Below are 72,089 nucleotides of genomic sequence, written 5' to 3'. Positions count from 1 at the left end.
GTGCTGTGCATTGTAGGAAGTATAACCAAATTGAGTTATTTCTCCCTGAAAAGACTGTGGAGTGTTTATGCTGAAAAGGTATTTATAACTAGTGATAGAGAATTAGTGACAGGGCCAGTGATCATAAGAAGAGAACAGCTTATGTCACCAGTTCCAGGGATTTCTATCATTTGTAATCATGCTGTGCTTGAGTAGATATTGACCTTTTTAATGAGTAACATAAAGACAAATGAATGCCACATTTTGAAGTTGCACTCATCAATAAAAACTGGGTCTTTCCTAAGATAAATACACTACTAATATATATTTATCTTAAAGCCACAATTATCTTTTCCTGGATCTCACATCTCTTCCATGCTTGAAGCTACCATTTGACACTTCAAGGTCATTTGTCTGGGGAGTAGCTGATACAGGATACAGATGAATAAAGCAGGAGGTTTGGACCTACAAGAAGTAAAAACTGGATTTCTAGTTCATGCCTGGCATTTTCACTAATGCTAGGAATAATGACCAATAATGCAACACAATACCTTATTATTTTATCTATGCTTGTACTCTTTTAGCATTGAGAAAAGGCAACCATTTTAGTTGTTGCAATTACAGAGGACATTTCTTGCTTCACAGCCCAGTGTTGAGCTAAGCTTCCTGCTCCATTAGGTGTTGATGGGGTAAAGTATTTATTGTTTCTTCTCTGGGTAATGGTTCAAAGTAAGTAATCATATTGGGCTCATATAGGCCACAAGTGATTCTTTTAGGGTCTGTGATTTGAGTCCCAAAGAGTGGTCTATCACCTGTCCGTTTTCCTTGCATGAAAGGACTTCTGCAATTTTTGTAAGTATTTTTACTTTAGTATACATTACATTTTCTACCTTTTACTCTCTGTAACTGAAACCTTTTCCATTTTGGTTTGCCATTAAAAATTGAACTCTTGAAAAATGGATTCAGAAGTTATAATAATGTAATTCTCCTTTAATATAGGAACTGATGTGATAATTTTAACAATAACAATATTGCAAGAAACTCTCAGGCAAAGAAAAACATCAGCTTTATAAACTCATAAAAATGACCTAGTTCATATCAAATAAATGTTTTTCTGAATTATAGGTGCTTTTTACTAAAAAAGAGTCAATTATTCTTCCTTTGATACCTGAAATGTTCTTTCAGTAGGATAAGATAACTTTATTTCCAATAAGAGAAAAGGAAGTTTTAGGCACAGATTTGGGAAAACATCTGCAAACTCTGAACCTAAATTAGTGATTGCTTAAAGTAGGTTTATCACATGTAGTGAAAATTTTCACTTGTTAAGGCCAATAAAATATATTTCTAAAATCTCGTCTCAATGCAAGAACCAACTCAGTCTTTTTTTTTCATTTTTTTATTATTATTTTTTTATTGGAGTTCAATTTGCCAACATATAGCATAACACCCAGTGCTCATCCTGCCAAGTGCCCCCCTCAGTGCCCATCACCCAGTCACCCCAGCCCCCCGCCCACCTCCCTTTCCACTACCCCTTGTTCGTTTCCCAGAGTTAGGCGTCTTTCATGTTTTGTCACCCTCACTGATATTCACTCATTTTCTCTCCTTTCCCCTTTATTCTCTTTCACTATTTTTTATATTCCCCAAATGAATGAGACCATATAATGTTTGTCCTTCTCCGATTGACTTATTTCACTCAGCATGATACCCTCCAGTTCCATCCACATTGAAGCAAACATTGGGTGTTTGTCGTTTCTAATGGCTGAGTAATATTCCATTGTATACATAAACCACATCTTCTTTATCCATTCATCTTTCGATGGACACCGAGGCTTCTTCCACAGTTTGGCTATTGTGGCCATTGCTGCTAGAAACATCGGGGTGCAGGTGTCCCGGTGTTTCACTGCATCTGTATCTTTGGGGAAAATCCCCAACAGTGCAATTGCTGGGTCATAGGGCAGCTCTATTTTTAACTCTTTGAGGACCCTCCACACAGTTTTCCAGAGTGGCTGCACCAGTTCACATTCCCACCATCAGTGCAAGAGGGTTTACCTTTCTCCACATCCTCTCCAACATTTGTTGTTTCCTGTCTTAATTTTCCCCATTCTCACTGGTGTGAGGTGGTATCTCATTGTGTGTTTTTTTTATTTAATTTTATTTTTAAAAGATTTTATTTATTCATTCATGAGAGGCAAACACACACACACAGAGAGAGAGAGAGAGAGAGAGAGAGAGAGAAGCAGAGACACAGGCAGAGGGAGAAGCAGGCTCCATGCAGGGAGCCTGATGTGGGACTCATCCCAGGTCTGCAGAATCACGCCCTGGGCTGAAGGCAGCACTAAACCGCTAAGCCACCTCGGCTGCCCTCATAGTGGTTTTAATTTGTATTTCCCTGATGGCAAGTGATGCGGAGCATTTTCTCCTGTGCTTGTTGGCCACATCTGTGTCTTCCTCTGTGAAATTTCTGTTCATGTCTTTTGCCCATTTCATGATTGGATTGTTTATCTCTCTGCTGTTGAGTTTAATAAATTCTTTATAGATCTTGGATATTAGCCCTTTATCTGATATGTCATTTGCAAATATCTTCTCCCACTCTGTAGGTTGTCTTTTAGAGTTGTTGACTGTTTCTTTTGCTGTGTAGAAGCTTTTTATCTTGAATAAGTCCCAATAGTTTATTTTTGCTTTTGTTTCCCTTGTCTTCATGGATGTATCTTGCAAGAAGTTGCTGTGGCCAAGTTCAAAAAGGGTGTTGCCTGTGTTATCCTCTAGGATTCTGATGGAATCTTGTCTCACATTTAGATCTTTCATCCATTTTGAGTTTATCTTTGTGTATGGTGTAAGAGAATGGTCTAGTTTCATACAGCAATTTGGCAGTGTGGCAGGATACAAAATCGATGCCCAGAAATCAGTGGCATTTCTATACACTAACAATGAGACTGAAGAACGAGAAATTAAGGAGTCAATCCCATTTACAATTGCACCCAAAAGCATAAGATACCTAGGAATAAACCTAACCAAAGAGGTAAAGGATCTATACCCTAAAAACTATAGAACACTTCTGAAAGAAATTGAGAAAGACACAAAGAGATGAAAAAATATTCCATGCTCATGGGTTGGAAGAATTAATATTGTGAAAATGTCAATGTTACCCAGGGCAATTTACACATTTAATGCAATCCCTATCAAAATACCAAGGACTTTCTTCAGAGAGTTGGAACAAATCATCTTAAGATTTGTGTGGAATCAGAAAAGACCCCGAATAGCCAGGGGAATATTAAAAAAGAAAACCAAACCCGGGGGCATCACAATGCCGGATTTCAGGTTGTACTACAAAGCTGTGATCATCAAGACAGTGTGGTACTGGCAAGGTAACAGACACATAGATCAATGGAACAGAATAGAGAACCCAGAAGTGGACCTTCAACTCTATGGTCAACTAATATTCGACAAAGCAGGAAAGACTATCCACTGGAAAAAAAGACAGTCTCTTGAATAAATGGTGCTGGAAAAATTGGACAGCCACATGCAGAACCAACTCAGTCTTAATTTTATTTTATTTTATTTATTTATTTTTTGAGTTATCTTGACATTTTTATTTTTTTCTCTTGACATTTTTATTTTTTTTATTTTTTTTAATTAATTTTTATTGGTGTTCATTTACCAACATACAGAAAAACACCCAGTGCTCATCCCGTCAAGTGTCCACCTCAGTGCCCGTCACCCATTCCCCTCCAACACCCGTCCTCCTCCCCTTCCACCACCCCTAGTTCGTTTCCCCGAGTTAGGAGTCTTTATGTTTTGTCTCCCTTCCTGATATTTCCCAACATTTCTTTTCCCTTCCTTTATATTCCCTTTCACTATTATTCATATTCCCCAAATGAATGAGAACATACACTGTTTGTCCTTCTCCGATTGACTTATTTAATTTTAATTAATACCAGGCTTTCAGTTCCTCTAGAGGATGAGACTATCAAATGATCTTTGTGTGCAGTTTGCCAAGGTCAAACTTTCTAATTTTGACTAAATTGTGTTGTAGAAACCAGGTAAAGCAAATACTTTTCAATAACCACAACTAGGTAAGACCAGACGGAAAACACACTCACTTTTGAAAACTAGTCAAGAGACATAGAAAGACAAGCATATGGATGGTCAATAAAAATGAATAAATAAAAACACACACACAAAAAAATCTGTCAGTTTTCCCCCTCCAAGATGATCAGATAAAATACAATTGAATTGAAAGAGGAAATCTTCCTAAGAGATTTTGAACTACTTATCTTAGAACATAGAAGATAACCTTAGAAGATAACACTGAATCCCTGCACATGTGGGGGCCTCTACAGTTAGTTACAGTTTGCTGGGCCTGGAACAGCAAGTTAATAGGCTGTGAAAAGAAAGAACAAACATGAGAGGAGGCAGCTGATCCATCAGCAACTGTCGGGATTGGAAACAGGAGTGACTAGTACCTTCTCACTTCCTAGAAAATTCAGCTCAGAATAAAAATTAGTTTAGGAAACTGAGAATAAAACTTTGACAGTATATATATAATATATATATATATTATATATAGCATATATATACATATATGTATATATAATGTATATATACATAATATATATTATATACATATATATTTTTTTAAACAAACTTTTTAAAAGATTTTATTTATTCATGAGAGACACAAAGAGAGGGGCAGAGGTGCAGGCAGAGGGAGAAGCAGGCTCCCTGCAGAGAGCCTGTTGTGGGACTTGATCCCAGGTTCCCAGGATCATGACCTGAGCCAAAGACAGATGCTCAACCACTGAGCCACCCAGGGGCCCTGATGATAAATATTTTTTATTAAAAATTAGGGGTGCCTTGGTGGCTCAGTCAATTGGGCATCTGTCTCTTGATTTCTACTCAGATCATGATCTCAGGGTCTTGGAATTGAGCCCCACATAAGGCTCCATGCTCAGGGAGTTTGCTTGAGCTTCTCTCTCTCCCTCTCCTTCTGCCCCTCCACCAGCATGCAAGTTTTCTATCTCTCTCTCTTTCTCTCTAAGGTAAATAAATAAATCTTTAAAAAATTAAATAAAAATGATGATTATGAATGTTTCCAAGATATATGGGTATCAGGAAATAAGGGGAGAAGTATCCCCAAATGTTCCTGTTACTTAGCTAATAATCTATAGATTCTGGTTTTTGTAATAGGATGAACTGAAACAAATGTGTTTATTCTAGGCTTTTTTCCAACTGTATTTGTTAAAACAGCTTAGGTCCTGACCTTAAGTTCTCAAAGTTTGAAGTATTTATGAGTAGTTCAGTGATTAAAAATGGTAGGGAGGTCTTTTTCAACAGTGATTCTGAATGCTGGGGAATGATAGATCTGTATTTATAAATTCCTCAAGGTAAAACATGTATCCCATGACATTTACTCCCAAGGGGAATACAGTTTCCATGCACATTCCTTGACAGAAAAAGTTTTAGAGAACAAACTTGACAGTATATTTCAGAATTTGTTAAGAGGCTGATCTAATGTTAAGTGTTCTTACTATTAAGAAAAAGAATCCACAGAAATTTTGGGAGGCTCTGGGTTATGATTGTGATCAGGGTATCATGAGTATTTGCATATTCATATAAATTTACAAAATTGTATACATTTAATATGTGCAATTCTTCATATATCAATTATACCACAGTAAAACTATAAAAAAAAAAAAACCTTCAGTGAGGCAAGAAACAAAACCATGGTAATAGAAAAGAATGTAAGTATCTCAAACCTTAATAGTGTTGGGAGGGGTAGCTGAGAGAGGATGAAGAATGGATTGAGCACAAAAACTTAGTCCCAATTTTCCAACCTTCCCTCAATGCCTGCCATTGCTATACACCTTTTCAGTGCTCTCACATTGTAATTGGGACTTTCTGTCCTAACTCTGGACTCTGGACTCACCTAAGTTATGTGCTTTGGCCAAAAGGATTAATAAATATAATTTATTGTGTGATAGATGGGTAGCTCTTATGTTTGTGATTGGGTTAATTAGAGTTCATACAGGCAGCATATAGAACGGAATGCATGCAGTTATCCTTCCTTGTTAATTTGATATATATACTCAGATGTCCAAGGACTAAAGCAGTTCTTTTCAAATTATCTATTTTTAAAAATTCTAATATTGAACTGAAATATTTGTGGATCAAATGACCAAAGTTAAAATTTAGACTGGTATCTCTAAAATGATTTTCCTATAGTTATAAATAAACAACTTTTTTCTCAACAGTGGAGTCAAGAAAGATCTTCTCCTTCTAATACCCTTGACAGAGAAAATACAAAGTCATATGGGGAAAAATTAAAGTATAGGTAAAATATTAGCAAGTCACACATATATATAGTGTTCTAGCTTTATTGAATAAAATTATAACTGTGAGAAATATACATAAGCAGAATTTATTTCAAAGATTTTGTAAACAGAAATAGCAATAATAGAGTTGAAACCAAATCATAGTTTTCAGTTCTTAAAATTGATACTTGTCTTCAAGCTTAAGAATTATTATGGAAAACAATTCCCACTCTAAACCCTTTCTCTCCATGTCTGCAGAAGCCACACTCAGACCCTCAGGGAAATTGTTACCAGCAAAGAAATTTTAAAGTTATTTATTATTGATAAGAAAAAGGGAAAGATTATCAGTGATAGAGTATGTTCAACACTTCTCTTCAGACTAAGCATAAACGTAATTTACTTAATCAGCAACATTTTGCATTATTGACTATATCACTATGTCCTACTTGAGAAGATTTAAGCATAAATCAGAAAAGTAGCCATATAATAATGTATAATTACTCCAGGGATTGCAGGGATTGAAAAATAGTGTAATGGTATGATAGCTATATTTGGCCCAAGCCCCTATAGTGAAAGACCCAATAATATAATGACTTGATTATGATGAATATTTAACTTCTCTCCCATGGAGATATATCCCTTCCACTCACATTCCTTGTCTGGAACTTGATCTAATGTCTATAGCGAGCTTAAAACAATGACAACGAAAACTAGAAAATACTGTTTCTAATGAAGTTGCTATGAGCCCAGTTATAATTCTGGAAATCCATTTTATAAGGTAGTGAGAAGACGGAAATTGCAGAGCAATGACCATCTTGTCCCAGAGGATGTGGAGGGCATCAAATATGGTCTATATATGATCCCATATGTTCTTGTCAAGGTCACTTTGCCACATCAACATCCAAAAATAGAGGCAAAAGTTTTTCTGACTTCTGGACAGCCCCGGTGGCCCAGAGGTTTAGCTCTGCCTTCAGCCCGGGGTGTGATCCTGGGGGCCTGGGATGGAGTCCCACGTCGGGCTCCCTGCATGGAGCCTGTTTCTCCCTCTGCCTGTGTCTCTGCCTCTCTCTCTCTCTCTCTGTGTCTCTCATGAATAAATAAATAAAATCTTAAAAAAAAAAGATTTTCTGACTTCTGAGATATTTGACAAAAAAGGTAGCAGAAGTGACTTTCTGTGTCATCTGAGGCTGTCATAAGAACATTTACAGCTTCTTCCTGGGTCTACAGGAACCTGGGTCTACTGGGTCTTTTTGAAACCATCCTTGTGGAACTAAGTCATCTTGCTGCAAGAAACAGGATTTCTCTCCTATGAGGAATTTAAGAAACAAAGCAAAAGAACATAGGGGAAGGGGAGAAAAAGTAAAATAAGATGAAAATAGGGAGGCAAACCATAAGAGATGCTGAACTCTAGGAAACAAACTGAGGATTCCTGGAGGGGGTGTGGCTGGAGGGAAGGGATAACTGGGTGATGGGCATTAAGGAGGGCATATGATATAATGAGTGTTATATGCAAATAATGAATCACTAAATTCTACCCCTAAAACTTATAAAATAGTATATGTTAACTGAATTTAATTTAAATAAAGTATTAAAAAAAAAAAGTCCAAGAGGCATAGAGAAGGCATGTGTAAGTTGTTCAGTCAACAAGTCCACCTGAGCCTAGTGGACAGTGATTATCAATCATCAGACACATATTAGTGACCCATTTTGGATATGCAGCCCATTTAAGCTTTTGGATAACTCCAGTCCCAGTGTCCCTCTGACTGCAACTGCATGAGAGTCCTTCAGACAGCTCACCTAGGTGTGCCAGTCAACCACAGAACCGTGAAAAATTATAATAAACTGTATTAAACTTCTAAGTTTGAAGGCAGTTCGTTACACAAAAATAGCTAAGATGATAAATATTTATTACAGACACTGAATGAAATCTCTGTTTCTCTCTGAGTTGAATGATAAAGTATTATGCTAGCAAAAGATTCCCCCTTCCTTTGCTTTACTTTCCATAGTGAAAGTGATTATTTGGGGCACCTGGGTAGCTCAGTGGTTGAGCGTCTGCCTTTGGCTCAAGTTGTGATCCCAGGGTCCTGGGATTGAGTCCTGCATCAGGGTCCTTGCAAGGAGCTTGCTTCTCCTTCTGCCTCTGTCTCTGCCTCTCTGTGTGTCTCTCATGAATAAATAAATAAAATCTTTTTTAAAAAGGTGGTTATTTGACCATGTGCTGAGCTTGAGCCACGTCAGTGTCCTTGCCTGAAATATCTTTCCTCTATTTCAGTCTGGACCTTAGTCATTATTAACATTTACCACCAGGGGAGGAACATTTTCAATACTATCAACCTATTTTACCTTAACTTGAATGAAGGATTTGAGAGTATGTGTTAAAAATAGGTATGGGACAGGGGCACCTGGGTGGCTCAGCTGTTGGGCATCTGCCTTTGGGTCAAGTCATGATCCAGGGTCTGGGATCGAGTCCCACATCAGGCTCCCCACAGGGAGCCTGCTTCTCCCTCAGCCTGTGTCTCTGCCTCTCTCTTTCTCTCGAATAAATAATTAAAATCTTGAAAAAAATGGGTATAGGACAGAATAGATTTCAGGCTTCACATTTCTAATCAAAGCATATAATGGGACAGCAGCATCTAATGGGTGAAGAACTGGGAGAAATCAAATGTAAATTTTCACTTACCTCCTAAGTTTGCATAGATTCTGTCCTATATTCAACATCCACTTGAAGAGAAGCAAAACTCCTAAGGGGATATAATAAGAATCAACAAATTACTTTATTGTAAGTCTTATAGCATTTTGTGTTTCCATCATGGTGTTTATTTTTCCTTTTGAATTATTTCTATGTGTATCTAATATTGTTAGGTGCCCATAGTTATTGATAAGAAGTAAGATAGGGAATAGGCAGTAGTTGATATGTGATTACTCCCTCCAACAGGTGTAGGCTCCAGAGCTTGGTCATTCAGAAACTGAAGTATCTCATTGATTGCAGTTCCTTATCATTAATATATCAGTTAATTTTCCAGAAACTCTGTGGCCAGAGATTTTTCTTCCTAAGTTGAATAAAGATCATTTTTCCATAAATCTTGAAAGAAAATCAAATGAAGATCATCGTCTCTAAGTTATACATTGATATTAGTTATCCATATACTGAGCCCCACTATAATTAGTTTTGCCTTCAGGGATGGGTAGTGGTACCATTGCTAACCAATATGTACAATAGGGGGAACATCTGTTACAGTCATCTTTCAGATGTCAGAAACTATCTTTTGGAGATATTTATGGGTAGAGAAGTCAAGATACATTTATTTTTATCAGCAAATGCCTATGGCTTATTTCCCTGGGGTTGTGCCCCTAAACCTATGTGAACTACTTAGGAATATTAATAAAGCAATATGAACTAGGAAAGAGTTGTCTCTCCTTTCAAAAGCAGAAAAATATAATAAAACTTTATTATACATTATAAGTAGTATATATTATACATAGTATATATTAGATCAATATCTCTGAGTTGCTGAGGTTTATTAATGTGAATTCCTGAAGTAGACCATTTATTGGGAAGTAGACCACCTATTGCTTGTTGCTTCTTTCTTCCCTCCTGCTCACTTTCATACTCTGGAATTCATCAAGCTGAACCTCTCTGAGGACTAAAGTATAGCTAGAAAGTGCCTTGGGACCTGGAGAGAAGGAAGACCAACACACTGTGCCAGTATCTTGTTGATGATCAGTAGACCTGACATTCTTTATGCCTTTGTATTAAGAAGTCAGATTCCTGTGACATGTTTAATTATACAAGGAAAGGAGAAAACAGACCTGGTTCTCTACAGATACAATTTTTCCCAAAGTCTGATAGAAAAAGTTATTGCCTTGATAAAAAAAATATCATTGCAAAGCCTAACTATTCTAGAATGGTTGCACAAATCCAGTGAGTCTGTGAACTCCTTTAGCACTGTGTTCGTCTGCCTATAGCAGAAAACTCAAATAAATGCCGTGACTGAAATGTACCAGGGAGCAATTTTTCTCACTTGATGAGACCAGAGGTAACTGTTCCAGAGCTGGTAGGTTGGCTCCTGGAAACGCCAAAGGGACTTAGAATCAGCAACTTTACTGAGTGGTTCCATTTTCATGTTCACAAAATGGTTTTTCTACAATGTATCATGTTCACATACCACGAAAAGAGAAGTAGGTCCTTTGAAATTCAAAGGTAAATGATTTGTCCTTGGTTTATGAGGACAATAATGCTTTTGTATAAGCTCCAGCCAATGGAGCACTTCTTATATTATTTTGGCCATAATTAGTTCACAAAACTACTGATATCTGTGAAGAAGTCTGGAAAATTAAATGTGAAGGTGAATACCTTGCATCCCTAAACAACATAGGGATTTCCCTCAGTGATGAGGAAGGGGGAAACGCATGTGAGCAGCAAGATCAAGGTCTGCTCCAATACTGGATGTCCCTAGCTCCTGTGAAATTAAAATTTTTCCCAGGGGAAAAAGTAAAGGGGACTTTAGATGTTTAAAGCACTATTGAGAACTTTGCTCTGACAGGGCAACAGGGAAAACCCTTGGGTGGCAAAAGTGATCAATCATGGGAAAAGAATTGGACAGGTCAATAAATATAACACTTGCAAGCCGACTTTGATGTATGAGGGAATAACAAAGTCTAACTTCCTATAATGCTGCACTAGGTGCCCTGATGGAAAGCAAATGCATCATTCAATAGACTCCTTCGATTGGAATTAGCATACGCAACTGGTGCAGCCACTTTTCATTACTGATGGCAGTCAGGAAATTCTGAGATGGGTCTGTAGTCAGTGATGCGAGTGTCCTCATAGTAAAAGATATGACCTTGATTTTTCCAGCTTTACTAATATTCATAGGTAATTTCAGTGAACCAGCAATCATTAGTTAAAATAACTGGCTCTGTCCTCCTGCCATAGGTAATCGTCTTTCCCATAATGGTGGTGGGATGGCGGGGATACGTGAATATATTGCTTACTCCCTATGTCAACGAAAAAAAGAAAAGGAAAGGAAGGACAAATGCCTCGACTACATCACCATGGTAAGCAGTTTGCCACAGGAATATGGCAAAGAACTGATTTTCTAAGACAACTCTTGCAATGTATTTAAGATTTTATCTATTATCTGAGACAGAGACAGAGAGAGAGGGAGTGTGTGTACAAGCATGGGGAGAGGCAGAGGGAGAGACAATAACTCTCAAGCAGACTGTGCTGAGGACAGAGCCCCACACAGGGCTCGATCTCATGACCCTGAGATCATGACCTGAGTGGAAATCAAGAGTCAAGGTTCAACTGACTGAGCCACCGAGGTGCCCCATCTTGCAATATTAATAGTTTCCTTTTTCTGTAAAATATAATGATGTGAAAATTGAAAAATTTTCTTTTTCAAATTTGTGAATCTTTTTGTATTATTATTCTTAAATTACTGCTTTCTTTAAACTTTTCTATTATTATAGCACAGGAATTAGATAGCTTCAGCAGAAATGAAAGTGGAACTGCTGTAGCTGCCCTCTCATGTTCCAAGTATCGCTGTCAATCAGTATTATTGAGTATCCCCTAGTTTTTGTCACTATATGAAAATGACAAAAATAAAATGAAATCTAAGGACGCTCTCCTCCAATTCTTTGGTTATTTTCCTCATGCTATAGAGTAGCCTAGGCTTTTCTGTTTGTGTCAGTCTGCTCAGGTTGCTTCAACAAACTGCCACAGACTGGTGGTTGAAACAGCATAAGTTCTCTATGTCACAGTTCTGCAGGCTAGAAATCGGGGTGTGCACAGAATTGGCCCCTTCTGAGGACTGTGAGAGAGGGGTCTGTTCTGGACCTGTGGATGGCTCTCTTCTCCTGTGTCCCTTCCTGTCATCTACCTTGAATGTAGGTCTACCAGATTTCCCCTTTGGGTAAGGACAGTAGTGCCCCAACCCAGTTTACAAGTAAGGTCACATTATTATAAGTCCTGGAAGTTAGGAATTCAACATAGGTATTCAGAGGGGGACACAACTTAACATATAACCCCTTCTTAGAAACTTTTTTTTTTTGAGCTTCTGTGCCAGCTCTCACTTCCCCATTAGTGGCAAGTTTCTTGAAGGTATAATTACTAGTTCTATGAAGTTTACCAACAGCTGTTTATATCCATTTATTCCATTTACCCCATTTACCCCTGCAGCAATACTCTGAAGTAATATACAGTCAATGGTGTCACACCTTGTGAATAGGTGTAGTAATGAAGGCTTAGAGGTTTTGTGATTAGGCTAAAACCATTTGGGAAAATGGCTCTGTCAAGACTTAAATCCATATTTTCTGACCCCCTGGTTCCAAGATATTTTCAATACAATCATTTGGCCTCCACTCCCTTACCATTTATGAACACCTTGACTGAAGATCTATCTAATAGCTTTTTTGTCTTTTCCTACCTAAATTTTTGGTTCACATATTTTTTCAAGATGTTTTGTGTATTAAAAAAAGTCATAAAAAATGAAAATTAATAGAAGTTAAAAAAATCTTAAGTAAAATTTGAATCAGCCCATGTAACTTGTTTTTAGGTCAGAGAGGATTAAGATAAATTGCTTACCACACAACCTCCTCACTTCACTGACTCCTCCTAGCCATGTGAGACAAATAACTTTTAATTTTGTGGTCTCTTAGAAGAAATGCTTTAAAACTTACTTGTCTGTGTACATTTTAAATCCTTATTAACATTAATTCATTGTGACCTCATTCCTTCAATAGGAAAATATGTTTGTTGGTATATTTCTTCTAAGTGTCCAATAAAGCATAATCCACCTAATCTACATAGGATAAGAGATAATGAAATGATTATTTCATCTGCTACCTTCAGCACTTTAAAAAAATTACTAATGTCTGGGAAGTTTTTTAAAAAGTTTATTTTCTTACTTGTATTCTTGGAAAAAAGGTGGCTAGCCTCCACCAAACCGTCAAATGCATCAGTAAATATTACAATTACAAGTTGACTACACAAATGTCAGCCCCCAACCCAAACCTTAAGGACTAGTGATTTGGAAGGTGTGGAAGAGATGAGGGAGGACAGCCCAAGCAAAGGTTACCTTTGATTAACTTATTTTGCAAACCAGGTATTAATCTACACTTTAATTCAAGGAGGTATCTCCTATATTGAAAGGTATACTATGATGGCAGAAACTATTTTTATTTTTACTATTGTATTCCCAATACAATAGCAGAGTACCTTGGACATAGCATTTATGTAAAAGTACCTTGGACATAGCAGAGTACCTTGGACATAGCATTTATTTAAAAATATTTATTGAGGGCATCCCGGGTGGCTCAGCAGTTTAGTGCCACCTTCAGCCCAGGGAGTGGTCCTGGAGACCCGGGATCGGGTCCCACGTCGGGCTCCCTGCATGGAGCCTGCTACTCCCTCTGCCTCTGTGTGTGTGTGTGTGTGTGTGTGTGTGTGTGTGTGTGTGATGAATAAATAAATAAAATCTTTTGAATAAATAAATAAAAACAAAAATATTTATTGAATGAATAAATATGTGAATGCTATAAAAAGTCTTCCAAACATGAGGTTAAAGAGAGGCAACTTTGACATAAATAAAATACCATTAAATAACAAATTCATCCTACTTTTCCAGCTGTTTAGAGTTTTGCCTCAACATTTTATTTGTTATCTAGCCATCCAGGCAATCCGTAATTCTCTCATTCATCTGAAGTAAATTTGACTTTCAGTATAAATGAGGTGCTGGATTATTATAGAAAGTATTGACTTACAAAGCAATTGGATAGATAAAGCATGTTAACATAATTTATAGTACAAAGATGTAGTATATAATGGATATACATATATATGCATACACATATGTGTGTGATATGACACACATGCACATGTATATTACACTGACAGTGGAAAGTACTAAAGGAGAGAGACAAACATGGTGCTACTGGAGATAAAACAGAGTAGAAAAAAAAATCCTTCCAACTGGAAGCATCTGTCAAGGAGCCTCATGCTGTTCTCACTCTCTTGATTCTTAAATAGTGCTACTGATTCAAATGAATGAACTGGTCAGTGTGAAAAATGCTGTTCCGCTGAGGCCTTTGCCTGTCTCCTTGGACAGGCTCCAGAGAGGGAAAAAAAAATCAGAAAATTGATTTGCTCCAAAGACATTAGCTGGAAAGCTTTAGGCATCCTTTGACGAAGCATTGGAAAGGGTAAGTCTGAAAAAAAGCTATCTTTGCTACCATATCCCTTACCCATTTCCAGAAGTATTATTTATTAAAAAAAAAAAAGCCTTGGTTAAATTTGTTTCTCATTTTTTTGTTTCTGGTTAGTCTATATAAGCCCACACAAATATTTATTTATGTATATTGCTATGTAATTAATGTAAAATAATTATATATCATTTAAATAAATTTATATATATCAATACCAATAAAATGTTTAGATCAAAATAAACTGAACACTAAAAAATTTGGAAATGACACGATGATAGGCAACATGCAGGAAAGGTAAAAGACACAATTATTACTACTTTGACTTTTTTTTTTTTTTACAAGCGGTATCTCTTTTGACCTTTACAAAAGTTTGCAGACACATTATCATTGACTTGTGTTACAGATGAGGAGAGGAAGCTCTGAGTGATAAGATGGTGTCCCCAGGGTCACGCAGCTGAATCTGGGGCTCCAGTCTGTGTCCTTCAGGCTATGCTATGACTCTCCCATTATTTAATGAATGGCCTGTGGCCTGCTGAAGAACTTTATGAGTCTTCTTTATGGGATGAAACTATCTGAAAAAAGAAAATATTTCTTCAGAGCTTATATTTTTTTTTAAAGAATTTTATTTTATTTTATTTATGATAGTCACAGAGAGAGAGAGAGGCAGAGACACAGGCAGAGGGAGGAGAAGCAGGCTCCATGCCCCGGGAGCCCGACGTGGGATTCGATCCCAGGTCTCCAGGATCGCGCCCTGGGCCAACGGAAGGCGCCAAACCGCTGCACCACCCAGGGATCCCTTCTTCAGAGCTTATCAATGTGTAACATCCAAAGTATTTTTGTTTTAGTTTTCCCAGTTCCTAAGTTAGGAATCCTCTTTTCCCCATCCTCTACATTATATTCAATTGCAATTTGTTTCAGCCACAATATATATATCTCTTGAGTCCAATCACTTTGCTGCATGTCTTATGGTACCTTCATCCCATGGTACTTATCAGTCCCCTGCCTGGCTTCTTGTCTCCTAGTTTTCACTGTGGTGCCTATTTCTATAAAGAGTAAATACATAGAGTTAAATTTATATAAAAAAAAATCCGTAACCATAATTTCTGTAAGCAAATTATTCTAATGCTTTTCTTTGGAGAAACCATTTCTATGCATTTAAACATAGGATTTTTTCAAAACACTGATGTCATGCATATTGATATAATAAGAACAGGAGTAAAGGATTTGCAGTATCCTCCAAATATGGACGTGTTAATATATCCCCAAGAAACACCAAGTTTTATGATTAGATCACCTAGGGTATGCTTAAAAAATTTTTAACTGTGATGCTATGGCCTGGATGATTAGGTCTAATTGTATGATTTAATTTTACTCTGTAATTTTGATGAACAGATTTGCAGGGCAATTCAACATAGAATGTGAGCTACTAAGCCAGTATCATTTCTGTGGTTGTCTTATTCTTGGAGTTCCTACTGAATGAAGAGAAAGGAAAAATGAGGCTTGCATTTCACTTACTTGGTGGCTGCCTGTGTAGGCACTGACCAATTCTGGAACACCATTGTTTCCCTGTATATTAAACAAGCAGTGGTCTCTATAGGGATACAATTAATCAGTTATTTCAATCTGGTAAATTTTGGCAGAAAACCTCTATGTCAACAGTTAAAAGTTTCTATAGAATAAAAAAATGAGTCTGTGTATGATTCTCTATCTCTCTTCTTCCAAGTATTTCTCGATACCCTTCTTTGTTGATAGAGGAAAGTAGAGTTGTGATCCCCGTATCATTTCTAGACTGGAGATCTTTTGCCTGAAGTTTTGTCAAGAATTGTCAGGCATATCTCAGATTGTGAAGAAATCAAGGGAGAGGGAGAGAGAAAGAGGATTTGGCATCCATCAATGAATTCAGCTTGTGTTAAGTTTGAATTCCATTTCATAGAATTGTCCTAGCCACTAACTGCCATCAAGAAACAGGAAAACATTTCCATTTGTAAGGCATATTGAACCTCATAGGCTCTGAAATAATCCGTGTAAGAAATCTAGGAGAAATGAATACTAGTTAGCCCTTGAAATCTGATTGAGAGATTACAAAACTTGACAAAAGCCATGAGAAACTAATGGCAAACAGGTAAATTGTCTTTCAGAGAAACAGTTTGGGGGAGCAATGACATGAAATGTGTTAGAGCTGCCTGCAATAATTATTACCAGTCATATCCAGAGAACCAGTACCCCAGATTGTGAAGATGTAAAGCATTTTCTCTCTGCTCTAAGTAGAAGAGTTGAGTAAAGAAACAATATTTATTGGGGCACTTGGATGGCTCAGCGTTTGAGCATCTGCATGGGCTCAGGTCGTGATCCAGGAATCTTGGGATCACATCCCACACTGGGCTCCGTGCAGGGAGTCTGCTTCTCCCTCTGCCTGTGTCTCTGCCTCTCTGTCTCTCTGTTTCTCTCGCTCTGTGTCTCTCATGGATAAATAAATAAGATCTTTAAAAAAAATAGTATTATTAACAAACAGTTGCTTAGCAACTATCAGAAAAATAAAGTAAATAATAATGTATTTACCCCCATAGCCTCAAAGTGAATTGTTTTGGTCCACACAAAGAATAACAAGAAATTTCAAGAGATAAGTGTCAGAGACTGAAAATACATGTTGACTCCCATAAATTAGTACCCAGAAGCTAAGGAATAATTCCAAGCTAAGATACCCGTGTCTATTAATTACTAAATATTTAAATGCTTCTTAAATCCAAATTTGGGATATGAACCAGCAGGTCTCAGCTCAGAAAAGCCTCAGAAGAATTTGAGTTTGATTCCATTTGAGCTTGGGTATTTTTTACTGAACTGAAAGTGTTTTGTTGAGTTAAATTACTGGAAATTTCTGATACTAAAGTTACAGCGAGAGTCTATCGATGACCTTACAGTAACCAAAGAATTAAATTCATTTAATTCTCAGGGCCATACCCTAAATACTTCCAATACTTCCAAAGAAAGTGCAGCCCTATTTTGACCCTAAATATGCTCAGAACAAAATCAGAGAAGAAACTAGGAGAAAGAGAACTTTAGAATTCTTCCAAGGTCTATAGCTACCGTTCTTATCTTCCTAAGAGTTTAGAAAGAGTATTATGGTCTAACATTTAATTCTAGAGTTCTCTGTGAAAATTATGTGATGATCAATTCCAGATCTCATTTTTAGATTTTAGATTTAGAAGTATTTTGAGTTTTAATCAGTTGAATGCATAAATCTTAGGTCTACAGCTTGAAGAACTTTGAGAAATAGAAACATGATATAATAAAAATTAAAATTAAAATTAAAAAAATTTAAAAAGAAACATGATATAACCATTACCCACAACAAGAGAAAGAATCTAGCACTTCAGAAAGCACTGTTGTTTCTTGGTCCAGTAGCTCCTAATTCCTGTTGCCATGAATTATTTACTTTTGCCCATTACTGAACATCTTATAAATGAAATCTTATAATATGTACTCTTATAATATGTACTCTTCCATGTCTGTCTGTCTTCTTTCACCCAACATATTTTTTAAATTAATCTATGTGGTAGTGTGTATCGGTAGCCCTTTTTTGGTTTTGTTGAGGAATCTTCCTTTGTTACAAATATCCAAAGTTCATGTATGTTTTCTCCTATTAATGGGCATGTAGGTTACTTCCAGTTGTAGACAATTCTGAATTGAGCTGCTATAAATTGTACATGTCTTTTTGTAGACATATAGGTTTATTTCTCTACTTCTTCAGATGTGCCATAGAGCCTCTTCTATGTGTAAACTTGAAAGAAATTACTAGTTTATCAAAAGGCTGTAGCATTTTACAATACTACCAGTAATTTGTGAAAATTTTCTTTGTTCCACATTTCTACCGACACCTTGTCTCATCAGGATTTTTTTTCCATCAGAATTGTTAACATCAAACATGCTACTATTATCTCATTGTGGCTTTTTCACTGATGAAAAAAATGTTGACCATATTTAAATATGCTCTTTGGCCATTTGAAAATTTTCTTGTCCACTTTTTTTTAACTTAGGATGTTTTCTCCTCATTGGCAGAAGTTTGCTAATATGTCTTACATATTAGTTTTTTTTGTTTCATATCCTATGTCTCATATAATGTCCAGTTTGTAGCTTGCATTTTCACTTTCCTATATGATGTCTTCAGATGATAAAAGTTTTAAATTTGGCAAATTAGAATTTTTCATGTTTTGTCTTTTATGGTATCTTTTCTGTGTTAAGAATCTCTGCCTGATTGAAGGTCAGAAAAACATTCACCTACGTTTTATTTCTAGAATATATATACTTTTTGTTTTCAGATATGGGTAAAATAATTTTTATATATGATATTAGGAGAGTTAGGGATTAGAGCTTATTTTCTATCTATATACATATGTATGTATAGGTATGTGTAAACATATATACAAACACACACTTGTTCCAGAGACACTTGCTGAAAATACTTTTCCTTTTAAATAATTTGCTATCTATGTTGAAAATAAGTTGTGGTCTATTTCTAGACTCCATTCTGTTTATTGTTCTACAAAAGTACCATTTGCCAACCACACAATCTTGTAGCTTTACAGACTGTTGGAAGTCATGTAGTGTGAGACCTTCAATGATTTCTCTTTCCATTATTATTTTATCTAGGTCCCTTGCACATCCATATAAATTTTAGTTTGCTAACATTTACAAAAAAAAAAAAAATTCCTCTGGAGCTTAAAGTAGGATTGTAGTAAATCTGCAAATCAATTTGGGGAAAATTAACATTAACAATACTGAATCTTCCAATTCATGAACATAAAATATCTTTCCATTTATTTAGATATTCTCTAATTTTGTTTAGGACTTTTGTATAGTTTCAAGTGTAAAAGTTTTTTACATTTCTTAAATTTATGTTCACATATTTGATAGGGTATTTGATGCTATCCTACATGACTATTATTCAGTTTTCAAATATTTGTTGCTGGTATATAAAAACATAATTTATTTTTGTTGTACAAACCTAATATCCATTTACCTTGATTAATGTACTTATTATGTTTATAGATATAGATTATGTATAAAATTATGTCATCAGTGTCTAATAACAATGATCACTATGTAATTGTGATTTATCAAGTTTACATTTATAATCTAGTTGTTTTCTAACAATTTGGGCAATATTATATTTATGTTTGCTATGGAGATTGCAAATGCGTCCTTTGCTTATTAGAGTACATTTCGCTTCATCTTCCACCATATAACACTTAAGGACCTTATAACAGTAAAATTGCATTTATCTACCTTCCTGCCTTTGTATTAGTGTTGTCTATGTTTTCCCTCTAGAGGCTATAAACTACCTACCGCTATTATTATTAGTGTTTTAAGCAATCATTAGTCTTAAAAAATTCATATGTAAAATTTCCAGTTAATATTTATCTCTAAAGATTGAGGTTTCCATCTGGAATCATTGCTCTTCAGTTGAAAGAACTTTAATATCTTTAGTAGTGCTAGATATTAATCTTAAATTTTCCCAGATTTTCCTAAAATTGTTTTTATTTCACCTTAATTTTTTGGAAGACATCTTGACTGGGTATAGTATATAATTCTGCTTTGTTGTTTCAGGCTTTTAAAGATATTCTGGATTTTTTTATTGGATTTATTGAACTATAGTTGGCCCACAACATTACATTAGTTTCAGGTGTACAATGTAGTGATTCCACAAGTCTATACGTTATGCGGTGCTCACTACAAGAGTAGCTGTCATTTGTCACCATCCAATGCTATTACAATACCATTGGTTTTACTGCTTGTGCTGTACCTTTTATCTCAGTGACATTCATTCCATACCTGGAAGCCTGTATCCAACTATCCCTCACCCATTTCGCATGGTCCTCTACCCTCTGGAAACCATCAGTTTCTCTGTACTTACAGATCTGTTTCTGCTTTTTCTTTGTTTATTTTTGTTTTTTAGACTCCACATATGAGTGAAATCATGTGGTATTGTCTTTATCTGACTTTCTTCACTTAGCATAATATCTTCTAGGCCCATCCACATTGTCACAAACGGTAAGAACTCATTCATTCTTATGGCCAAGTAATAGTCCATTGTTAAGTATAGAACACATCTTCATTCCTGCATCAGTAGACACTTGGGTTGCTTCCATATCTTGGCTATTGTAAATAATGCTACAATAAACATAGGGTTCATGTATTTTTTTTCAAATCAGTGTTTTTCTTTTATTTGGGTAAATACCCAGTAGTGGAATCACTGAATCATATGGTATTTCTATTTTTAATGTTTTAAGAAACCTCCATACTGTTTTCCACAATGGCTGCACCAATTCACTTTCCCACCAACAGTGCACAGTAGTTACTGTTCTTCTGAATCCTTGCCAATGCTTATTTCCTGTCTTTTTGCTTGTGGCCATTCTGGCAGGTTTAAGGGGATATCTCATTGTGGTTTTTATTCACATTTTCCTGATTATTTAGGTCTTCTGCCCATGTTTTAGTTGGATTATTTATTACTTTGGTAGTGAGTTGTTTAGTTTCTTTATATATTTTGGATATTAGCCCCTAATTGGATATATCATTTGCAAATATCTTCTCCCACTGAGTAGGTTGCCTTTTAATTCTGTGGATGGTTTCCTTAATTATGCACAAGTGTTTTATTTTCATGTAGACCCAATAGTTGATTTTTGGTTTTGCTTCCCTTGAGTGAGGAGACATATTTAGAAAAATATTGTTAATGCCAATGTCCAATAGATTACTGCCTAGGTTTGTTTTCTTCTGAGAACCTTATGGTTTGAGATCTGGAATTTAGGTCTCTAATGCATTTTTAGTTCATTTTGTGTATGGGTCCAGCTTCATTCTTTTGCGTGTAGCTCTCTGGTTTTTCCAATACCATTTGTTGAAGAGATTATCTTTTTCCCATTGCATATTTTTGTTTTCTTCTAGTGGATTAATTGACCATGGAATTGTGGAATTATTTCTGGTTTTTTTTTAAAGCTATTGCATTGATTTATATTTGTTTTTGTGCCAGTAACATACATTTTTTATTATTACAGCTTTGTAGTATAGTTTGAAATCTGGGATTGTGATACCTCCAGCTTCTTTGTTCTTCTCTCTCAAGATTGCTTTGGCTATTCAGGATTGTTTGTGATTCCATACAAATTTTAGAGTTGTTTTAGTTCTGTGAAAAATGCTGTTGGTATTTTAATAGAGATGGCATTGAATTTGTAGATTACTCTGGGTAGTATGTACATTTTAACAATATTTCTTCCATTTCATGAGCATGTTATGTCTTTCGATTTGTTTTTGTGTTCTTTGATTTCTTTCATCAATGGATTATAGTTGTCTGAGTACAAGTCTTTCAATTCCTTGGTTAAATATATTCCTAATTACTCTTTTTGGTGCATCTGTTAAATAGATAAATGAAAGACATAGATAGGTGACAGATAAGGAGAAAGAGTGTTAGATGATTTTTATTCTAAAAATTTTGAGAAGTGTGTATCTTTATACTGTATGAAATTCTCTGGCCTCTTTCAATCTGAAGGTTTTAATTCACTTGTAGAAGTGCTATCCATTATTCTTCTCTTTATTTCATTTGTGTCCCCTCTGTGGAAGTCCTGTCATGAAAATTGGACCTTTTAAATTCATCCTCTATGTTCCATAATTTTTTCTGGATTTTGCTTTTCCTATTGTGCTGCTCCATATTGAAAAGTGTTTCAACAATTTTCCCCCAAATTCTTCTGGGTTTTTTTTTGTTGGCTTGTTTTTAATTCATCATTTGTAGTTTATTTCAAAACGTCTTTCTTGTTTTCATTTGGTCCTTTTATAGCTTACCAATATTAATAAGCTGGAGTATCTCACAACTGAGGACTCTAATTGGAATATTTTAATGTTCTTCTATATTACCTAGATTATCTGTTTCCATCAGAACCAATTATTCCATTTATTCTGCTTAGAACCTCTCCTATCATTACTTGCTTTTCTCAAAAGTATGGTGTTCCTTAGTTTTCATTTACATGAATTCATTCATTCAATAAATATTCATTGATTAGTTACCATGGGCCAATCATTTTTTCTAGATGCTTAAAAATACATGAGTTAGGATTTAAAAAAAAAAAATCCCTTTCCACATTCAGCTTACATTTGGAAGAAGAGGGCAGAAAGTAAACAAGTATGATAAACTATCTATATAGGATGTGAAAGACAATCAGACCTATTGTGAAAAAAAAGATAGTGGAGGATGAGAAACTGTGTTGTGAGGGTCAGATAATTTTAAATAATAATATGATGATAGAAGAATTTGGACAAGGAGTGCCAGGGGTCAATTCATTTGGAGACTCATAGGTAATGAAGTCTTAAAAGCACTAGAGGACATGGTTTTGTATCATTAAGAGATATGTAGATCATTATAATGATTATCTTTTGAGTGAAATAAAGAGTCACTGAAAAGTTTTGGTAAACAGCATGGTATTTATTACACATTTTAACATAAATTAGATATGGAATATGAGAGAAAGAGTGGAGTAACTAGAGTCCAAATTTATTTGTTTTGGCTGTTTATTTATTCATTGATCATGATCAACTGGTAGAATGATGTAGACCTGTAGCAGCTGTGAACCTGTTGGTTTTGAGATGCCTGTAACACAGATTATTTAAGCAGTTGGTTATGGGAGTCCAGGGTACAGGAGAGTTCTGAGCTGGAGATATAAATCTGCGAGGCATCAGCATGGAGTAAGCATGAAATCAATCACCTAATTTGTCAACAAAGTATACACTGCGTTTATTCCTCTTAAAAGAATCTAAGTTACTCTTTTTTTTAAGACTTTATTTATTCATGAGAGACACAGAGAGAGAGAGAGAGAGAGAGAGAGAGAGAGGCAGAGACACAGGCAGAGGGAGAAGCAGGCTCCATGCAGGGAAGCCTGATGTGGGACTTGATCCCAGGTCTCCAGGATCAGGCCCTGGACTGAGGGCAGCACTAAACCGCTGAGCCACCTGGGCTGCCCAAATCTAAGTTACTCTTTTGGAGTTGAACAGCTCAAAATTTTACTAACTGGAATAATTTGTATGACATGTAAATTTAAAGAAATAATATGGTTACAAGTAGGTGCTTAATACATTTTATATTGTATTTTGGCATTCTGATACATAGAATTAAAGTCAACTAAACAGCAATCTCCTTCTCTTTAGCATATACAAGGGCATGAAGTACCAACTGGCAATAATAACTAGGCAGTATTATACCTAATTGCTATTCCATTTGTCAGTGTACATTCTCTGAATGTATTTGAACTTATGAAAGTTGCACAAGATCCAAAACTTTGAAATTATACTTACTTCAAGCGCTTTGCATGTTTCTTATCTAACTCTTGTGTGACTAATTATGTTCACAACTTGATGAGTGCTATAGGTGAGTTCATTTTTTAAACTGGCACAGGGCTATTTTTCACTAAAATTTTTAATATTAATGGCTCATTAGTGAGCACTCTCTGTATGGAAAATAATTCAAGGAACACCTGGGTGGCTCATTCAGTTAAGCAGCTGCCTTTGCCTCAGGACCCTGGGATCAAGCCCTGCACCTGGCTCCCTGTTGAATGGGCAGCCTGCTTCTCCCTCTCCACTGCATGTGCTTGCTGGCTCTCTCTACCCACCCCCAAGTAAATATATAAAATCTTTAAAATAAAAATAATTAAAAACTAATTTTTAATAATTACCTCCTGGTCTTTTGTATTTTCTGATGTGCTCATTTAGTCTTCATATTGGATTTGTTTAGTTTTGCCTACTTTTTTAATTATAAAAATTTTTCCAGTGAGAGCTAAGAAGTAAAGGGAAGACAGTAGGGAAAATCAATAACGTTAAAATACTGTAATAAAACATTAGATTTTATACAAAGAAGTCAGAAAGAGATTAGGACTATCCTATGTAGTGATGATAATATCATGTCATCTCCACAATTCAGTATTTCTTTCTTTTTTTTTTTTTTATTTATGAGAGACACAGAGAAAGCAGAGACATAGGCAGAGGGAGAAGAAGCAGGCTCTCTGTGGAAAGCCTGATGCAGGACTTGATCCCAGGACCCCAGGATCATGACCTGAGCCAAAGGCAGAAGCTCATCCCCTGAGCCACCCAGGTGCCCCCAGTTTAGTGTTTCTAAAAGTATTGTACCTTAGACAATCTTCAGCTAGATCAACTAGGGTGTTTGTTAAAAATACAGTTTCCCCAATTCTGCTGTACCTGTGAATGAGAATCTTTGCTGTTGAGGGGTGAGGGGAACATCTGTAGAGCCTGGGAACTTATGTTGTATGTTTACCTATTGAGAACAACTATTTGAGCATTTCACAGGTTATAAAGTATGTTTTCTATTTATTTGATCATCACAATACCTATGTGTAACAGTCTGAGCAACTGCTATTATCTCCCAGCTTACAGACAAAAATACAGGCTTCAAAAGGTTAATTCAGTAGGTTTATTGCAAAGTAAGAACTTCAACACTCATATTCCAGTCTTTGGTCATGAACCAAGTGACAGAAAAATGATGGTGCTTAAGTTTGATTTTTTTTTTCCCCCTTGTTTGAAATATGTGTTCTTAGACTGGCTATTTAAACCTTACATTCTTCAATTTCCTTAGTTTATTTCTTACTGTAGGTTCTGGGGAAAAAGCAACAACTCTGAGATGAGGATTTCTGTACAAGTGATTTATTAAGGAAATGTTCCCAACAATAAGGGCTAGTAGAAGGACTAGAAGTGGAAAAATCCAAGGCTGTGATTACAGAGAAAGTTCTAGTATCACTCTGACCCACAGGGAGCTCTAGAGTATAAATTATGCCTCAATTTGTCCTGACTTAAGTAAGGGAGTGGGGCTGGACTCCATGCCCTAGTCACTGACTCCAAACCATCCCATGAGTGACATAAAATCCCAACATTTGGCTTTCTATGTAGTCAAAGAAGCTCTAAGAGCCCTGTGGCAGCGTCCAAAGTCACAGGTGCAGGCTGTTAAAACTAAGCTAACAGAGCTGGGGAAATATAGGTTATTTAAAAATAAACATACTATAAAGGAGAAAACATTGTAGATTCTAATATCAGTAAATACAGCTTACTGGTCATTAGTCCTAACATGAATCACTTTATCTCATTCAATTTTTTAATTTTTTTCATTGTTAATGTAAAAAATTATTAGTATACTCCTGCCTTGCATTCTTGTAGTATTGTTGATTGGATCAAAGGGAATATTTTTACAAAGTATTGTACAATATTGATTAAAGTGCTATCCCCGTGCAAGATATTCTTTTATCTTAAGGAGATACTCTTTTATTATTGAAAAGATGTTTCGCAAAAACTCTTTCCTGTGGTTCATATGCCTGATACCTTTGTTCTTTCTGCACCAAGCTAAGTAAGAATCCTTTGAATAGGGCAGCCCTGGTGGCCCAGCAGTTAGTGTCGCCTTCAGCCCAGGGCGCGTGATCCTAGGGACCCAGGATCGAGTCCCATGTTGGGCTCCCTGCATGGAGCCTGCTTCTCCCTCTGCCTGTGTCTCTGCCCCTCTCTCTCTCTCTCTCTCTTTCTCTCTCTTTCTCATGAATAAATAAATAAAATCTTAAAAAAAAAGAATCCTTTGAATATAGCTGTTCTCTGATAGTAATGTTGTATGTGGTCCTAACGTTAATGTTTAAACATCGTAAGATGACAAAATGTACATTTCTCACTAATACCAAGAGTCAGGGTTCTATGATTTATCAATAAAGAAAAATCAATTCAAAAGACCTAAGGCATTTCTGCTTCTAGTATTGTGCTACCTTTCAACAAGAAATCTAGAAATTCTTTAGTATTTTGAACTGTGGATTTCATAAATAGGTTGGATGTAAAAAATTTCTGTAATCAAATTTAACATTTATAATAGCTCAAGAAAAAAATATAGCCCTATACATCACACACTAAAGGAATATATTTTTTAAGGCAAATGTTTCCTTAAATGTTCGGGTAGAAAGTTCATGGCAACACAAATTGAATGCTATAAAAAATTCACAGATCCATTTTGAAATGCCATTCTCTGCTTAAGATGTGGAGGTTACTGCAATAGGTAGTGACACTTGAAGCAAGGATGCATTTTACAATCCATTAAAATGGATTGTCGTGAAGGCTAGTTCCATTATGTTGAGCCTAATGGTCTTAAATTTTCACATACCTATGTAGGGATTGGAAGGAGAATCACATTCACAAGGTGTTTTAGGCAAACATTTCCTTAAGTAAGGGAGTGGGGCTGGACTCCGTGCCATTAGAAATTTGGGAAGACTTAAAGAGGTAGCACTTCCATATACTGTGTCCTTTTGTCCCTGTACTTTTGGCACAAGTGTTCAATAAATACTTTTGTAAAATAGAATTAAAAATAGTATTTGTACTGGTGATACTTGAGAAAAGAACTTAGTGACTTCTAACATTGGATATTAAAGTGAGATTCTGAAGTCATTTCATCTGATTAGTGCCATGTTTTCAACTTAGTTCGGAAGGATCAAAACTTTTTGGGAGTTTTACAAATAAAGTTGTGTTGGCTCCACTGGTATTGTTGTTGGAAGCTGTGCTGTGAACATGCAGAGTGACAAAAGACAATTAAAAAGGGACAGACATTCTCATGGTCATCTTTGTCAATGGAATTCATACTAATAGGAAGTCCTGGCTGCAGAAAATTGTTGATCTAAGTAATAGGTTAATTTGCTCCATTGGGCTCTGGGTTTTATCTCTGTCTAAAAACTAGAAATGAAATTTTATCTCTAACAGAGACAGAGGAATCTGAAAACTTTTACCCATCTATAATTCAAAAAAGTTTCCATGGGTCTCTTTTCTCTTTTTTTCTGTAGAAAAAGGGCAGTATGATCTGATTAATATTTCATACAACTTTGGCTGCTCCATAGAAAATAAGAATTACTCAACCATGGAGTCTCTGTTTATGCTCCTAAAATTGCTTTTGGTCCCAACATTTGCCTTTCAAAATCTCTCAAGGTTAAATTCAAATGCTACCTCTTTAAGTCTTCCCAAATTTCTAATGGCATTTACTCATTACTCATGTATTTTATTTCTATACATTGTGTATTCTTCTTCTCTTTCTTGTTATTAACCTTCCCTGAGGAAAACACTTCCATATACTGTCCTTTTGTATCCCTGTCCTTGGAGTACTTTCGGCACAAGTGTTCAATAAATACTTTTGTAAAATAGAATTAAAAATATTATTTGTACTGGTGATACTTGGGCAAAGAACTTAGTGACTTCTAACATTGGATATTAAAGTGAGGTTCTAAAGTCATTTCAAATGCTTGAACTAAAATCCACCTTTATTCATGATAGCAAGTCTATATGTTTTTCAAAGTCCTTTTTGGGGCACCTATTGATCTTCTCCAATTAAAAAAAAAAACTACTAAAAAGAAACCCAAACAGATTTTATATTCTAAGTCAAAGCTTCTCCTTTCAGAATTTCTGTTGCTCTTGAGATGTTTTTTTCAGTGATACTGATTTTTTTTTTCAGGTATTCTAGTTGTAAGCAGGATATTCAGTGTTTTCTAGCTATAACAACAATACTTTCTATACACCGATGAAAGATTTTGGGATGCCTACCTTCTTTCGCATTAATTCACTTTTAGATTTGTACTCTACTTTCTTTTAACTTTTTTTTTTTGTAGGTGTGCCTCTCTCTCTCCCTGGCACCATCCATACAACCCTCTTTTTCTATAAATGACCCTCAGTAGTTTTTCATGACTTAGCTCATATAGCACTCCCACACCCCAGAAGCTTCCCTTCTTCACCCCATCCCAATTTCTACTACACCTAACCTGTAGTCTTAATCCAAAGCCATTGTATTGTCCAAGTATTTGATGATATTATTTCTGGATCTTATTACTATAAGCTGCTTGAAAGTAGCAGTCATTTATACGTATTGCCAGCACCAAGCAAAATGCCTGAAAATTCATAGGCAATCAATCTTATGAATTAGTGTTTAAGAATGCTTTTGTTTGAAAGAAAAGCAGTAACAAAAAAAAATCACTTTTTGTTATTCTTAGAATTGGGACTTGGGACACCTATGCTAGGACAGTGTCTCTTCATTTGTACTGATCACCCTTTTTTTCTAAAGAAAATCCTTACGTTAAACCCATCAACTAGAGATTCCTGCTGTTGCTTATCAACACTGTAAACCTTCATGTCAGGAAAAAGCAACATGTGATTCAAATGTCCAAGAGCATCTAACTGGCCAGGTGCTGATTTCATTGTATCCACTAAAAGTTTGGTAGATTTACTAAACTACACAATTAATTTTATATGCAAATCATGGGCTGTTGATATGGTGGTAGTAGACAAATTGAGATTTTCATGTTAGTTATTAGTGTTGGTATGAGTTATCTGATCATAAAATTTCTTTTCATAAGTAAATATAGTTTTTCAGATGAGAGATCACTGTTATCCATACTGCAAGAAGAAGATTTACTAAGTGTTCACATAAGTAGAGGCTCTAAAGTAAATTTGCTGACCCTTTTAATTCTATCATGTACATGATTAATGAGCCAATGCAAAGCTACCCCAGTTTATCATAAGCATCTACACCTATGGTTTTCCAGAAAATGATTAAGAAGCAGAGATCAAGAATCCATATTAATTTTCTGAACCACTAATGGGAATTTTGACTTGTAGCAGAATCCTTTACAAAATGATTCCAACTGCTTCTAGCTGTTTTTCAAAGCCCGTGGCACTGAAGTCCCAGATCTATATTAGTTACTATGGACACAGAGCTCTCTAGACACATTATTTTAATGTGAAGTCTGAATATAAGGTTGAACTGAAGCCCTATGGTTGTTGGCATTATTGCATTGTCAAGGATATTGTCAGGATGCAAGAAGAGCACCAATCAAGAAGAATGCTCTTATGACTGAGGATGGTTGGCTTAAAGACTCCGGGTAGGGAGAAGTAAAAGTTAGAGTAGAACTCGTTACGATGAGTTTGACAAAATAACTTTGATTCAGATTCAGTAACCAAGGGTTACTTTTAAGAGGGAACTGGTAAACGCCACTAAAAGCTAGACTGACCTAGAGAACAAAGTGAGGAGTGATGGAGGCAGGTCAGTGGGGGATGGGCTAGATGGGTGATGGGGATTAAGGAGGGCACTTGCTATGATGAGCACTGGGTGCTGTATGTAAGTGATGAATCACTGAATTCTACTCTTGGAACCAAAATTGCACTGTATGTTAACTAAATAGAATTTAAATAAAAATAAGAAATAAAAACACACGTTAAAAAGCAAACACTGGAATGACCAAATTGGAATGCCCCTAGTCAAAAAAAGGAAGTCACTAAACCTAGTGTAACAAGTTCCCTGGCAATCAGATTATGCAAGTGGCTCTTGATAGTTGACTGTATTCTGTTATCTAATCCCAGTTATTTTCCTGGATTGTAGTTTTTGCAGTTTCCTCAATATACATCCCTGGTGTACCTGAAACTATGCATTTTGTGACGCTGATTTCTTCCATACTCGTTGTAATGTTACTTTGTCCATTTTTGCCTTGCCTTAGTATCACGGTATGTGCACCTCTGATTTAAGAATGTGGCCTATTTACTTGAAGTTTCCATTAGTACTTAGAAAATGTTCCTATGTGTACAAATGTTAGCCAGAAGGAAAAATGTTTCAAGTCAATTTTCCTGTGCCTGATACATAAGCAAACCAAGAATAATCTTGATGTGTATAACAGGACCATGAAAAAGGTTGCTACATGAATGTATGTTAGGCAGTGGGATATATTATCTTTAATGTAGAAAATAAAAGCAATTTTCCAAATAAGTATTATCATTAAAACTATTAACTCACAAAGGACATCTCAAAGTATAGGTATTAAGACGGTAAGTAAAAGAGCTAATTTTAATTACTTTTCCCATGATTTTGAACATTCAAAATCCAATAGGTATATTTCTTAACAAAAAAAATCTTTTCTTTTCTTTCTGGATGATTACATATGGAAAAGTAGATGATCTGGGATATGAGATAATATTTTCTAATAAAAATAGTAGTGTAATTTGTTCTGTTGTGCTAATGCAGTATTCAGAAGCACAAAACAAAATACGAATATTTTTCATTGAAGTTCATTAGTTTTATTCAAGAGTGCAATGCAGAAACTCAAGAGGTCTAGGAAAAAGCATCACACATAGGGCCCCAGAAGATGAAGCTTTAAGCACTTGAGTGAAAAACTAAAACATTGTTTAAAATATTAAAATAATAAAGATTTTTTAAGAGTAAAGAGGGTTTTGTTTTGTTTTTGTTTTCACTGAATGGAAACCTTAATTGAAGAAATACTAAATTATTGCCAAGCAATCACCAACCTGTTATCTTGGAGAGACCTTCCATTAAACAGTAAATAAGTGTGAAGCACATCCAGCCCATCTCCAACAAATATCTCTGAAGGATATTTTTTGGGGGAAAAAAACAAGTACCAGAAGTAAATGACTATAAGACAGGCCTGAAAAAATAAGACTGAGATCTATAGTTACCTACATGATATACCTACCAGTCTAGAGAGTGAGTGTAAATTGAAGGAAGGAATGTTGTTCATTTCTAAAGTGCGTATGAATATGGTGACAAGGAAATTATACAGAAGAATATTATAATCAAGGATTTTTTTTCTTTTTGTAAAATGTCTTTACCTGGTTTTGGTATCAGGGTAATGCTGGCCTCCTAGTATGAATTTGGAAGTTTTCCTTCCTCTTGTATTTTTTGGAATAATTTGAGAAGAATAGGTACAAACTCTTCTTTAAGAATTTGGTAGAAGTCACTAGTGAAGCAAGCTAGTCCTATACTTTAGCTTGTCAGGAGTTTTCAAATTAATGATTCAATTTCATGGCTAATCATCAGTCTATTCAAATTTTCTGTCTTCCTGATCCAGTTTTGGAAGGTTATATGTTTGTAGAAATTTATCCATTTCCTCTAGGTCATCCAATTTGTTGGCATTTTTCATAATATTCTCTTATAATCCTTTTTAAATCTGTGATTGGTCGTTACTTTTCCTCTTTCATTTTCGATTTTATCTATTTGAGTTCTCTTCTTTCCTTCATCCTTTTTCTTTTATTGATGAGTCTGGCTTAATGTTTATTGATCTTGCTGATCTTTTTGAGGAACTGGCTCCTGGTTTTATTGATCTGTTCTATTGGTTTTTTTTAGTCTCTATTTTATTTATTTCTGCTCTAATCTTTGTTATTTCTTTCCTTCTACTGGCTTTGGGCTTTTTTTTTTCTAGCTCCTCTAGGGGTAAGGTTAGATTGTTTGAGGTTTTTTTTATTATTATTATTTCTTGAGGTAGGCCTGTATTGGTGTCATCTTCTCTCTTAGAAAATCTGTCCATCCCAAAGATCTTGGACTATTGTGTTTTCATTTGTCTCCTTGTTTTTTGTTTTTTTTTTAATTTCCTCTTTGATGTCTTGGCTGGCCCCCTGGGTGTTTAGTAGCATGTTATTTAGCCTCTATGTGTTTGTGTTTTGTCCAAACATGTTCTTGTGATTGATTTCTAGTTTTACACTGAAGTTTTGAATATGTTAAGATTTGTTTTCTGTGTTTGTTTTTATGGACTAACATGGGATCTGTTCTGGTGAATGTTCCATATGTACTTGAAAAAACTGTTTTTGCTGCTGTTTTGGGATGGAATGTTGAGCATATCTGTTAGATCTATCTAGTCCAACGTGTCATTCAAAACCACTGCTTCCTAGTTGATTTTCTGTCTGGATGATCTATGCCTCAATGTAAGTGGGGTGTTAAAATCACCAATTTTTTTTAACTGTATCACTACCATTTTTTTTCTTTATGTCCATTAATAGTTGCTTTATTTGGGTACCCCATGTTGGGTGCATACATACTTACAATTGTTATATCTTCTTATTGGATTGTTCTCTCTATGATTATGTAGTGTCCTCTTTGTCTTTTGTCACAGTCTTTGTTTTATAGTCTATTTTGTCTGATAGAAGTATTGCTAACCATGGCATTTTTTTTCATTTCCATCTTCATGATATATGCTTTTCCATTCCTTCATTTCCAGTCTGCATGTGTCTTTGGATCTGGAGTCAGTATTCTGTAGTTAGCATATAGATGGTTATTGCTTTCTTATCCATTCAGTCACTTTATGTCTTTTAATAAGAACATTAGCCCATGTACAGTCAAAGTAAGATAGGCATGTACTTGTTCCATTTTGTTACTTATTTATGGCTGTTTTATTGTTTGAAACCTATATTTTAATATAAACATAAAAAATAACCGTGAAAAATTGTAAAAGTTGCTGTCAAGGACAGTAGCTTTAAAATACTTTACAATGAGAGCTATAGAAAAGCAAATAGTATGAATTTAGGGTACTAATTAAAGCATATATCCTATAACCAGAAAGTAATCCAATGCAAGCACTGAAACTGAGGTTACACTGATGCTTCTTAAAGATGGCCTTACTGTCCTATGGTAATACTCTAGGCATTATTCAAGGTGTTAGCTGGAGTTGGGCAGACGTTTAATAACTATTGATCGCCTACCATGTGAGAGATACTGGCTTTTTATTCATCTAAACCTTACAATCACTTTGTGGCAAAGTTACTATTATTAGCCCCCTTTTACAGATGAGGAAGAGAGGCTGAGTGAACTTCTCAAAGTCACAGGGTAGTAAGTAGGAAAACCAGGCTTCTAATACATTATAATACATTGCTTGTGCTCTTAACTACTACCTAATTCTCTCACCCAGGAAGTTAATAGGTAGCAAGGGGGAGGGAATTTGAATGTGTGAGACTCTTTTTTTTGTATAAATGGGCCACCAAACACAATGAGATACAAATGGAAGAGAAAAATTGAAGCCATTTTGAGATTTTTCTCTGAATTTTTATAACACATTGCATATTATCAGTGGCTTTCAGATTTCAGATTAAACTTAAGTGGATCCTCATTGTATAAAGCAAATATAAATAAATATTCATATAAACATACATAAAAAATGGAGCTGTCTACTTGAAGTAGTGAGTACAGAACCTTGAATACTACACCAAAAACTGTTCCCTAGACCCTGACAGCTTCCCAAGATACCTCAGTAGAACCCTGAGATTCTGCAAAACATAATTTGAAACTCTCCAGCAATTGGACTGTCAGACTTCAAAGAGATCTTCAAGGTAATTCAATCATGGTTTGTTCATTCAGTTTGCTTCACACATCTTGGGTGCCTAGTGTTTATTAAATCAAACAATGTGAAGGACTGTACTGGAGAACAAACCAAATACTAGCACATGAACAGTTGCAAAGTTGGGAGAAGTAGCCTTCAATTTCCACATGGGAACAATAGGGGATAATCTTGCCTAAAACATGCAGGGTAACACTAAGGATTGGATAGTGCGCATAAAGTGTGCATCAGCACCCAACACACTGGAGTTATCAGTAAAAGGCACCTGCCATTTTTATCATCATTACTACTGGCATTTATTTCATAAAAATACAATGATCTGAGCCCAAAGTGCACTACACATTTTGCTCAGTTTTCTTTGATGAGTGACCAACTGTTACTTTTCTATTTTTGTGTTCCATTGCTTTTAAGATGAACGTAAGAATTCAATTGGATTTCTCCAAGAGGGCATGGACAAAAAGAGAGCACCAAATGTATTAAAGTAGAATCAATTTGACATGGGTTATCCCCCTTTGAGTTAAAAACACATTTTTATCATTGTGCTCAGAGAAATAATCAGTTAGTGAATGCTCTGATAACTCTGGTTGGGGAAAAAAAAAATGAGCTTCTTGGGAGAAGAAATGAAATGCTGCACCAGATATGGAAGGATATGAGTTGCCTAGAATAGTTACCTGGAGTTCTAGCAGAATGCTGCTGGAGCCTCTCTGCCACAGAGATTACAGCATGTCAGGGAACGGCTAGCAAACTGGTAGGGTGGGCTAGCAAGAACATGTGTGCAGCAGGATTAGGGAGTTTCCAGGGGAGAAGGCATTCTCAGCAAAGACGGAATAGGGCACGGAAGCTGGCCCCAGTAAGAAAGTGTTAGGCAACGAAGGGAAAGGAAATCATGAGTTACAATATGATGTTTTTCCCAGGATGAGTCTTTTGGCCTAATTCCAGATGAATTCATAGCCCCATCTAATAAAGAGGGAAAGGAGCAATACTGAAGTACTGGCGAAACCTTGGGCACTGAAATCTCTATAAAACCCCGGTGCCCTAATACTTACATATTCTTTTTACATATGTACCTAGGTATTATAAGAATATTTGCATAGTAATTAAAACATTCAAATTAATATGTAAGCAATTTTCAACAGGCAAAGCCATTCTCTTCATTTTTACAAAAATACATTATGGCTGTTTTTCACTAAAGCATTCATACATTTTTGGCATTTCTTAGAGCCTCCACAGAAGAGTTGGAGGAAGTAACTACTTGGTGGTAGTGTAGCCAGTGCAAGCCAACTGAAATAGGAGAATCTAAAATCCCAGATGTTTTGTAGTAGCTAACAGGTTTATGTTGTAAAGATGAGGGATATTCCCTGAATAATCCAGGAAACAGTGTAGAAAAAGGACATGGCTGAGGGGCAAGGAAGTGTTAACAGTAGTTAGAATGCCAGAAAAACATGGATTATTTGAACGACGAGATGCTCCAGATATAGAAATAAACATCATGGATAGAGTTTACTCCTTCAAGGTTCTCCTGCTTTGGGATTCAGGGTGTTCTAGATGGTTCTAGATGCTTCTTACAGCTAAGCTAGAACAGTGCTGGACTTTGGCAGTTGCAGTTCCACAGTAGGGAAACCTGTGCTGTCTTCAGGATGAGTGCAACATTCTCTTTTCTTGTAGGTAAAATGTGAGTAGAGCCTTCTAGTACTCCCAGAGTGTGCTGTCTTGCACCAGTTACATCAAAAAGAATATAGGCAGAGCTAGTACCTTATTTTGATTCATAAGATCTGCTTCGGGATGCCTGGGTGGCTCAATAGTTTAAGCATCTGCCTTCAGCTCAGGGCATGATCCTGGGGTTCTGAGATCGAACCCCACATCAGGGTCCCTGTTCCATGGGGGGGCCTACTCTTCTCCCTCTCCCTCTGCCTGCTGCTCCCGCTGCTTGTGCTCATTTTCTCTCCTCAATCTCTCCCTCTCAAATAAATAAATAAATTCTTTTTTTATAATTATTTTTAATTTTTATTTATTTATGATAGTCACACAGAGAGAGAGAGAGAGAGGCAGAGACACAGGCACAGGGAGAAGCAGGCTCCATGCACCGGGAGCCCGACGTGGGATTCGATCCCAGGTCTCCAGGATCGCGCCCTGGGCCAAAGGCAAGCACCAAACCGCTGCGCCACCCAGGGTTCCCCAATAAATAAATTCTTTAAAAAAAAAACACCTGCTTCATTTGCCAAAACAAAACAAAACAAAATGAATGTGGTGAAGATGAAAATGTGCCTCTTAGCTCTCCCACCACAGGAAGTATAATTAACTGGCTCCAGTGATTCTCTCTGAAATCCACCAATGAGTTAGTGCCAAGGCCATGCTTCTGACAGGCTGCTTCCAGCCAGTAACTGAGCTTGACAGGTACTAGGAAGACACTCCTGAGAGATACAGAATTATGCTAACAGGAAAATTGGCTTTATCAACCTTGCCAAAATTATTTTAGATCTGTTTTCTAGTCTTAATGCCTTTCCTGCTCCACATTCCTTCTTCTTCTCCCACACAGGAGTGAATCTACCTCGTGGTTTCAGGACACTTCTTTTTTATTCCCCCAGTTTTATTGAAATATAATTACAATTTATTTCTGTATAAGGTATTTAGCAATAGTGATTTGACTTACATATACTGTGAAATGATTATTGCAACAAATTGACTGACCGCCACCATATCCTATAAATAAAAAGAAAAAAACAGAAAAAAAAATTCCTTTTGGTGAAAACTCTCTGGATTTAGTCTTTTTTCTTTTTTTTTTAATTAATTTTTATTGGTGTTCAATTTACCAACATACAGAAAAACACCCAGTGCTCATCCCGTCAAGTGTCCACCTCAGTGCCCGTCACCCATTCCCCTCCAACACCCGCCCTCCTCCCCCCTTCCACCACCCCTAGTTCGTTTCCCCGAGTTAGGAGTCTTTATGTTCTGTCTCCCTTCCTGATATTTCCCAACATTTCTTCTCCCTTCCTTTATATTCCCTTTCACTATTATTTATATTCCCCAAATGAATGAGAACATACACTGCTTGTCCTTCTCCGATTGACTTATTTCACTCAGCATAATACCCTCCAGTTCCATCCACGTTGAAGCAAATGGTGGGTATTTGTCGTTTCTAATCGCTGAGTAATATTCCATTGTATACATAAACCACATCTTCTTTATCCATTCATCTTTCGATGGACACCGAGGCTCCTTCCACAGTTTGGCTATTGTGGCCATTGCTGATAGAAACATCGGGGTGCAGGTGTCCCGACGTTTCGTTGCATCTGAATCTTTGGGGTAAATCCCCAACAGTGCAATTGCTGGGTCGTAGGGCAGGTCTATTTTTAACTCTCTGAGGAACCTCCACACAGTTTTCCAGAGTGGCTGCACCAGTTCACATTCCCACCAACAGTGTAAGAGGGTTCCCTTTTCTCCGCATCCTCTCCAACATTTGTGGTTTCCTGCCTTGTTAATTTTCCCCATTCTCACTGGTGTGAGGTGGTATCTCATTGTGGTTTTGATTTGTATTTCCCTGATGGCAAGTGATGCAGAGCATTTTCTCATGTGCATGTTGGCCATGTCCATGTCTTCCTCTGTGAGATTTCTCTTCATGTCTTTTGCCCATTTCATGATTGGATTGTTTGTTTCTTTGGTGTTGAGTTTAATAAGTTCTTTATAGATTTTGGAAACTAGCCCTTTATCTGATATGTCGTTTGCAAATATCCTCTCCCATTCTGTAGGTTGTCTTTTAGTTTTTTTGACTGTATCCTTTGCTGTGCAAAAGCTTCTTATCTTGATGAAGTCCCAATAGTTCATTTTTGCTTTTGTTTCTTTTGCCTTTGTGGATGTATCTTGCAAGAAGTTACTGTGGCCGAGTTCAAAGAGGGTGTTGCCTGTGTTCTCCTCTAGGATTTTGATGGACTCTTGTCTCACATTTAGATCTCTCATCCATTTTGAGTTTATCTTTGTGTATGGTGAAAGAGAGTGGTCCAGTTTCATTCTTCTGCATGTGGATGTCCAATTTTCCCAGCACCATTTATTGAAGAGACTGTCTTTCTTCCAATGGATAGTTTTTCCTCCTTTATCGAATATTAGATGACCATACATTTCAGGGTCCACTTCTGGGTTCTCTATTCTGTTCCATTGATCTATGTGTCTGTTTTTGTGCCAGTACCACACTGTCTTGATGACCACAGCTTTGTAGTACAACCTGAAATCTGGCATTGTGATGCCCCCAGCTATGGTTTTCTTTTTTAAAATTCCCCTGGCTATTCGGGGTCTTTTCTGATTCCACACAAATCTTAAAATAATTTGTTCTAACTTTCTGAAGAAAGTCCATGGTATTTTGATAGGGATTGCATTGAACGTGTAAATTGCCCTGGGTAACATTGAAATTTTCACAATATTAATTCTGCCAATCCATGAGCATGGAATATTTTTCCATCTCTTTGTGTCTTCCTCAATTTCTTTCAGAAGTGTTCTATAGTTTTTAGGGTATAGATCCTTCACCTCCTTGGTAAGGTTTATTCCTAGGTATCTTATGCTTTTGGGTGCAATTGTAAATGGGATTGACTCCTTAATTTCTCTTTCTTCAGTCTCATTGTTAGTGTATAGAAATGCCATTGATTTCTGGGCATTGATTTTGTATCCTGCCACGCTACCAAATTGCTGTATGAGTTCTAGCAATCTTGGGGTGGAGGCTTTGGGGTTTTCTAGGTAGAGTATCATGTCATCGGCGAAGAGGGAGAGTTTGACTTCTTCTTTGCCAATTTGAATGCCTTTAATGTCTTTTTGTTGTCTGATTGCTGAGGCGAGGACTTCCAGAACTATGTTGAACAGCAGTGGTGAGAGTGGACATCCCTGTCTTGTTCCTGATCTTAGGGGAAAGGCTCCCAGTGCTTCCCCATTAAGAATGATATTTGCTGTGGGCTTTTCGTAAATGGCTTTTAAGATGTCGAGGAAAGTTCCCTCTATCCCAACACTCTGAAGTGTTTTGATCAGGAATGGATGCTGTATTTTGTCAAATGCTTTCTCTGCATCCAATGAGAGGATCATATGGTTCTTGGTTTTTCTCTTGCTGATATGATGAATCACATTGATGGTTTTACGAGTGTTGAACCAGCCTTGTGTCCCAGGGATAAATCCTACTTGGTCATGGTGAATAATTTTCTTAATGTGTTGTTGGATCCTATTGGCTAGTATCTTGTTGAGAATTTTTGCATCCATGTTCATCAGGGATATTGGTCTGTAATTCTCCTTTTTGGTGGGGTCTTTGTCTGGTTTCGGAATTAAGGTGATGCTGGCCTCATAGAACGAATTTGGAAGTGCTCCATCTCTTTCTATCTTTCCAAACAGCTTTAGTAGAATAGGTATGATTTCTTCTTTAAACGTTTGATAGAATTCCCCTGGGAAGCCATCTGGCCCTGGAGTCTTGTGTCTCGGGAGGTTTTTGATGACTGCTTCAATTTCCTCCCTGGTTATTGGCCTGTTCAGGTTTTCTATTTCTTCCTGCTCCAGTTTTGGTAGTTTGTGGCTTTCCAGGAATGCATCCATTTCTTCTAGATTTCCTAATTTATTGGCATACAGCTGTTCATAATATGTTTTTAGAATCGTTTGTATTTCCTTGGTGTTGGTAGTGATCTCTCCTTTCTCATTCATGATTTTATTAATTTGAGTCTTCTCTCTCTTCTTTTTAATAAGGTTCGCTAATGGTTTATCTATCTTATTAATTCTTTCAAAGAACCAACTCCTGGTTCTGTTGATCTGTTCCACAGTTCTTTTGGTCTCGATATCATTTAGTTCTGCTCGAATTTTAATTAACTGTCTTCTTCTGCTGGGGGTGGGGTCCATTTGTTGCTTTTTCTCTAGTTCCTTTATGTGTAAGGTGAGCTTTTGAATTTGAGTTCTTTCCAGTTTTTGAATGGATGCTTGTATTGCGATGTATTTCCCCCTTAGGACTGCTTTTGCTGCGTCCCAAAGATTTTGAACGGTTGTATCTTCATTCTCATTAGTTTCCATGAATCTTCTCAATTCTTCCTTAATTTCCTGGTTGACCTTTTCATCTTTTAGCAGGATGGTCCTTAACCTCCATGTGTTTGTGGTCCTTCCAAACTTCTTGTTGTGATTAAGTTCTAATTTCAAGGCATTATGGTCTGAGAATATACAGGGGACTATCCCGATCTTTTGGTATCGGTTCAGACCCGATTTGTGACCCAGTATGTGGTCTATTCTGGAGAAAGTTCCATGTGCACTTGAGAAGAATGTGTATTCAGTTGAGTTTGGATGTAAAGTTCTGTAGATATCTGTGAAATCCATCTGGTCCAGTGTATCATTTAAAGCTCTCGTTTCTTTGGCTATGTTGTGCTTAGAAGACCTATCTAGTATAGAAAGAGCTAGATTGAAATCACCAAGTATAAGTGTATTATTATCAAAGTATTTCTTCAGTTTGGTTATTAATTGGTTTAAATATTTGGCAGCTCCCACATTTGGGGCATATATATTGAGAATTGTTAAGTCTTCTTGTTGGATAGATCCTTTGAGTATGAGATAGTGTCCCTCTTCATCTCTCACTATAGTCTTCAGGGTAAATTTTAATTTATCTGATATAAGGATGGCTACCCCTGCTTTCTTTAGAGGACCATTTGAATGGTAAATGGTTCTCCAACCTTTTATTTTCAGGTTGTAGGTGTCCTTCTGTCTAAAATGAGTCTCTTGTAGACAGCAAATAGATGGGTCCTGCTTTTTAATCCAGTCTGAAACCCTGCGCCTTTTGATGGGGTCATTAAGCCCATTCACGTTCAGAGTTACTATTGAGAGATATGAGTTTAGTGTCATCATATCTATTCAGTCCTTGTTTTTGTGGATTGTTCCACTGAACTTCTTCTTAAAGGGGAGTTTTAAGAGTCCCCCTTAAAATTTCTTGCAGAGCTGGTTTGGAGGTTACATATTCTTTCAGTTCCTGCCTGTCTTGGAAGCTCTTTATCTCTCCTTCCATTTTGAATGAAAGCCTTGCTGGATAGAGTATTCTTGGTTGCATGTTCTTCTCATTTAGGACCCTGAATATATCCTGCCAGCCCTTTCTGGCCTGCCAGGTCTCTGTGGAGAGGTCTGCTGTTACCCTAATATTCCTCCCCATAAAAGTCAGGGACTTTTTTTCTCTTGCTGCTTTAAGGATCTTCTCCTTATCTTTGGAATTTGCAAGCTTCACTATTAAATGTCGAGGTGTTGATCGGGTTTTGTTGATTTTAGGGGGGGATCTCTCTATTTCCTGGATCTGAATGCCTCTTTCCCTTCCCAGATTCGGAAAGTTTTCAGCTAGGATTTGTTCAAATACATATTCTGGCCCTCTGTCCCTTTCGGCGCCCTCGGGAACCCCAATTAAACGTAGGTTTTTCTTCCTCAGGCTGTCATTTATTTCCCTTAATCTATCCTCATGGTCTTTTAATTGCCTGTCTCTTTTTTCCTCAGTTTCCCTCTTTGCCATCAGCTTGTCTTCTATGTCACTCACTCGTTCTTCCACCTCGTCAAGCCTCGTTAGGACTTCTAGCTTGGATTGTATCTCATTTAATTGATTTTTAATTTCTGCCTGATTGGATCTCAATTCTGCAGTCATGAAGTCTCTTGAGTCCTTTATGGTTTTTTCTAGAGCCACCAGTAGCTGTATAATAGTGCTTCTGAATTGGCTTTCTGACATTGAATTGTAATCCATATTTTGTAACTCTGTGGGAGAGAGGGCTGTTTCTGATTCTTTTTTTTGAGGTGAGGTTTTCCTTCTAGTCATTTTGCTCAGTGCAGAGTGGCCAAAAACAAGTTGTATTGGGAAAAGGAGAAAAAGAGAGAGAAGGAAAGAAAAGAGAAAAAGAAAAAAGAGAAAGAAGAAAAAAAAGGGGGGGGAAAGAGAAAAAGAAAGGAGAAAAAAGAAAAAAAAAGGGGGGGTGGGGGACGCAATCAGAAATCAAGAAGAAAGAGAGAAAAGAAAAAAAAAAAGCACAAAACAAAAAAAAAAAAAAAAGAAAACAAAAAAAACACGGGGGAGTATCTTCCGATTCTGTGTTCTTTAAGTCCCTTGACTTCCCTTGGAACTTGTCCGTCTAGCTGGTCTTCTGGGGGAGGGGCCTGCTGTGCTGATTCTCAGGTGTTAGCACTTGCGGGAGCTGCTCTGCCCCTGCCTGGTGCAGGGCTCAGTGGGGGTTGTTCACCCCGTGAGGCCCCGGGAGGAAGCCACAGTGGCGGGGGCAGCTCTGGGACCCTGGAGTCAGCCCCCGCAGTAGCTCCGGGGCTCTCCGGCTGCAGGGCCTGGAGGCTCCGGGGCGGGGCCGCTGATCTGCTCAGCTCAGGGCAGGAGCGTCCTCGCTGTCCTGGGCCCTCCCGGCCTCTGCCTGTCCCGGGGGAAGGCCGGATCCTGGGCTGTGTCCCGGCGCCCTGTGCTCCGGGGCCTGCGCTGTTGGATTCGCGCTCCCGGCGGTGCAGCCCCCTCCGCGGAGCCGCCGCCCGAGCCCCTCCGAGCTGTTCCCGGAGCCGCGCCGCCCCCTCCGCGGAGCCGCCGCCCGAGCCCCTCCGAGCTGTTCCCGGAGCCGCGCAGCCCCCTCCGCGGAGCCGCCGCCCGAGCCCCTCCGAGCTGTTCCCGGAGCCCCGCAGCCCCCTCCGTGGAGCCGCCGCCCGAGCCCCTCCGAGCTGCTCCGGGCCCCGCCGAGCGCTGCAGCCCTTAGGGAGCTCGGCGCACTCTCCCGGGGCGCAGTTCCTCTGTTACTGTCCCAGGGAGCCCGAGGGCATCCCCGCCTTTCTGGGGATCCTGCTCCAATTCCCTGGGAGGCCTTTCCCCCGGGAAGGTCGGTGCAGCTCCTGCTCCTCCGGGACGGGGCTCTCCTGTCCTGGGGACACTCGCCCCGGCCTCAGCCCGGCTCCTCGCAGGTCCCTCCCCCTCGGAGGCCTTTTGTGTCTTTATTTCTTTTTCCCCGTCTTCCTACCTTGATAGAAGCGCGAACTCTTCTCACTGCAGCGTTCCAGCTGGTCTCTCTTTAAATCTCAGGCTGAATTCGTAGATTTTCAGGATGATTTGAATGTTTTCTAGGTAATTTGTTGAGGACAAGTGACTTGGAGACCCTACTCCGCCGCCATCTTGCCCCTCCTCCCTGGATTTAGTCTTTTAACTTTTTCATATCTAGATCATGCTAAGTGCAGCCATCATACGTACTTACTTATATTTTAACTGGAGGTTTATATACTTTGGCCACCTTTTTCCAATTCACTTCTCCCACCCTATGCCTGTGGTAACCCCCATATGATCTCTTTTTCTGAGTTTTTGGGGTTTTTTGACTCTACATGTAAGAGAGATCACACAATATTTGTCTTTCTCTGGCATCTCACTTACCATGATGCTGTCAGGGTCCATCCATGTTATCACAAATGGCAGGATCTCCTTGTTGTTGTTTTATTTATTTTTTAAAGACTTTATTTATTTATTCATGAGACAGAGAGAGAGAGAGAGAGAGAGAGAGAGAGGCAGAGACACAGGCAGAGGGAGAAGCAAGCTCCACGCAGGAAGCCTGATAAGCCTGATGTGGGACTTGATCCCAGGTCTCCAGGATCACGCCCTGGGCTGCAGGCAAGCACTTAACCCCAGATCCCCTTGGGCGTCCCATTGTTGTTTTAATAGCTGAGTAATACTGCATTGTATATACACCACAACTTCTTTATTCATCCATCTCTTGATGGACACTAAGTTGTTTCCATGTCTTGGTTATTGTCAATAATGCTGCTAAGACCATGGGGAAGCAAATAGCCTTTTCAAGTTAGTGTTTTCATTTCTTTGGAATATATTTCTTGAAGTAGAATTGCTGGATCATATAGTAATTTGGCTTTTCATTTTCCGAAAATCCTCCACAGATTTTTCACAGTGGCTGCAACCAATTTACAGTCCCATCAAAAGTGTGTAGGAGTTTATTTTCTCCAACTCCTCTCCAGCCTGTTATCTCTTCTATGTATATATGTATGTGTGTGTATACAGGATATATATTTAATCGAGGTATAGTTGATATAGATATAGATAATTGAGGTATAGTTGATATATTAGCTTCAGGTAGACAACTCAGTGAATGGACAATTACATACATTAGGAAATATGTTCATCCAGATAAGTGTATGGTTAACATCTGTTACCATACAAAGTTCTTGAAAAATTATTTACTGTATTTCCTGTACTATACGTTACATCCCCTGACTTACATATTTGATCACTGGAATTTTGTACCTATTAATCCCTTTCACCAATTTTGCCAGATCTTCCCCTATGGTGATTATCAATTTGTTCTGTGCCTTTAGGAGGCTGTTTCTGGTTTTTGTTTTGTTTTATCTTTGCTTGTTTGTTTGGTTTTTTAGACGCTACACATAAGTGAAATGTTATGGCTTTATTTAGCATAATGCTTTCTAAGTCCATCCATGGTGTCACAAATGGCAAGAGTTCACTCTTTTATATACACACTTTCATTATCCACTCATCTATCAATGGACAGTTAAGTTGCTTTCCTATCCTGGTTGTAAGTAGTTTTACAATAAACATAGGGATGCATTTATTTTCTTGAGTTTTTTTTTTTATTTCTTCTAGTAAATGCCCAGAATTGGAATTACTGGATTGTATAATATTCTTATTTTTAATTTTTTAAGGAACTTTTATACTGTTTTCCACAATGGCTGTACGAATTTATATTCCAACCAACATTGCACAAGGTTTCTTTTCCTCCACATCCTCACCAACACTTGTTGCTTGTCTTTTTGATACTAGTCATTCTGACTGGTGTGAGGTGATATCTCATTGTAGATTGAATTACATTTCCCTGGTGATTAATGACATTGAGGATCTTTTCCCGTATCTTTTGGCCATCTGTATTTCTTGGGAAAACAGCCATTCGGGTCTTCTGCCTACTTTTTTAAATTATAGAAGTTCTAAGAGTTCACTATATATTTTGGATATTAATTACATATCTCCTACATCTTTTACAAATCCCTTATCCCATTCATCAGGTTACCTTTTCAGTTCATTTTTTCCTTCATTGTGTAAAAGTTTTGGGTTTGATGTAACCCCAATTGTTTTTGTTTCAGTTTCCTTTTCCTGAGACTGATCCAGAAAAATATTGCTAAGACTGATGTCCAAGAATTTACTGCCTGTTTTCTTTTGGGAGTTTTGTGGTTTCTTTTGGGATGTCTTACATGAAGGTCTTTAATCCATTCTGAGTATCTCTTTTTTTTGTTGTTGTTGTATGATGTAATAAACTAGTGCAGTACCACTATTTTGCATGGAGCTATCTAATTCTCCCATCATTTACTGAAAAAATTATCTTTTCCCCATTGTATATTTTTTCCTCCTGTGTCATAATTTTTTTAATATTTTACTTATTCATGAGAGACACACAGAGAGAGAGGCAGAGACATAGGCAGAGGGAGAAGCAGGCTCCCCTCAGGGAATCCCATGTGGGACTCAATCCCAGGACCTCAGGATCACAACCTGAGCCAAAGGCAGATGCTCACCCACTGAGCCACCTAGGTGCCCCCTATATCTTAAATTAAATGACCTTATAAGCATGGGATTCTTTCTGGACTCTATTTTGTTCCCTCAATTAGTATGTCTGCTTTTATGCTAATACCATATTTATGATTACCACAGCCTTGGGGTACAATTTAAAATGTGGTATTGTGACATCCTCCAGCTTGGTTGTCTTCCAAATTCTTTTTTTTTTTTTAAGACTTCATTTATTTATTTGAGAGGGAGAGAGAGAAAGAGGGATAGAGGAAGAGAATTTGAAGCAGACTCCACACTGAGCACAGAGCCTGAGGCGGGCTCCATCCCATGACCGCGGGATCATGACCTGAGCCAAAATTTCTTTTATCATTGTTTTAAAGTCTTTCATTTCCTTGATTAAATTTATTTCCAGGTGTTTTATTCCTTATGATGCCATTGTAATTAAGAATTTTTCTTGATTTATTTCTCATAGTGTATTACTAGTGTTTAGAAATGCAATACATTTCTGTATATTAATTTTATAGTCTGCAACTTTACTGAGTTCATTTACTATTTCTAATAGTTATTTGGTGAACTCTTTAGGGGTTTTCTATGCATAATGTCATGTCATGCTAATAAAAAAGCTAATAAAAGCTAAACTGCTAAAACAGTTTAACTTTTTTCTTACTGATTTGACGTCTTTTCTTCTTCTTTTCTGATTGTTGGGGAAGTTATTAAATAGATATACAATACTAGGGTGATTAAAACTAGCAAAAATAAACATTCTTGTGTTGCTCCAGATCTTAGAGGAAAAGCTATTAGATTTTTACCACTGAGTATGATGTCAAACATGGGCCTATCATATATGGCTTCTGTTATGTTGATATATGTTCCTTCTAAATCCACTTTCCTGGATGCTTTTATCATGGATGGATGTTGAATTTTGTCAAATGGTTTCTCTTCATCTGTTGAGATGACCATATTGTTTTTATCTTTCATTTTGTAAATGAAATGAGTCATGTTGATAGATTTGTGAATATTGAACCATCCTTGTTCAATGAAGTAAATTCCACTTGATTACAATGAATGAATTCTTTTACTATATTGCATTTAGTTTGCTATTATTTTAAGGATTTTTACATCTATCTTCACGAAGGTACTGGCCTGTAGTTTTTTTAGTTTGTTTTTGTTTCTGTTTTGTAGTATCTTTTCCAGTTTTTTTTTTTTTTTTTCCAGTTTTGTTATCAGTGTAATGCTGACCTCATAGAATGATCTTGGAAGCTTTCCTTCCTCTTCTGGTTTTTGGAATAGTCTGAGAAGAATATGTATTAACTCTTCTTTTTTTAGTAGCAATGAACTCATTATTCTCACCTTTAATTCTGAATGACAGTCTTACAGGGAGGTAAATCATTCTCAGTTGTATGATTTTTCTTTTCAGCACTGTGAATATATCATGTCACTCTCTTATGGCCTGCAAGGTTTAAGCTGAAGAATCAGCTGACAGTCGAGTTTTGCTTGTACATAAATATTTGCTTTCCTATTGATGCTATTAAGATTTTCTCTTTATCTTTGATTTTTGACATTTTAATTATTATGTCTCTTTGTATGGACCTTCTTGGGTTCATCTTATTTGGGGCTCTCTCTTTCCTCGACATGAACTTCTGTTTCCTTCCCCAAGTTAGGGAGGTTTACTAGAGCTGCTATTTCTTTAAATAAGGTTTCTGTGCCTTTCTCTGTCCTCTCCTTCTTATATCCTTGAAACAAATGTTAGTATGCTTGATGCTGTCCCCAGAGGTCCATTAACCTATTATATATATATATATATATTTGGCATTGGTGATTTCCACTCCCCTATCTCCTGTCTTCCAGCTTGCTGATACATTTTGCTTTCTCTAATCTCTTGTTTACATCTAGTGTATTTTTTATTTCATTTATTATATTTTTCAGTTATGATTTTTTTAAACTTCTCCCTGAGTTAATCCATCCTTTAAATTTCAATAAATGTCCTTAGGGCCTTTACTTTTAATTTTTTCAGTAGATTGATTCATTTCATTTAGATCTTTTTCACAGGTTTTGTCTTATACTTCTGCTTGGAACATGTTTCTCTGTTTCATCTTCTGTGTTTGTTTGTTTGCATTAAGTAGGTCAGCTACGTCTCTTGGTCTTGATAGTAGTTTTCTGTAGAAGGCCTCCTGTGTGGCTGAAGAGAACAATGCCCCCTGGTCATGAGCACTAGGTGTTCCGAGTGTCCCCTGTGTGGGCTGCATGCATTCTCCTGATATGAAGGTCTATGACTACTGTGAGTGCACTGGTGGGTGAGGCTGACCCCCAGCCTGGTTGTCTGCAGTGACCGTTCTCCACTACTGTAGGTGCAGTGGTGGTCAGACCTATAGGTTTGTTTGTTTTATTATTATGGCTATGTAATGGGCATGAGGTGATATCTGATAGTATTTTTAATTTGCATTTCCCTGCTGATTAATGATACTGAGCATCTTCTCATGTACAGGACTTCTTTGGAAAAATGTATATTCAGGTCTCTGGCTCATTTAGATCACCAAATTAGATTATTTGTTGTTTGCTTTTTAATTTGTATTTGCTTTGAATTTTTTATATATTATGAATATTAATCCCCCATCAGATATATAGTTTGCAAATATATTTTCCCACTCTGCAGGTTCTCTTTTCACTTTGTTGATAATTTCTTTTGCTGTACAGAAGCTTTTTAGTTTGATGTAGTCTCAATGTTCATTTTGTATTTTTTTGCTTGTGCTTTAAGTGCCACATCCAAAAAAAAAAAAATCACTGGCAAGACCCATGGCAAAGAACATTTTTCCTATTTTCTTCTAAGAGTTTCATGGTCTCAGGTCTTATATTTAAGTCATTTCAAGTTAATTTTTGTTAGTGGTGTAATGGGGGTCTAGTTTTCTTCTTTTACATGTGAATATCTAATTAGCATCATTTATTAGAGATGGTCTTTTCTCCATTGAACTATATTGGCTCCATTATTAAATATTGATAGTATATATTTGGGTTTATTTCTGGGCTTTTAATTCTGATTAAAATCAGAATAAGTTCTGATTTATTTGACTGTTTTTATTAAAACAGTATGGTGCTGCTATAAAACTATAAGCTATACTATAAAGACTGTGGCTTGATAATCTAGTTTAGAATCAAGAGGTGTGATGTCTCCTGCTTTTTGCTTCCTTGTGAGGATGACTTTGACTATCCTGGGTTGCTCTGGTTCCGTTTTATTTTAGGAGTATGTTTTTTACTCCTGTAAAAATTGCCATTAAAATCTTGATAGATATTGCATTGAATCTATAAAGTACTTTTAATAGTATAGATATTTTAACAATACTAATTCTTCCAATCCATGAACAGAAAATACCATTCATTTATTCATGTCTTCTTTGGCTTCTTTCGTCAATATCTTAAAGTTCCCAGAGTAGTGATCTTTCATTTCCTTAGTTAAGTTTTTTAGTAAGGACTTTTTGGCTTATTTCATTTTCACATACTTCATTGTTAATGTATAAAAACACTATTTGTTTCTTGATAATTTTGTTTCCTGAAACTTCACTTAATTTTTTGAGATACAGCATTTTTTAGGTGTAGACTTTAGTATTTTCTATTTATAAAACCCTATCTGCATTATGACAGTTTCACTTCTTCATGTACAATTCTAATCCTTTTTACTTCTTTTTCCTGACTCCTCTGCAAGGATCTCCAGTAATATGTTGAATAGGAGTGGTGAGAGTAGGCACCCTTGTCTTCTTATCTTTTTTTATTGAAGTGTTACAGTGTTATCCCAGTTTCAGGTATACAACATAGTGATTCAACAATTCTATATGTTAAGCTGTTCTCACCACAACATATATCATACAATAATTATACCATTAACTATATTTGTTATACTGTACATTTCGTCTCCATAACATACATTCCATACTGGAAGTCTGTGTCTCCCAATCCCCTTGACTCATTTTGCTCATTCCCCTACACCCTCCCTTCTGAAAACCATCAGTGTAATCTCTGTATTTCAGGGTCTGTTCCTTTTTCTTGATTTGTTTTGTTTTATATTATATTTAAGTGAAATATTTGTTGTATTTCACTTAGCATAATGTCTGCTAAGTGAAATATTATATTTGTTGTATTTCACTTAGCATAATGCTTGCTAAGTCTATCCACTTTGTCATAATTGGCAAGATCTAATTCCCTTTTATGTCTGAGTAATATCCCACTGTATATTTATACTACATTTTCCTTATCCATTCACCTCTCAGTGGAAACTTAGATTGCACTCCCATCTTTTTTAATTAGTGTTTTCACTTACTTTGGGTAGACATTCAGTAGTGGAATTTCTGGACTGTGTGGTATTACTGTTTTTAATTTTTTGAAGAACCTACATACTGTTTTCCACAGTGGCTGTACCATCTGACCTTCATACCAACAGTCCTTGAAGATTCTCTTTTTTCCATATCCTCACCAGTCTTGTTATTTCTTTCTGATACTAGCCATTCTGACTGGTGTGGGATGGTATCTCATTGTGGTTTTCATTTGCATTTCCCTGTTGGATGAGTGATGGTAAACATCTTTTCATGTGTCTGCTGGCCATCTGTGGGTCTTCCTTAGAAAAATACCTATTAATGTCCTCTGCCCATTTTTTTTAAAAAATTTTATTTATTTATTCATGATAGACACACACACAGAGAGAGAGAGAGAGAGAGAGAGGCAGAGACACAGGCAGAGGGAGAAGCAGGCTCCATGCCGGGAGCCTGACGCAGAACTCGATCCTGGGACTCCAGGACCAGGCCCCGGCCAAAGGCAGGCACCAAACTGCCAAGCCACCCAGGGATCCCCCCATGCCCATTTTTAGTTGGATTAGTTTTTTTGTGTTGAGTTTAAGTTTTTATATACTTTGAATAGTAAGCCCTTACCAGATATATCCTTTACAAATACCTTCTCTCCTTTTAACTTTGTAGCTGGTTTCCTTTACTGTGCCAAAGCTTTATATTTTGGTGTAGTCCCAATAATTTACTCTTACTTTTGTTTCTCTTGGCTGAGGAGACATATCTAAAAAAATGTTGCTAAAGCTGATGTCCAAGGTCTCACAGCCTATGTTTTTTTTTCTTAGGAAGTTTATGGTTTCAAGTTTCAATGTGGCCTACTTGCCAATACCCCTGATCAATATAGATGTACAAATCCTTGGTAAAATACTAGGAAACCAAATGCAACAATACATTCAAAATTTATTTTTGTGTATGGTTTTAGAAGTGTCCAGTTTTCCCATTACCAACTATTGAAAAGGCCATCTTTTCCCTAGTGTATATTGCTGCCTCTTTTCTTGCTGGTTAGCTGAGCATATACATGTGGGTTTACTCTAGAGCTCTGTATCCTGTTCCATTGACTTAGGTGTCTATTATGCCAATACCATATTGTTTCAAGTAGTATAGCTTTGTAGTATATCTTGAAATCTGGGACTGTGATACCTGCAGCTTTGCTCTTCTTTTTCAAGATTGTTTTTGCTCTTCTGAGTCTTTGGTGGTTCCAAAGATAATTTAGGATTATTCGTTCTACTTCTGTGAAAAATAGTATTGGTTTACTGACAGGGATTGCATTGCATCTGCAGATGACTTTGGGTGGTATGGACATTTTAACTATATTCTTTAAATCCAAGAGGATGGAATATCTTTTCATGTTTGAATCATATTAAATTTCTTGCATAAATAATTCTTTTATACTTTTCAGAAGAAAGGTCTTTCACCTCCCTGGGTAAGTTTATCCCTAGGTATTTTAATGTTTTGGGTGCAATTATAAAAGGAATTGTATCCTTAATTTCTCTTTCTGCAATGTTACTATTGGTACATTTTGTTAGTGTCTTAGCCATTCTGACTGATATGAAGGGATAGTCTTCTTGTAGTTTTATTATTTATTAATGTGCTAATAAAAATGCAACAGATTTCTTAAGGGTGAAAAAGAGAGAGACAAACCAAGAAACAGATTCTTAAGTATAGAGAACTGGTGGTTACCAGAGGAGAGCGGATGGGGGATGGATGAAAGATGATAGGGATTAAGGAGTGAACTTGTTGTGATGAGCACCAGGTGATTAAAAACTTGAAAAGAAAGCAACAGATTTCTGTGCATTAACTTTATACCCCACAAATTTATGGAATTCATTATTATATCAAAATTCATTATTTAAAGAATTTGCTATTCATGGTTTTTGGTGGAGTCTTTAGGGTTTTCTATATATGGTATCATGTTCTCTGCAGAGTGAAAGTTTAACTACTTCCTTACCAATTTGATGCCTTTTATTTATTTATTTTGTCTGATGGCTGTAGCTAGGATTTCCAATACCACATTGAATACAACCGGTGAGAGTGAACATCCTTATCTTGTCCTTTGATTTCACAGGCTAATCTTTCAGATTTTCACCTTTGACTGTGATGATGTTAGCTGTGGGTTTGTTAAATATAGCCTTTGTTATGTTGAAGTATGTTCCTTCTAAACCCATTTTGTTGAGATCATGAACAGATGTTGAATTTTGATGGTGTTTTTTATCCTTTAATTTTTTAGTTTGATATGTCATATAGATGTATTTGTGGCTATGGAGAACCATCCTTCTCCCCTGGAATGAATCCCACGTGATTTTGGTGAATGATTCTTTTAATGTATTGTGGAATGTAGTTTGCTAATATTTTGTTGAGAATTTTTGTATCTCTTTTCATCAGAGTATTGGCTTGTCAGTCTTTTTTTTTTTCTTTTTGTATTTATCTGGTTTTGATATCAGGGTATTATTGCTGGCCTCATAATATGAGTACTGAAGCATTCTTCCCTTTTTTATAATTTGAGAAGAATGGATATTAATTCTTCTTTAAATGTTTGAAAGAATTCACCTATGAACCCATCTAGTCCTGGACTTTTGTTTGGTGGGATTGGGGTGAGGGGGTATGTTGATTACTGATTTAATTTTATTACTAGTAATTAGTCTGTTCAGATTCTATCTCTTCCTAATTCACTATTGGATGAATGTATGTTCTTAAGTGTTTATCCATTTCTTTTAGTTTGTCCAATGTGTTAGCATATAATTTTTCGTAGTAGCTTTTTATAGTCATTTGTATTTTATGGTCTTGGGTGTTACTTTTTTTCATACATAATTTTATTTATTAGAGTTCTCTCTCCTTTTTCCTGGTGAGTCTGGTTAAAATTGTTTACCTTTTGAAGGACCCATCTATGGGATTCATTGATTGTTTTATTCTTCTTTGTGTCTATTTATTTCTCCTGTGATAGTTATTATTTCATTCCTTCTACCTGCTTTGGACTTTGTTTTTCTGTATCTAGTTCCTTGAAATGTATGATTAGGTTGTTTGAGCTTTTTCTTGTTTCTTAAAATAGGCCTGTATTGCCATTAATGTTATAGAACTGCTTTTCTTATATCCCTCAAAATTGGAACCATTTTGTTTCCATTCTCATTTGTCTCCATGTATTTTTTTCATTGACCCTTTGGTTATTTAGTACCGGGTCATTCAGCCTGTGTTTTTGTTGTTTTTTTTTTTCCTTGTAATTGATTTCTAGTTTAATACTATTGTGGTAAGAAATGATGCTTGATAGGATTTCAGTCTTCTGAAATTTATTTAAACTTGTTCTGTAGCCTAATATGTGATTTCTCCTGGGGAATGATCCATGTGTACTTGAAAAGAATGTGTACTCTGCTGTCTTTTGATGGAATTTTCTGTATATATATTTGTCACATCCATGTGGGCTAATGTTTCATTGAAAGCCATTGTTTCCTTAATGAGTTTCTGTCTGAATGATTTATCCCTTGATGTAAGTGGGTGTTAAAGTCCCCTACTATTATTATATTACTCTTGATTTCTACCTTTATGTTATGTTATGTTATGTTATTTTATTTTATTTTATTTTATTATTTATTCATGAGAGGCACAGAAAGAGAGAGGCAGAGGAAGAAGCAGGTTCCCTTCATGGAGCCCGATGTAGGACTCCATCCCAGGGTCCCAGGATCACCCCCCAAGCCAAAGGCAGATGCTCAACCACTGAGCCACTCAGACAACCCTCTTTTTATATCTGTTAATTCTTGCATTATATATTTAGGTGCTCCATTGTTAGATATATAGATATTTATAAGTGTTAGATTCTCTTCTTGGCTAGACCCTATTACCATTATATAATGCCTTCATCTCTTCTTAGAGTCTTTGTCTTTGGATGCTCTAAGTGGTGTGAGGGCTAATGGCAGAACTGAAGCATGTGAATTTTCTGGAACTGAAATGGTAGAGGCCTGGAGTATTTTGGTGTGCTTTGTGCCTGTGTCATGTTGGTGACATAGCTGGAGCTGTAGTGAGCACCGTTCAGGGAAGTTCCCTTTTGGTGACATGCCTGGAGTTGGTATAGGTGCTTAAAGCTCACTAATGCAGTGGGCTACCTAGGAATCCCAGACATTGTTTTTTTCTGTGCTATCAAGGTCAAGGGAGAAGTAAATCTGGCACTTGCTAGCCCCTCCAACCCCAGAGAGAGTTCTAGCTGTTTCTCTGCTATTTGGCAAATGTCTAGTCTGTTCCTTCATATCCTAATTGCCCTTTCAACTCATAGCCTTTTTTCTGTGCCCCAGAGTAGATCAATCTACTCATCCCTCCCCACTGCAGTTTTCAGTGGCAGGGGTAGGGGTATGAGTCATGAATACTAATGACTTTTTTAAAAAGTACTCTTACTGTATTGGACAAAGCAGTCCAGTACCTAGATATTTATCCAAGAAGAATGCAAAAATATGTCCACACCAAGCTTGTAAGTCAACATTTATGACTGTTTTATTCATAATCACCATAAACTGGAAACAAGTCATATGTACATCAGCAGGTAAATGGATAATCATGGTACATCCACTCAATGAAATAATACTTAGTGATTAAATGGAGTGAATTTATCTGGTATAGAACAACACAGATGTATCTTAAAAGCATGATGCTAAGTGGAAAAAGTCATACACTGAGTATGATTCCTTTTATATGATATTCTGGGAAAGGCAAAATGCTATGGACAAATATCAGATCAGTCGTTGCCAAGGGGTAGTGAGTGGGGAGCACTGCAGGGAAACTTTTGGAGATGATGAAAATGTTCTGTCTTAGGAAGTAGTAGTGACAGGACTTTACATATTTGTCAAAATTGACCAAAGGATTTATTTTACTCTGTATTAGTTATACCTCAATAAACTTGAGGTAAAGACAGATATATGGGACTTATAAAATGCCTAAATAAATGCTAAGATATATGTATAGCTTTTAGGTATGGCAAGTATGATTAAAAAGGAAAATTATTTCTAAATTAGTCACAAGATTCAGTGCAATTATAATCAAAATTTCTTCTAATTTCTCAAGTGATTTCTAACATTTACATTGTAGAGCTAAGGGGTGACTTGCTTTAATCAAATATCAAGACTTCCTATAAAGCTGAGGTGATTAAAATGTATGCGGTTGGCTCAGGGAAAGATAGATCAATAGGAAAAAAATAAAGCACTAAAGAGACTAAAGCCTTATAACTCCATTTGATAGCTAGCCTTAAATTTAGTTTATTCTGGAGTTTTTACATGAAATACATAACTTTGAAGATAGTCATTTACCAGCTTCTGGAATGGCCCATACAAAAAAAAAAAAAAAATTCAGAACACAGATAAGCCAATACCTTGCCAAACACTCTATCTCCCCAAATGATATAATAGTGATTGCTATGTATTTGCTATTTTCAATAGGCTACATTTATACATGAAAATAAATACAAATTCCACAAAAAATATTTACAGAGGACAGTAATATCACGTTAGATGAGGTTTCAGAAAGGCAGAACAAAAGAAAAATTAAAATATAATTTTCAAAAATTCTAAATAGCTTTCCTCACAAGTCACGGTGTCAGTAGTATTCCTGCCACTCCTGTAGACAATTAGTCTAAAAATTCATAACTAGTATAGGCTTGCTACCAAGAAATATGTACTCTTTTCCATTAGGGGTAGCTGTGCTTTAAAAATGAGATATATTTTATTCTGCATCCATAAATAGTGAACTATACTAATAAGGCTATTGATGATTAACATATTGGGTAAGGCTCAAAGCTGAATTAAATTTCTCATTTATACAGTAAATTTGAGCTTCTGAAGTCTGCTTAGAATTATGTCAGGGGTTACTTTTTAAATTTGATTAAATTACTCCTCCCGTCCAAAGTCAGGATTTTACTTGCATGTATACACTTTTTTAGAATGCAAAGAAATGGACTATGAACAAACACTAACCTCTTAAAGCTTTACTGGTGATACTCTATGTGACTGGGCACAGCATTTAAATTTCTGAATGCAAAGGACAGACATCTGTAGCATGTTTGCATAGAGCTCCTTGTAGAGGGTGGAGGAAAAAGGCAAACTATTAACTGCTAGTTCCTTCTCATGTGTATTTTCCTGTTGGTCAAAGTTTGCCCCTTTCACTTCCCCCCACATTTCTGGATTATGTCACCCAGTTTGTATCAAAGGACTTTCTGAGAATATTAGACCAATTCTTATTCTCATGGTTCCCCCATAGACAGCCTGTAGGAAATATAAAATATGTAGTAAGTAGTTAGTATAGATTGAAGACTTGTGTTCCTTTAGAATTCATACATTGAAATCTAATCCCCAGTGTGATGGTATTTAGAGGTGGGACTTTTAAGAAGTGGTTTAATCATGAGAGTAGAGACTCATGGATGTTATAGAAGAGGCAGGAGAACTAACAGGATAACAGAAGTCATCAGGGCAATATACAACCTAGAAGAGGGTCTTCACTAGAACCTAACCCTACTGGCACCTGATCTTGGACTTCTAGCCACCACCACTGTAGGAGGAAATTTCTGTTGCTTGTAAAACTCACCCAATCTAGGGTACTGTGTTAGAGTAGCCCAAATGGACAAGATGCTAGTTTTTCATTCATTTAATTATACCTCTCCAAAATATACTAAATTTTCTGCAGGTCATCCAGTTTTTGAACCTTATACAATATCATAGTTTTAAGGAAATTTTAATTTCTCATTTGAAATAACCCTTCCAGAAATTGTACATTTGCAGATAGAACGTTGACATAAATTAGGTCAGTAACAGTTAAACACACTTGCTTCTTTTTAAAAAATACTACATTCATATTGATGATAATGGGCTTGAGAAGAAAATGCACATGCTTAGGATCTCAATAAAGTTAATTGATAATCCTTGCTCTATCTTTTGCCATCTGACTTATTTACTGGTTTTGAGTTTCATTCACCTCATCTTTAAAAAAAAAAACAAAAGCAATGATACCCTTTTAAACCAATAGTTTTCAAATTTGAGTTGTATCAGAATCACCTGAAGACCCTGTAAAATCACCAACTGCTGGGTTCTGTTCCTAGAGAGTCTGATTCAGTGGAATTCAAAAATTTGCATTTCCAACAAGTTTTTGGGTAAAGCTGATGCTGCTGGAAACACCACCATGGCCCTCCAGGATGAAATTTGAAATACAACACACAAATTATAAATAATGTTTTTTTGTGTTGTTTTTGTTTTCTGATTATAGATAAGAAATATATAATATATGATCATTTCATAACTTTAAAACTTTTGAAAACTTAAAAAAGCCACTAAAAATTAAAATAATCTGGAACACTACCATAAATCTGAAACAAACATAATTGGGTCTTTTCACTACTTCCTACTTTAGCATTTCCACCTGTTCATGTTAGCGCTCTCTATTCCTCATTGAAGGATTATGCATCTCTACCTGCACCCCTTAAAATCCTATACATTCTTCAATACTGAGTACAGCTTTTATCTCCTCTGTATTTCCTAGTATGCCCTTGATAGAATTTATTTCCTTCATCTTTATTTCTGAACCATGTGGAAATATGAAGACAAACAAAAGCCCTCAAAAATTATGGTTCCACACTCTCATTATATATTGCTGTGAAAACAGGATGCATAGAGGTTGGCCCAAGAACTGAAAACTAATATTCTAATGACCCAGATAAATTTATTTCTATAAACTACTACTAATAACTGGGCTTGTGACTATATTTGTTCACTTCACCTGCTGGATTGTCACTTTATCAAGATTACCCATTTGGGCAGGATGAAATGTTTTGTTGTATTTTCTGCCCACTTTGGGTATACATCATGACTGGTTAAGTGTAGCAAAGATTATAATTAACTTACAGCTCTGTTCAAAATCCATTGCCAAAACCACGTTTAAGGAACAGGATTATGTTTATACTCAAGTGACTTATGTTTCATTGTCTCACTGTGAACACACATTTTGTTTTTAATTGCTTGTAAGTTAAAGCAAAACTTGAAATTCCCGAAACATCATTTTGAGAAGATAGAGGTAGAATTATTTATTTTTATTATTTTTTATCTAGAAATAGAAAAGAAAAAAATCATTATACTGATCCAGTTCATTATAGCTTCTTTTGAGAAGATTGGACAAAAATAGAATTTCTGAGGTGTGGATAAACACAGATTATGGCATTACTCAATTTAGCGGGTACTATACACTGAAAGAATCACCAGTAAAAGTATGAACCAAGGCTTCCTAAATGCAGAAGAGCTAAGGGGATTATTTGCTACTTTATTTTTCCATTGTGCACTCTCTTATGGTTTTATTATACCAAAATGTATATTACCATGTTAGTATACTCCAAATTTATTCCTAATGGTCTTATTAAGCTATTGAGTTATATTGCTTAAGAATTACCCTTGCAATCATGAGAATTAGTACTAGAGTTCCAACTTTTTCCTGATACTTAAAAATTTATACTCAACAAACTATGAAAGTCTGTATATCCTTTAATAAATCTACCTCTAGGGATCCCTGGGTGGCGCAGCGGTTTGGCGCCTGCCTTTGGCCCAGGGCGCGATCCTGGAGACCCGGGATCAAATCCCACGTCGGGCTCCCAGTGCATGGAGCCTGCTTCTCCCTCTGCCTGTGTCTCTGCCTCTCTCTCTCTCTCTGTGACTATCATAAATAAATAAAAAAATAAAAAATAAAAATAAAAATAAATCTACCTCTAGGTTCTGGTTCAAAATGGTGATATAAGAACTGTATGTCACCTCCTCTATTTTTTTTCCTTTTTTAAAAAATTTTTTTAATAATATTTTTTATTGGTGTTCAATTTGCCAACATACAGAATAACACCCAGTGCTCATCCCATCAAGTGCCCCCGTCAGTGCCCATCACCCATTCACCCCCACCCCCCGCCCTCATCCCCTTCTGCCACCCCTAGTTCATTACCTAGAGTTAGGAGTCTTCATGTTCTGTCTCCCTTTCTGATATTTCCTACCCATTTCTTCTCCCTTCCCTTCTATTCCCTTTCACTATTATTTATATTCCCCAAATGAATGAGACAATATAATGTTTGTCCTTCTCCGATTGACTTATTTCACTCAGCATAATACCCTCCAGTTCCATCCACATTGAAGCAAATGGTGGGTATTTGTCGTTTCTAATGGCTGAGTAATATTCCATTGTATACATAAACCACATCTTCTTTATCCATCGTCTTTCGATGGACACTGAGGTTCCTTCCACAGTTTGACTATTGTGGACGTTGCTGCTATAAACATTGGGGTGCAGGTGTCCCGGCGTTTCATTACATCTGTATCTTTGGGGTAAATCCCCAGCAGTGCAATTGCTGGGTCATAGGGCAGATCTATTTTTAACTCTTTGAGGACCCTCCACACAGTTTTCCAGAGTGGCTGCACCAGTTCACATTCCCACCAACAGTGTAAGAGGGTTCCCTTTTCTCCGCATCCTCTCCAACATTTGTTGTTTCCTGCCTTGTTAATTTTCCCCATTCTCACTGGTGTGAGGTGGTATCTCATTGTGGTTTTGATTTGTATTTCCCTGATGGCAAGTGATGCAGAGCATTTTCTCATGTGCGTATGTCACCTCCTCTAAAGAACACTCCAAATCTACAGATATCTATAGAATAATGTCCTCTAGGGGGGGAAATACACAGAAGCAATGAGGAAAGGCTGAGACACAGGTTTGCTATAAACCCCACTGCCAGCATGGGAATCCATATCAGGCACCCCAACCTTTAAGACTGGCACATGAGAGTCCTCTAAAACGTCTGGCTTTGCAAACCAATAGGTCACATGTCTAGGACACCTGTGGGTCTAAATCATGGCCCTTAAAATGCTTGTAGGCAGACTCACACACTCCCATGCCCAGCACCAATAGGACACATGTCTAGGACACCTGTGGTAAACTAAATCATGTTCACCTGTGGTGAACTAAATCATGGCCCTTAAAGTGCTTGTAGGCAGACTCACTCCCATGCCCAGCACAGAAGCAGTCCTTTGAAAAGCACCTAGATTTTTTTTTAATTTTTTAAAAGATTTTATTTATTTATTCATGAGAGACTCAGAGAAAGAGGCAGAGACAAGGCAGAGGGAGAAGCAGTCTCCCTGTGAGGGAGCCCCATGTGGGACTCAATCCCAGGACCCCAGGATCATGCCCTGAGCTGAAGGCAGGCACCAAACCGCTGAGCCACCCAGGGATCCCAGCACCTAGATTTTATATGCAAAAGACTGATTTGTTAGTTTAAAGCACAAGTCTGTCATACTGTACAGGATGAAGGCTGGTTGTCATCATCTTCCTACTCTTCTTCAGACTTGCTAACGCCCATGGTGAAAGAGTTCTGCAAGAGCTACTACCTTCAGTGTACAGAAAGAAGCAACAAATACAGAAGTTCAGTCTTCCTGTGGAAAAAAGCCTATGACCTTATCATCAGAGCTATGAGCTGAGGGACAGGCTTCTAATTAAACACCTATCTAAGGGCAAACTACAGACACCTCACAAAGTGGGTACAGTCCTCACATTCTCCCACTGCCATCTGCCTTAGCACCAGTGTCACTTGGAGGGAAGTTTTTTTAATGTGTCTGGTGCCCTGGTTTTTGCAGCTGCCACCCAAGGAACACCCCCTACTCACCTGGATCTGATTGTTACAGACATATGTGTTACTGGTCCCATCAGAGTGTAATCAGAGTGATAACTTTTATAGGCTCCCACCCCTATGGTGCTACACCAACAGAACTGAAATCTATCACCAGCCTTTCTATGAAAGAAGCCTAACTGCTTGTCCCAACAAACAAATGTCCACAACCAGATGGCCTCACTGGTGAATGCTACCAAACTTTTCAGGAAAAGCTACTTCCTCTTCTATTCTTGATATAGTTTTAGAAGGATTGGAATTAACACTTCATCCATTTTATAAGGCCAGCCCTAGTATGATTCCAAAACTAGAAGATATCATGAGAAAAGAAAGTGACAGGCAAATATCTCTGACTATCAGAGATGCAAAAATTCTCCACAAATTATTTGTGACATGAATTCAACAATACACTGAAAAGAACATACCTAGTTATCAGGTATGATGCATTCCAGGATGTAAGGATGATTCAGCATCTGAAAATCAATAAGATACACCCAAATAACAAAATGAAGTATAAAAACGATATGGTCATCTGACACAGAAAAAGCATTTGACAAAAAATAATTGTTTTTGATAAAAAAAATCTTGAAAAGGCAGGTATCAACATAATCAAGGCCATGATCACAAGTATAAACCTAATATTATACTCAGCAGTGACCTTTCTCTCTACGATCTGTCATAAGACTCGGATGCCCAGGCTCACTATCTGTAGTCAACAAAGCACTGGAAGTCCCAGCCACTGCAAATAGGCAATAAAAATACTTTAAAAATCATTGAAATTGGAAAAGAAGAAGTAAACTCTCACTCTTAGAAGATGACATAATCCATTATATAAAAAACCCTGAAGTTACCACAGAAAGCTCTTAGATCGAATAAATAAATATAGTGAGGTTCCAGGATAACAAGTCACTATAGAACTCTTGTATTTCTACATACTATTAACAAAGCATCAGAAAAGAAAATTAGGAAAAGCAATCCTATTTCTAATAGCAGTAGAAAGAATAAAATACCTATGATTTTTTAAAAATTACCTAGGAATACAAAAACTAAAAACTATAGGACACATAGACTAAAAAAAATTGAAGACATCAATAAATGGAAAGATGTTCTATGCTATGGATTGAAAGAATTAATGTTGTTAAAATGTTCACATGAGGCAAAGCCATTTTCGGGTTCAATGTGCTCACTATAAAAATTCCAAAAGCAGGGATCCCTGGGTGGCTCAGCGGTATAGTGCCTGCCTTCGGCCTGGGGTATGATCCTGGATTCCCAGGATCGAGTCCCACATCAGGCTCCCTGCATGGAGCCTGCTTCTCCCTCTGCCTGTGTCTCTGCCTCTCTCGCTCTCTTCTCTGTGTCTCTCATGAATAAATAAATAAAATCTCTAAAAAATAAATAATTTTTTCATTTTTCACTACAAAAACAACCCTGAAATTTGTATGGAACCACAGAAAATCTCAAACAGCCAAAGCAATTCTGAGAAAGAAAAAGCTGGGGGCATCCTGCTCCCTGATTTCAAACTCTATTACAAAGGGATAGGCATCAAAACAGTATGGCATTGGCCTTAAAAAAGACACAGGGATCAGTAAAACAGCCCATAAATAAACTGATGTTTATTTTATGACAGGTGCCAAGTATATACAGTGAGGAAAGGACAGTCTCTTCAATAAATGATCCTGGGAAAACCAGACAGTTACATGCAAGAGAATGAAACTGGAACACCATCTTACACCATACACAAAAAAATAATTAGAAATGGATAAACAATGAATATAAGACCTGGAACCAGAAAACTCATCGAAGAAAACATAAGATAGTAACCTCCCTAATGTGTTGGTCTTAGTGATGATTTTTTTTTTTTTTTGACACCAGAAGCAGAGGCAATAAAAGCAAAAAACAAGTGGGACTACATCAGTTGAAAAAGCTTCTTTCTGTATAGTAAAGGAAGTGAACAAAATGAAAAGGCAATCACTAAATGACTAAAAATACTTGTGAATTAGATATCTGATAAGAAGTTATCCAAAAATATATAAGGAACTCATACAACTAACAACAACAAAAAGATGTTCAGTGTCATGAATCATCAGAAAAATGTAAATTAAAACCACAATGAGATGGCACATCTATTAGAGTCATCTATTATCCAAAAGACAAAAAATGACAAGAAAGGATGTGGAGAAAAAGAAACTTTGTGCATTGCTGGTAGGAGTGTAACTTGCTGCAACCACAACAGGTAACAGGATCACCACTGCTTCATAAATGAAAAACTACCCTATGATCCATCAACTCCACTTCTGGGTATTCATCTGAAGACCACAAAAATATTCAAGTGAAATAATAAATGCTCCCCCATGTTCAATGCAGCATTATTTCCAATAGCCAAGGGCATGGAAACACACTCAGTGCTTGCTGATGGATTCATGGATAAAGAAAGCATGGTATATACTTGGAATTTTATTCAGCCCTAAGAAAGAATAAAATCTTTCCATCGGTGACCCTATGGATGCATCATAAGGACAATATGCTAAGTGAATAAAGTCAGGGAAAGACACATACTGTATCATCTCACTTCTATGTGTAATGTTTAAAAAAATACAAGGAAGAAGTTGCTGGTTGCCAGAGAGAGGGGTGGGTGAAATGGATGAAGGAGTCCAAAGGTAGAAACTTTCAGTTCTAAAATAATTAAGTCAGGGCATTGTGACATAAAATCTGATGACTACCATTAAAAAAAAAAAAAAACTGTACTGCCCATGTGGGCACTTGAAAGTTCTTATCACAGAAAATAAAAATTCAGTAACTGTGGACGGTGACAGTACGCAGATTTATTGTGGTCATTACTTTGTCAACGGAAGTGATCACCATAATAATACAGTTAACATCTGTCAACTTCTATACTTCTACATTTTTTTTCTTGTGATGAGAACTTTATGTCAAATATCAAATCATTATGTTGTACCCTTGAAACTACTAGAGTGTTGTATATCAATTTCACTTTAATAAAGTTAAGTCCGCTTTTAGAAATTTATCCTGAGGACAAAGTCATTGATGTGCATACGGAAATGCAAAACAATAGCGACAACAACAAAAGGCTGTTAAGTGTGTTAAGTGTAGGTTGATTATAATAGTAGAAAAATATAAGTCATACACTGGGTAAAATGTAAATTGGTTAAATGATAGTATAACTTCAAAGTAAAGACTGTGATTAAAAATGTTTCTGGAAACATGTTCTATAGGACATTGCCTGTGCAAGACATGCATAGACATTTCAGATTCTCATCCCAGTCATTAAATATATGTGGGGAATGTTCAAAATGCTTTCAATTACAAGCAACAATACGCCTCTTTCAATCTGGCTTGAACTCTTGAGGGACTTCCATGGCTCACATAATTAGGTTTCAGGGAAATAGAAATATTCAGCACTATTTTAGCCACATCCTCAGCTCCATTCTGTTAATTGTCTAAGCTCTTCTCTCCTCCATAGGTTGGTTTTATCCTTAAACTGGATTTCCTCACAGTCACAATTCCTGACAAAATAGAATAAGCGTCATACTCAAATGGCATGCGCGTCCTAGGCGATCACTAACAGATTGCGAAGACAGAATTTTCACGCTTTTATCTAGCCCAGCAGTTGTCCTCCATCACATATACATCCTCGGGATAAATAACCAGTCCTCAAGTAAGAGAATCTGGTATTCTTTATTGTTTAAAGTCACACTCCTGTGCATGTTCTTGTCTTACATAGAGAGTAGAATGTCTATGTACTTAACCCTCTTTTTCTATGGTATCTTCTCCCCAGAGCCATTTACAAATGCCCAGTAGATACAATGCCATATGCATGGATGCATTATGCTCTGGGCATTAGTGTGCACCTCAACTACTTTCTGTTGCTCCACTTACCCCTGTGGACCCTCAACCCGTCTGTGGACTTCAACATTACCTTGCCTTGAAGGAATAGTGCGTACCTGGTACCTACCTCAGGTAGCGTAAGGGTTAGGAGGGGCATCCTTACAGAACTAGAGGTCAGTTTTATCAGGCCCAAATCGTCATTTATTTGGCTTTTCTGTAAAACCTATTAGGAACTCATACACCCTTGTGAATATTTTACATACACTTACTGCCAGTTGGGCCATTAAAGGAAGATGCTCATTTATTAGCACTTACTGTTTTATGGTTTATAAACTATCCTCAGCAAGGTATCTTCCTTAAGTCTTAACTTTCCATTAGCTTCTGCCCAACCCTTCAAAACTGCAGACTAAAGGTAAAGTCTTAAAGCCAAAGTGTGATGTTTTAAATAAGACATAATGTCAGGGATGGCTGATGAGATACGAATTTTTCTGTTTAAGACATGTTCACTGTAAAAAGCTATTTAAAAATCAGAAAGGCATAATGGAGGTAACTCTATCATAATTAAAGTAATCTTTCCTCTGTATTTGAGTATGCAGGTAATGACTACTAAGGAATGAATGCATTAGTAAATATCTTTGTCCATAGAAGCCTTGGGCGCTTCAGGGTTTTTTTTTTTTTTTTTTTTTTTTTTGTACCAATTACCTTCAACTACCTAAAGTGGAGATACTCATTTACACTTCTAACAGTGCCTGTTTCGTCATAAATATATAACCTATGAGAGGCACTCAACTGTCCTATAATCTGTTCACTTTCAATACCCAAATGCCATTGATTTCTGTGACTGTTTTGTCTTCTCTCCCATCCCCATCCTGGCCCATGCTTCCCTCATCTCTCCTGACCTTTGCAGTAGATTTGTGACTAGTTCCTCTGCAATCATCTTTTAGAAACAAATGAAGTTCTAATTTGTCATTTTCCTGTTTGTAGCTCCTCAAAACCTTCCCTTTACTCTTACCATAAATCCTCTTAGGCTAAAGATGAAGACCCGAATGTGCTGTTCCCTGCCTCTTCAGCCTCATTATGTTCTGCTTTTTCATCTCCTTTCCACTTGTAACATCTCTGCCTTCTTTCCACTCCTTAAATAACCCATACTCTCCTACTTTAGGAAAGAGACCATTATGTTCCATCTGCCTGATTGTCCTCCTGCTACCCCAACCTTTTCATTCTTAAACCTCTCCCCTATCAGCTCATGCATCATACCCGTCCTCCTTGCTAGCCTAAAAGCATCTTTATTGTTTTTTTCAAAATCTGTATCACAATGAATTATCACTTATTCATGAGTTTATTTGGTTGTTCACACCAGACTACAGGTTTTGGTCACATCAGATCAGGTCTGTTTTTCTCACTTGTAAGTGCTCAGCACTTGTTAGAGTACTTAGCACATGGCTGGAAGAATAAAAGAATAAAATTTGTTGATAGAATAAAAGCTATTTATTTCTGGAAAGAATGTCTGACTCTTATTTTGCTATGAAGACCTAATAAGAGAAGAAAGAGAGTGGCTCCAGATTATAAGGAATGGAGAGTGCATCAAAGAGAACATGTTTAAGTAGAATCAGGTTGTTAAATTGGACTAAGCTAAGTGTGAGATGCTCTAAGAGGCTCCAGGACTTTTGACAAGGTATTTGACCTCTTTGCTCCTAAATGCTTCCTGTTTCTAATAGGAATGACACTGCCTCATTTACCTATTTTCTGCTATCAAAACTGTATATAACTTTTACCCTGAATTTTATTTAAACTGTTATAAAATTATTAACTTTAATACAGTGACTGTGTGGACTGTATATAGTAGGTATATCATGAAGGAAATGGTTAAGAGAGAAGAAGGAATCAAGATAAATCTCAGCAGGATGAATTTAGATGGAACACTTCTCTCCTTTTCACTTATGAAGAAGCCTCTATGTAAAGTGTCAAAAATCTAGAACTATCACAATCAAAACCACCACATTAACAAAGAGTAATAAGATTTTTGTGCGTATGACACATTTCACAAACTGGGAGCTTTTAAAAACAAGGATATGAAGCTCAGGGTCATGAGGTTACAGGGTGACTTATAAAATCAAAGTGAGGAAGCTGTTAACCTTTACAATGATTGATTATTACAATGGGAATTTCCAGAACACAGGGGATATGTTTAAAGCAGCAAGTCATTTCCCTAAAAATATGAGATAAATTTCTTTTATAATCGTCAGAGGCACTTATGTTTATAAAATAAGCTATGTTTAGTTTTGCTTATGTGGCTTAAATGGTTTAGTCTCCTCCAGGATTTTCTCAAGCCCAGTCTCCATTTTGTATTTAATTTGAACAGGGGTTTTTGCTTTATTGCAAATTATAAACAAGCTAATTCAATGATAACTGCATAATCCTGAATTCTCACTGGAGACTAGGGCTACATGAAGTAAGTTATTAAAACAGCAAATAGCTAGGAAGAGTTAGTGCTCCGAGCTTTGTTGTTGCCTTTTAATAAAAAAAGAAAAGAGTAAGTAAAACCTTAAAGATGAAAAACTTTTGGGGATCCCTGAGTGGCTCAGTGGTTTAGCACCTGCCTTTGACCTAGGATGTGATTCTGGGGACCTGGGATGGAGTCCCACATCAGGATCCCTGCATGGGGCCTGCTTCTCCCTCTGCCTCTCTCTCTCTCTCTCTCATAAATAAATAAATAAATAAATAAATAAATAAATAAATAAAATCTTAAAAAAAATAAAAAATAAAAAACTTTTGAGTTCTTATTTGGCCAAAGGTTCTGCTGTAAACAATCTCAGCTTCTCTATTGCCTAATTGCTGGATCTTCTTTTTAGATAATCAGACTCTTGTACTTTATCTTCATTTCTGTAAATAACTAGGTATTATCACCATGATTCAAATCTGTAACTCTAGCAGGGACAGCAATTATGGCATGAGCAATGAGCACCAATTGGGAATACAAACCCATAAAAAACCACATTTAGGGCTGAAGATAATCTGAGCTTTCCATAATTTAGGCTAGAAAAATATTTAACTGACAGTTAAGTGTCAACTAGGGAAAATTCTCCGAACTATCTTTCAACCTAAGATGTGGGAAAGCAGATCCACTCTGGTGCAGTATCACCATGATATATACTAAAATTAAAGAAAGGGGATGGAAGTGATGACAAACACCTGGAAGGTGGAGAAAGTAGTCCCTGAAAAAGTTGTACAAAAATGGTCAGATAAAGTGATATTGGCTTGTACTGATATCATTCGGATTTCTCCAGCAATAAGGCCCTTCAGATGGAATCCAACAGGTTAAAACCATAGCATAGCAAGTGATTTCTGAGCAGAGTTCTTATACAAGGCTGGGGAAAGCCATCTACATTACTTAAATTCAATACTGGTTTGTCTCTGCAGATGCTTATCTTACTTCCTAGACTCCTGCAACCTGACCGTTTCACAAGGTCCTTAATGAAGAAAACAAAACAAAACAAAAACACAGTTTATAGAAATCACAACCAATTTGAGATTAAGCTCAAACCTGTTTTCTTTTAAATTCAGTTTTAGCAAAGGGTGGAGACATTTTTTCTACAAATATTCAAAGCGCAGAAAGAAAGAAAAAAATAGCCAGGTGGCATATTCAAGTCGAAAGAAACTAAATGTGACCAAGATGGAAATACAGGTTGTTCCTGAGTCTGTTTCACCTCACAAGAGGAACAAATGACTATTTGAAAACCAGACATGCCTGAGAGAACCCTTGAATACTAAGGTAAGGTCGAAACACTCCCCTGCACCTCAGAGACCAAGCCAGACTATCTTACAGGGTCAGAGGAATGGCTGCATGTTGACTGCATTGCACTTCCCCCAGGCCAGTACAGAGAGAGAGCTCCCCTAAGCCTCCACTGCCTCCAATGAAAAAAGAAAACCCAGGAGCCACAACCAGACCCCCATATGATCTGATCTCACACCATGGAAAAGCAGGGGAATGGTGGGGCTCAACCACTGAGAATCTCACTGGGACAGAAAAGAGGGGCAGAACCTGCAATAAGCAGCACACAAATCTTGGCAAACCAAGTTCATACCTGGAGTGACCAGGTAGTAAGCCCAAATAATAGTTTTGCTCATCTATAGAACCAAGTGAGGGATGCATGCTGCCCAGGGAACATGGTAGGGTATAGATTTGCCTGGCTGAGATCCCTAACTGGGGAGATTTGCCAGCCCTCCAGTCTGGTCTGCGTATTGCCCATGCACAGGTAAGGTGCTGAGTCACAGCCCCTCCAGCTGTGGAGAATGACTGCCAGACTTACGTAACCAGAAGGACTGGTAACAACTCCTGGATGCAGTGCAGGCCAGCACCACTTGAGCTGAGAGGGGGGAGCTGATTGCCTCCAGAGCAAAGCCAGTAGCAGGAACAGAGGCTTCCTGTGTGCTATGAACAGAGAGGAGAGTAAATTCATAGGCAGCCCCTCTGACCTGGAGCTCCGGTTTGGGAAATTGATAATAGCCTGAGGTAGCCCCTCCCCATGCCACCCAGGCAAGGTACTGAGTCACCATGCAACTGGCTGAGGCTCTCATTAAGACCACACAGAGCTGTAAGATCTTGAGAGCTCCTTCTCCCATAGCACCACGCAGAGAATCTTACTATAGCACTGCTTATCATTGAATTTAGCCCACAGCCAGGCTGACCAGTGACCCTAAAAAGATCACTTGGGAAGCTGTGAAGCACATTCAATAGCCCTATATACAATGGCACTACAGCAGAGAGCATAGGTATGGCTTCCCCTTTCTACAGAGAAAAACCAGTGGCTTCACCTGACTAGGAAATTCAGTGCACACACGAGCCTAATTCAGGCCCTTGAAATGAGCTCTACAGGCCCTGGGTCTGGACTTGCAACCCTGTCAGGGCCTGAAAGCTATTCCTAGCCCCATCAGCTGCTAAAGAGAGTACCCACTCCTACTGGTCTCTCACCATAGAGGAAAAGCTCTGTTTTTCCCCATTGAGGAGGAGACTAGCTTGGGTCTTTCCTATACGGCCTCAATGATGTGTATTCCATCTATAGCTACTTCATTGAGGGTCTTTATCAAGAATGCATGATTTTGTCAAATGCTTTTTCTGTATCTTTTGAGAGGATCATATGGTTCTTATTATTTCTTTTATTAAAGTGTGTGGTGTTGATTGGCTTTTAAATATTGAACTATCTATCCCTGCAGCCCAGGATTAAATTCCAGTTGATTGTGGTGAATAATTCTTTTAATATACCATTGGATTCAGTTTGCTAGTATCTTGTTGAGAATTTTTGCATCTGTGTTCATCAGGGATATTGGCCTATAAGTTTCCTTTGTAGTGGGGTCCTTAACTGGTTTTGCAATCAAAGTGATGTTCGCCTTGTAGAATGAATTGGGAAGTGTTTCTTCCCTTTATATTTTTTGGGACAGTTTGAGAAGAATAGGTATTAACTCGACTTTAAATGTCTGGTAGCATTGGCCCAAAGAAGCCCTTGCCCTGCACTGCAAATTTGTTGGAGACTTTTTTTTTTTAAGATTTTTATTTATTTATTCATGAGACACAGAGAGAGAGAGGCAGAGACACCGGCAGGGGGAGAAGCAGGCTCCACGCAGGGAGCCCGACATGGGACTCGATCCCAGGACTCCAGGATCACACCCTGGGCCGAAGGCAGGTGCTAAACCACTGAGCCACACAGGGATCCCCTGTTGGAGATTTTTGATTGCTGATTCAGTTTCTTTGGTGGCTATAGGTCTGTGCAAACTTCCTTTTTTCTTCCTGTTTCAGTTTTAGTGGCCTGTGTGTTTCTAGGAATTTGTCTATTTCTTCCAAATTGCCCAGTTTGTTGGCATATAACAGCATCCTTTCATAACAAAAACTCTTACTATATTAGGTATATTGGAAACATGACATAAGTTGAGATATGTTTCTAATATATGACAAGCCTACAGCTGACATCACAGTAGATAGTGAAAAGTTGAAAGGTTTTCCTCCAAGATCAGGAAAAAGACAAGAGTGTCTTTTCTCAGCACTTCAATTCAACTTAGTACTGGAAGTCCTAAATAAAGCAATCAGGCAAGAAAAATAAGTACAAGATATCAGAATTGGAAAATTGTAAAATTTTCTATTTCATTGTCTATTGTAAAATTGTCTATTTCATTGATAGGACTTTATATAGGGAGAAAATCATAAAGACTCAACCAAAATAAACTATTAGATACAACCAGTAAGTTAACTAAAGCTGAAATTACAAAATTAACATAGAAAAAATTGTAGTGTTTCCACATACTAACAAGTCTCTTAAAAAGGAATCCATGCGGGCAGCCCCAGTGGCTCAGCAGTTTAGTTCTGCCTTCAGCCCAGGATATGATCCTAGAGACTGGGGATCGAGTCCCATGTCAGGCTCCCTGCATGGAATGGAACCTGCTTCTCCCTCTGCCTGTGTCTCTGCCTCTCTGTCTTTCTGCATCTCTCATGAATAAATAAATAAAATCTTTTTAAAAAAAAGGAATCCAGGGTATTTAAAAGAGCAACAAAAATAAAATACTTAGAAACAAGCTTACCACAAATGGTGAAAGACCTGTACTCTGAAAACTAGAAGACACTGATGAAAGGACTCAAAGACAACATGTATGAATGGAAAGGTATTCCCTGATCGTGGAGTTGAAGAATTTGTATTATTAAAATGTCCATGCTACCAAAAGCCATCTATAGATTCAATGCAATCCCTATCAATAGTCCAGTGGCATTTTGAAGACAGAGAAAAACACTCCCAAAATTTATATGGAACCACCAAAGATGCTGAATAGCCAAAGCAATCCTGAAAGAAGAAAGCATGAGGCAGTATACCTCCTGATTTCAAACTCTACTATAATGCTATTGACATGTGAAAGTCATCACAACAGTATGGCAATAGAATAAACAAACAGATCAATGGAAGAGAACCAAAAGCCCAGAAATAAACCCAAGCATGTACATTCAACTTACATTAGACAAAAGTGTCAAGAATGCTCACTCAATAGAGAGAAAAATAATGTCTTTAAAAAATGATCCTGAAATAGGTGAGTATTCTTATGTAAAAAAATAAAACTGGACACATATCATACATTAGTCAAAATATTAACTTGAAATTGATTGAAGACTTAAATGTAAGGCTTGAAACCATAAAACCCCTACAAAAAAAAAAAAACAGAAATAAAGCTCCTTGACATGGGTGTTGGTAATAATTTTTTGGATATGAAATCTAACAGAGTAGGTAACAAAGCACAAAGAAATGGGAGGACATCAAACTAAAAAGCTTCCAGACAGCAAAAGACACCAACGATGAGGCGGGGAAACAATCTTTGCAAACCATATATCTAGTAAGGTATTAGCATCTAAAATATAGTAAAATTTCTTACAGATTAATAAAACACACACACACACAGGAAAGAATGGACAGAGGACCTTTATAGATATTTCTCCCAAGAATATACAGTTACATGAAAAGATGGTCAGTATAGGCAGCAGGGAAATGCATATTAAATTCACAATGAGGGACGCCTGGGTGGCTCAGCAGTTTAGCGCCTTCCTTCAGCCCAGGGTGAGATCCTGGAGTACCGGGATCGAGTCCCACATCGGGCTCCCTGCATGGAGCCTGCTTCTCCCTCTGCCTGTGTCTCTGCCTCTCTTTCTCTCTGTCTCTCTCTCTCTCTCATGAATAAATTTAAAAAGTCTTTAAAGAAATAAATTCACAATGATATATAACCTCATGCCTCTTAGAATGTTGAGCATCAAAAGAACAACAGAAAACTAAGGCTGGCATGGATGTAGGAAAATGGGAATCTCTATGAAGTGCTGTTTGGATTGTAAATTGATACAGCCACTATGAAAATAGTATGTAGAGTCCTCAAGAAATTAAAAATAGAATTACCATATGATCCAACAATTCCATTTTAGGGAATATATTCAAATGAAACATAAACACTAACTTGAAAAGATATGTACACTGCCATATTTGGAGCAGTATTATTTACAATAGTCAAAACATGAAAACAACCTAAAACTCCATCAGTGTCATCCATGAATAAAGAAATTGTGGTGGGTGTGTATACATACAC

Source organism: Vulpes vulpes, chromosome 2 (genome assembly GCF_048418805.1).
Source record: "Vulpes vulpes isolate BD-2025 chromosome 2, VulVul3, whole genome shotgun sequence".
Classification (NCBI taxonomy): domain Eukaryota; kingdom Metazoa; phylum Chordata; class Mammalia; order Carnivora; family Canidae; genus Vulpes; species Vulpes vulpes.
Note: the sequence above shows the minus strand (reverse complement) of the source record.